This window comes from Barbatula barbatula (assembly GCF_947034865.1).
Source record: "Barbatula barbatula genome assembly, chromosome: 21".
Classification (NCBI taxonomy): Eukaryota; Metazoa; Chordata; class Actinopteri; order Cypriniformes; family Nemacheilidae; genus Barbatula; species Barbatula barbatula.
Genome location: NC_136784.1, coordinates 2691961 through 2764049, shown reverse-complemented (window position 1 = coordinate 2764049; position 72089 = coordinate 2691961). Strand labels below are relative to the sequence as shown.

The following is a 72089-nucleotide window of genomic DNA, read 5'->3' as shown; positions in this document are numbered from 1 at the left end:
TGAAACGGGTGTCGGGTGTAGCCAAGCTTCAGGAATATGGTTTCACAGCCAAAAGGCAGAAAAGTTGAAAAGCACTCTTGAGACTTTTGCACAAAAATAGCACTCTTTGGTCTTCAATGGTGGTGCTGTTACTTTTCTCTTTTTTTCTGTCAATTATTAAGAGTTTCAGAAAACATTGTTTGGTCCTATAAGATAAATAAAAACACTGAAAAGTTATGTAGATGGTTGATTTTTTGTCAAGGTAAGTATCATTTTTCAAAGATGATGTAGCTATTAAAATAAGCAAACTGGCAATATTAAAAAGGTAATTTAAAATATTAATCCAAAGTGTCGGTTATGACATGGCATGTTCACTGTTACACGAGATAAAAAGGAATGTCATCATTTAAAATGCAGTAAATGGCATATCTTTTGACCTGTTGTTATACAAGTGCTTTGTTGTTAGATTTTATTTTTATTGGAGCCAAATCTCAAACTTGTCCTATGGTGTGTGACTGTCTCAAGCAGTCAATCTAAACTTTTATAGATAAAAAAGAAAAGCATAAAAATGATAATGAATACATCATGCATCATTTTACGTTTAAGTGTCTACATTTTGTCACTGTAAACCATGTCCTGCAGGCAAATCCACAAACAACATACATTTGCTAAAAAGACTCCAATCAAGATCATGTTATTGAGGAACATGACGTGTGTACAGTTGTGTGCATTTTATGTCTCAAAATTGTTCAAATATTTCACTTTTTTGGAACCCCTATAAAAGTGTTAAGTTATGTTGTCCGGTGTTGTGACGCCCCGAAATTATATTTTTTATTTAAAAAACTATATGTTAAACTACATAATCATGGAAAACTAATCAAATTATTTTTGTTAACTGTGGTTGACACGTTAGCTAGAAACATTAAGGTCATTGGCTGAGACAGAAGGCTGAAACACAAGAGGAAAAGGTATTTTTAAGAGCATTTTAAACAATTTAATAATAATTGTTTAACTCATTTCTTATTAATTTTTGTGTAATTATTAGGTTAAGGTATTAGGGTAGGGTCATGTGATGGGATGTATCATAAGCCTGATATAAAATCAATGGAAGTCTATGGAATGCCCCCATTAAACATGGCAACCAGTGTGTGTGTGTGTGTGTGTGTGTAATAGATCCATTTCTACTGTCTCATATGTTTTGTATAATAGTGTGTTTTAATGTGGCCCTTCCATTCAATTTATGTATCATGAAAAACATGAATTAAACAAATAATGCATTGAATTGAATGTTGGTTATCTGGTTTAAAAAGGCTTCAATGGAGCAAGCATTTACACAACCGGCTATACTTGATTTATTCGAGATTTAATCTAAAACTCAGAAAAAGGGTTGAAGGTATGTTTTACTAAAAGGTGTGACTGTATCGACAGACCGTAGAAATATGAAATGTGCGAGAAGTACACAATGTTTCTGTTATGTTGTCATGTATAGCCTACTCGGAAGTCTTTTTTATTTCTGTTCGTGCTGGAGCAGTATCAGAAGTTGAGGACCACAACGTTTGTGGTCTGATCTGTTTGGTATTCCAGTGAATTTTAATTATTTTATATTTATCATTATTTTAATATTTGAAATTTGTTTACACTGTCCATCCAAAAAAATGTCTCACACTCTAATATTTCGTTGCTTCGATTACGGCACGCATTCGCCATGGGATTATTTAGATAAGCATCTGCAATGTATTGCCGTCCAGAGTTGCATTCATTTTTCACCATGATCTTGTATTGATGATGGGACAGTCTGACGGCTGCACAAAGTGTTCTCCAGCACATCCTAAAGATTCTCAATGGGTTTAAGGTCTGGACTCTGTGGTGGCCAATCCATGTGTGAAAATGATCTGAACCCTGAACCACTCCTTCACAGTTTGAGCCCGATGAGTCTTGGCATTGTCATCATGGAATATGCCCGTGCTTCAAGGAAGAAAACCCTGTTGATGGAATAACCTGGCCATCCAGTTTATTCAGGTTGTCAGCTGACCTCATTCTTTGGGCAGATAACGTTGCTGAACCTAGACTTCCAATCCAATGGGAGGCTCTGCTTAGTTTTATAGCTTGTGTAAAACGATGGGATGGGATTGCGATCCAAAGATCATATTCATTTTGAGAACAGTAATGTGAAAGTTGTGACGTTCGTAAAGTCCAAGCATTTCATTTTGAAACCCAACAACTGTGCTTTGTCAAAAAGATCTTTGTCTGTTAAACAATAGACTTAGACATAGAATACTGTACTCCACGTTTCAAACTCAATGATGTCTGGATCTCTCTCTCTCTCTCTCTCTCTCTCTCTGCGCCAAAGACATGAGTTTAATCATTTGCACACATGAGTCAATCCAAATGGTTATCTTGAGATTTAAATGTTCATCATATCATGAGCCCAAGGTGTGTTATCGTTTAATGTATTAAATGATCAGAAACCTTGTGTAGCGCTTTTTTAACTTTGTTGTATAGTTTCTTCATTAAGAATCAGCTTCAACATTTACATTTACATTTATTCATTTGGCAGATGCTGGACTGGTTCGACTGCACTGTATTGTTCAGTTTGTCAAGTGTTTATGTTGCTCTCCTGTGTGGATGGAATTTTGCTGGTGCTAGTCAATGGTAATATTTCACAAATTAAATAATTATATTATGTATATTTGTATTTATTTTCATATCATCTTTTTATGATTTGGCTTATCTAAATGTTTTTTATTTTGACAATGCATGTTTATTTTTGTTTGCTTGCCTGTTTGTTTATAGATGTTCGCTTGCATGCCTGCTGCGTTCAGTGTTTTTGTTGGATAGTTGGTTAGTATATTTTGTACGTTTTTCTATATTGGTAACACTTTACAATAAGGTTGTATTTGTTAACGTCTTACGCACTTAAAATCTGTAGGGAATACAATGTCAATGATGCTCTTGTTACTCCTTTCTTTTCAGTTTCAGTTCAATTTCCTCATTGTTTTGTTGATCTTCTGTTTATACGCACATAGAGTCACCCTAGAAGGCTCTGAAAACTTCGAACCCATCATTTTTTGCATTCACAGAGTCAGTTTGAATGCATTTGCTTACGACTCTACAGCTTTGGCAACAAGCTTCATCCGGGTTACTTTACACGTTTTGTACTCTCTTAATCAAAAGGTTCACCATTACAAGCATTCTTTTGAGTTATAGCTTATGATCACCAATGTAAATAATACTGCAATGTACATCCATAATTTAGTTAACATTAAAAAATTCTTTTAAAATGAAGGTCCTACACACTCAAAAAGGTGTTTAATAATAATAAATATAATTTTAGTAAATTCATATTGTTCATAAAGTGAACAATATGAAATGCATAAAAGTCATCAAATTCATAAAGTCATAACATTCATAAAGTACTGTGACACAAAACTGTGTTGTACTTACAACAATAGACACAGAGTCAATTCATGACAGATTGTTTTGTTTTAAAGTTTATCCTTTAAAGGTATTATTTTATTCAGTATAGCCTACACAAAATCTCCTTCTACATGTACAATTCAAGTTTATTTATATAGCACATTTTACAAAATTGCATTGTTTCTAAGCAGCTTTACAGGATAAAGAAAACACAAAAAGTGGGCAAATAAGTATAAAAAATAAGTATAAGTTTAAAGAGTACAAACATTGCCTTCTCAAAAAGGCAGTAAATTACTTTCCCACTCATTCTCCTTCAAAACTTCTTCCTGGTGGAACATTCTTTCTAACTCAGTCCGGTCAACCACATTTCTCACAACTTTCAAAAAACTTGACAGATAAATGAAAAGAAAAAGAATGACTCAACCCTTTCTCTCAACAGGTATTGTTCTGGCTTCGGCTGAAACTAGTAACTTATTATCATTGCTCATGTTACGTGTTATTTTATGGCTTTGCTTGTTCATTTTTTCTTGTTATCGTGGTTTAAGACAGCAGCATCTCTAGTCTGTCATTAGAGAAAATGTATTTAAACCCATAACATACCGTGATTGGTTGTGTATATACTGGTGTCTATGATACACTTTCAGATATTTCCTCCAATGTGTTCTTTGAACTTGTAACTTTTTTTGTAAACGTTTTGAATGAAATAAAACAAACAGTGTTTCATGCATTCTGACTTTTTTACACTGTAAAATGTGCTGGCTTCTCATGCTTGACATGATCAACTTGACAAAACTTATAGCGCGGTGTTTCTGTGCCCCCAGTGTTCACATAGGTTTCTAAAAGTTTTTTTCAAACATGAAATTCTCTTGCGTAACAACTTTTCTTAGTTCCTTATTGGACAATTCTGAAAGGGAGAGATGAAAGGGCAGGCCCACGCGGCAACCAGGGAGAGCGGGAAAAGGAGCATGCGCACACGTAAACCAGCTGGCGCAAGAGAAAGAGAGCACTGCATTCGCGAAGTTCCGCTGTGTTTGTTTGTTCTCCGCATTTTGGTGAGAAATGTTATATAAAAGGTGGATCGCTTGAAACTGATAGATGGAGCGGTCCCAGCACTTAAAGATGCCGGTCATGAACTTAGTCAAACTGAGTCATTCAGGTATGTCTGTGATTTGTTGGCAGTCGGCGTGTACGTGCACAATGTAAACAACACAAACTTATAGCGAATCAACAGTCATTTTCTGAAATAATCATAAAACTGTATCCGTCCTTCATAAATGTATGAAAACTAAAGACTCTTCGTACTCAACAGTTACTCGTGATTAATATAAGATTGGCAGAAACTGCGTGTTACGTCCGCTTTAATATTTCTGGGCCTGACCACATAGGTACATTACATGAAAGGAATGAACAACACATACACAACAATAACACAATCAATATTTATTTCTGACATTTCGTCTTGTCAGCAGCAGCAGAACAGAGACAGACCGTTGGAGAATAACTTAAAAATATGTGTATATCATTGGCTGGATTAGTTGTACACTGTCGTTGCTTGGCACACGCTAGATCATGGGGCACTAACAGAAGACTTCAAGACTGGCTCAGATCCTAATGGCTCACTCATAAGAAATATATACCAGCACCAAAATAAAAAATAAATATATTAAATTTAATTCATGTTCTTAAAATATATATAGTAATAAATAAGGACAAAAGTATTGATCAACATGTTTATCTATTCTAGTAATTGCCAAAATACCATACAATACCACCGCTCCCCGGACAGCAGGCCAAACAAGCATATTGCCACGCAATCACAACATCAAATTTGACAAATAACAATTGTAAGAATGACTTCAGTTTCTAAAAAAATCTGTTTTTACAGATTTATATGTGATATAAACAAGATACATTCTTTTACAGTTTATTTTTGAAATACGGTAAAAAACTATAAAATTACAAAAAAGTAAAAAAATAATTTATATATATCCTTATATCCCATAATTTTATAGGGAAAATGTAATTTTACGGGATATTTCTGTTTTTCCATTGTTTTACAGAATTGTTTTTACAGTGTAATCAGCTTTGCCAACCACCTGTACAGGCTTGATCATAACGCTATACCTCCAGCAGTGTTCAAAACCAGCTTCACCAGAAACAAAACAACACACACACGTGGTTCCCTCCCTGACCCATCTGCATATCCTTAAACGAACCACCACCCATTGAGATCCTTCACCACTTTGTAGTTCTTAAACTTTCTTATATGTTCGCAGGTCCGACAGGAATGTTCTAGACCAAAACTGCCTTCCGTTGCAATAAAATTCTTTTTCCAGTTATAGTGCTGCATATATAGGTCATCGTTTTGGTCCAAACTTTTCAGATGATCCGCCAGTTCTTTTGGGGTCTTGAAGTCGTCTATGTGGATGAATGCTCCACTTGGGATATACTGCTCGTAGTTCTCTCTGGGCGGGCCAAGAACCACAGGAACTGTGCCAATAATTAGAGGCTTGAACAGCTTTTCCGTTATGTAGTCTTTATGAATGGAATTCTCAAAGGACAGGTAGAATTTACAACTCGCCATGGTCTTCCAATAATCATCGTAACTAATACGTCTGTTGAAGTGTCCACCATAGCCTTCGACTGCGATATGCTTTGAAAACTCATTAAAGAATCCGCTCCGTCGATAGTTGGGATTCCAGTTGCTTACTATCCAGCATACTAATTTATCTTTTTTGGGGATTGTGTAATTTAACTCCACACCCTTGGTCTGATCAAATGAACCGTACTGCACTGGGATATCCGAATCTCGGCGGTAACTCGAAGTCAAATTGAACATCTCCTTCAGGCTAGGAAATTTTGGTGAATGGGTTGGAGACTCCATATTCCACCAAACCCATTTCTGGAAGACGGGTCGTGGTTGTTGCGGAATGTTGGATAGATCCCCTCTGATGTCTCTATGATGAATCATAACACCGTCAGCTTGGTCATACAGGTTTCTGTCGGCTGTTATATGACAGCCGTCAATGTTGTATCTGGTACAGGGTGCTATAGTGAAAGGGGCACCAAAAGGCCACATCCAGATTAAAATAATGGTCTCTGGATCGCTCTTTGCTGTAGTCAGTTTTGTAGCTGTTGTAGTTGTAGGTGGTTTTCGCATTGTCGTTGTTCTGGGGTGTCGTACTTGCTTCGTCTCCGAGTCTCCTTTGCAGTTGTTGATAGAGTCATTTTGAGTATAGTTCTCCATTTTAAGAAGACGGAGGCAAAGTTCTGTACTGACATTATTAGTTATGACCAGAGCAGCAGGACATTTAAACCAAGTTCTGGTTGGTTCGTGGTACATGCAGAATATTGCCACGAAACATCCCAACACAACTAAGGAGATGAGCAGGCTTTGGGTTTTGGATGTAGATTTGGGCATCATCTTTATCCTTCACTAGATAAATACACTGTAAAAAATGAAATTACACTTTGTTCAGTATGCTGTACTTTTTACGTTACAAATATTAGGAATTATTCATAATTGTGAGTCAGTGTAAAAATACATGTTAGTTCAACAATATTGTCCCAAATGTTGCAGCAACGTTAAGCAAAGTTGCACAAACCAATTTCTTTTGTTGAACAACAGAAGTTGAGAATATAATTGTTGGCGCATACGATCCAATATGATCCAATTGCAAACACGGGGTACCCTGCATCTTCACCACGTTGTCTGGCTGCCATGTTGGAATGCTGCTTTTTCCATCAACGTTAAGACCCGAGTAATTTTTTATTTGATGCATCCAAAATGATGGGTATGAATATAATTTTGTATATAGCAGAAGTTACAAGGCATATCATCTATTTATATTGTTTATAAAGTCTAAACTCAAATGTTGGTACGCATTTATCATTCTGAATTTAAAAATTCATTAGCATTAATTTCTACAGTTTTAAATCAAGTTGAATGTTTGGTGTAAAACCTGTGTTATATAAGCAGAATTTTATTTTGTTTTTAACTTCTAGCGGAGGTTTGATGTAAAGACAGGCTTTAATGTGACGTAACTGTTACGTTAAACTTTTTAAACTAATTTTCGTCAAAGAAGTAAACCATTGGAAACCGATTGAAGTGGAACAATGTTTGTTTGGATAACGTTACATTTAAAACATGATACGTTTCAGATCCTGACTTACAACACTTATTATGCTCATATTACGCTGTTACGCCTGCAGCGTAAGTAAGTCATTGTACAAGATAGTTTCAGCAAGAAAATAGCCAACATGACCGAAATTAAGAGCTATTCTGTTTGTCACCTACACTTTGAAATTGTCTTCTGCCGTTGGTTATGTCTCAAGGTGGAGTCAAATTTCTTATTTTTATGAGAGTGTTAACAAGCGATCTGTTTATGTATGTTGTATGTACAATAAAAAAGGCTAAGTTTGAGTCTGTGGTGCTATACAGCCTCTTTGTACTGCTAAGGAGGGAGTTCATGCAGCAGGTGTCGTCTTCATGCAAATTCAGATCGTCTTTTGACATCAGGTATCGCGAGAGCGATTCGAGAACAGTGTGCTACACATGTATTTTGGCGTCATGTACTGATCGGTCTGCGCAGCATCATATTGGAAAAATATGCATTTAGATAACAGTAAATGTGTTCTCAACATTGTACTTCATAAGTTTTACAACTGTTAATAAAATGCATTTGTCATTAACAGATATGTGAGGAACTTTTAGGGATCACCAATAAAGACCTTATCGGAGTCCACATCTAAGCTCCCGAGACTATACAGAGCCTTAAGAGGAGCTTTCAGACGGGAAATGGAAGTTAATAGTTGTTTCATAACTGAACTCTTTTGAGGGTTAGATCCTTTTTTTACACATTTTTTTACATGTATAAATGTCTTTGCTCTGCTAAACTCAGTAACTCAGAATGTCAGTAACCAAAAAGATCTCAGGCCCCCGCCCCCTCCTCTCCCACACGCGTCGCATATTTTTTGGAAATAATCGTACAGCTGTATCTGTCTTTTATAAATGTGATCAAACTAAACACTGCGGATATTTGACGGGTGCGATACTATTTTGTAAATACTCAAGATTAACATGAGATATACAGAAACTGTCTGAGTTAGGGCCGCTTTAAGGGTCGTCTGTTATAATCACTGTTAGATTGGTATTGTGTATACCGATTCTAATGTAGAATTCCTTTCCTTTCTAATGTATTATTGTTTGTGTAAAAGGAAATTCAGGATGGGACAAGAGGTATGTCTCCGCAACAGTATTTTGGGATAACCTTTTGCCTTTCCTTTGTCGGAAAAACCTGAAAATCAGCTTGTGTGGATGCACTTAGCATGTCTTGAATTAAATGTGTTACAGGTGTTCATTTAAATTTAGACTGCAATGAGAATTTTGACAATCTCTAACAATTTCGCAATGTCACACTTGAAAATAAAAATAAAATTACAAAGGAACATGTTTGTCCATTTCTCTACAATACTTCATTTTGCTAATTACAATTTATGATCCACACAACAGAAATGTTACAATTGGCTGAACAACAGTAATTGGTGTATCTTTATTAGGAAAACAAGACGATCAGCCTTGCACAAACAAACTAATTTAAGTTGGCTTAACAAAGTATCATTACTTTTAATAATTATATAATATAAGTAGAATCAACTCAAAAACTTACATCGTTTTTTACGTTAGCTCAACTATTTAATTTTGACCATTCAGAAGTTAATGAGACATTTAGAGACAATGTCTGTCGAGATTTGTGTCAGGATGAACCTGTTTAGTCAGTCAGGTTATATGTAAGATAGGGGAAGTATCAATGTTACACATAGAATGGGTTAAAATAAAGAATTAACATCTTTCTATACATGGTAGAAATAATTTAAGTTGAATGAATTGGACATTTGAACTCGGTTTTAAAAATATAGAAAAATGCATATCTAAAAAATGTCATTGTAAAAGTACTTGGCTATATTTGAAAACAACGTCTTCACATTTACATAAAAATGTATTTATTGTTATAGTGTCAGTGTTTGTTAGCCTATATTTGCATTTTGTGACCATGCCAAAGTAATTATTTTGTTATTTACTGTAATAAAGCCATTACTTAACGTAAATAACATTCTGTGAAAATATCATTTAGGTATCTTTGATATTGAACGAGCAAGGTCACGTCAAAGAGTGAAATCATAGTGAAATTAATGATTGAATCGCGAAAGTTTAATATATGTCCATTGCGAAATTACTTTGCGAGTACGGTCGTCTTTTTTCCACCTTGGATTTGCTGAATCAGGTTTATGCTCCAAATTAAAACAATAAACACACAAATAATAATAATAATCACACAAAAAACTGCGTTTTACTTATTTTTGTAATAAAACAGGCAAAAAAGTCGTGTCACCTACCTCTGTTTCAGGAAATCTATTCCTGGTGTCACGTTAAACAATGGTGCCAGCGAGCGTCAGGTGTGTCCGTGGAGTGCGTTCTCCTCCCAATTGCTTGACGTCCCGGTCAAGTGGGCTGTATCATGGTTTGCATGTATTAAAATACCTGTCTACACACCTCGCAGCCATCTTTGTTGCCACTACATTCTTCGTGTCAGAAAACACGATCAATCATCTTAAAGCGCAGAAATCAAAGTGTTTACTATAAGAAAATCTAATGGACATTTACGGCGAGTTATGGATGGATAGAAATTGCATTTTGCCTCTTCCACGGGTATAAAAATGTCAAAGATAGACTCAAACTATTGTAAATGATGTCAAAATTGTTACTTTTATTTTTTGCTACAAATCTCAACGTACAATATGGAGCTTCTAAACCCAAAAATTAAAATATTTGTCAACATTCTCTTATACGAAAACTATATTTATTCTGATATTTATTCTTTGTTAAAGTTACTTGTGCAGTGATAATTCTTAATTCAATTTGCGATTTATAATAATAATATCATAATTAGTTTTGATTTACTCAATCATTTTAATAATCACTTATCCAATAATAATCTTTCTGTGCCATTTCAACATATTTTAAGCCACGGTTGGATCAAATGTAGACATACCCATATTACTGAACCAGCTTTTGGGTGTGTTCAAATTACGACTCAACTATTTTGTTGCAAAATGCATTTAGCCTTTTCTTCTTTCTGTCTCTTTCAAACAGGTGCGGTCAGGTATAAAACATGCAGGCAACTTCCCTCTTGTGCGAACCGGACAAATGTAAATGATCGGGTTTCACTAGGTAAGGCAGTGAGTGGAAATGTACACCCGTTTATTTACGTTAATGTACGTGATGCATGTAAAATACAAGCACATGCGCCATTGCGTCTCGATTTATAGAAATGCAAACCGCATCCGACACGAGCTCAGCAGTGCACCTCGCATTTACTGCGTAATACATGTAACAGATTAAAAGGTCTGTTAAATATAAATCAAATTTAGATTTCCGGCCACACCAACACAGCGAGAACGACACATAGAAATAATAAAACACTATTTTTATATATATTTCTTAAGTTAACTTTAAAATGACAATATTAAAATGACATCTCTTCCAAGACCCAGGGATGTAGTAGCCTAAAGTCAGGGTTTGTCTAAGGTTCTGTCCCAGGGTGAACAATACCCAAATCCATTCCCGTCTGGATTTAGCTCAGTGTTTCCTCTGTCAGCAGGACTTGGAGTAGATAACGTGTTGTTGCGCTGCTTCCTTGCACTTCACGTGGGTCCATCAACAATACTGCCGTATCTGCTGCTCCACCGCTGACCACCGCACCTGGCACCTTCACAAAAATAAGCATTAACTACAACGGGTCTTCAGCTCAATACTAAAAACTAACACACGCATCAGTGTGGAAGAAAATGACCACTTCCCTTTAGTCTGAGGTTTTGTGAGCGTTGACACTGTGAGATCTGTGAGTCAGCTCCACCAAAGCAAAGGGTTTCCAGTCAGCCACAGCGCTTTACAGCGTTTACAGGTGACAATCAGTGTTTGTCATTACAGTTTGTGAAAGAGGGAAACCGTGCTATTAAGTGTCCAGCAATATCACAGAAAACAATATAATAAACCAATCCACCACAAACCAAAGAAAAACACAGCAAACTTATATAAAATCAGAGGAAAATCACTATATATATATATATATATATATATATAAATCAGTCAAAATTTCCAAAATAAAGTAAGGTTACCCATCAATCACACCGCTCCACTTGTTGTATCACATGACACTCCTCCCCCCTTTAACAGTTGTCGTCCGACAAAGTCTCAGTGTCCATACCTGTCTGGGGGCCTACCCCTATTTTGTCTCTGGGACCTACGCAGGGGTGATCCATCTCCTGGCTCAGGTCCCACAATAGGCGCTACTGGGTCATCTTCCATTGGAACTGCAGGAGGGGCACATGCTATGGGCACAAGGGTTAATGGCATAAAAGGCCCAGGATGCCAGGCATTCAAATAATTGGGGTTCACCGTTTCAGTCTCTGGGGCTTGTTGAGGCTCCTCGGGGGGGTTGAAAAAGCAAGGCCTTAAGTGATTACGATGAATTGTCCTGATGGGGCCTTCTTTTCCTTCAGGCTTGATCTGAAAAACGGGCATACCTGGACGCAGTTGGTCAATAACCACATAGAGTTGGGGCTGCCAGTGTGGCGCCAATTTCCCTTGTTCTCTGCGACGGAAGTTGCGCAAAAGCACACGCTCTCCGGGCAACAAGGCGAGGTTCTTTGTTTTCCGATCATACCTGACCTTGTCCCGCATTCTGCTTTCTCTGGTTTTTGCTGCCACCTGTCATGTCGGCTCTCTGTAGAGTCTGGTTATGCATGTTGAACCCAACCTTCCAAGTCCTGTCTTTGGGTCAGTGGTGGCGCACTGACAGCAGTTTCCACGGGCAGGCGGGCGTGTCGGCCAAACATGACAAAGTGTGGGGTCAGTCCAGTGGTCTCGTGAGGGGTGTTGTTATACATCTGCAAAAGAGTCGGCAAGTGATCTGGCCACCTCAGTTGGTCTTCTGGACTCAATGTTCCTAAAAGAGACAGAACCGTCTTGTTAAACCTTTCGCAGGCCCCATTTCCTTGGGGCCTATAGGGTGTGGTTCGGACTTTGACACACCCATACAGACTGCACAGCTGTGCCACCATGGTTGACTCAAAGGCTGCTCCTTGATACGAGAGGATTCGTTCTGGACATCCCCATGGCTGGATGAGGTGGCGCCAAAGGGCACGTGTCGTTGTGGCTGCTGTCTGGTCTTTTGTAGGGACAGCCCATCCGTACTTTGAGAAAAGGTCAGTTATTACCAACAGGTAAGGATAAGTGTCTCCATGCCTACCAAGGGACAAATAGTCAATTGAAACGGTTTCCAAAGGGTATGATACAAAAATAGGCACCAAGGGTGCCCTTAGCTCTGGTCCTCTTTTCTGTTGAGTGCAAATTGCACATTTGGATGCCCATTCTTGTAAGTCCGCACCCAGCCTGGGCCAGTAAAAGGTTTTTCTCAACAAGCCCTCAATCTTGGCTATTCCCATGTGGCCTGAGGCATTGTGATACTTCTCCCACAACTCATGAGTCTTGTCTGAGGGAACCACTATTTGGTTGAGGCTCAACCTGGTATGCCGCTCTTGGGCCCTCCGCTGTAACACACCCTCCTGGATGTGTAGTCGACTCCATTCCCTTAAGAGACGTTTTGTCACAGGCAGGCACGCTCTCCTCTCCTCGGCTCCTGGAAAATAATTTCCAACCACCCAACCCTTAATTTGGGCCACCGTCGAGTCTTTCTCCTGCAAATCTTTCCAAGTCTTGGCTTCCGTACAGGCTTCTGACTCCACCGCGGCCATCTCCACTTGGGCCAGTCGGTCAGATCCTGTTTCCAGCGGTAACCTGGACAAAACATCAGCATTACGATTGGAAGCACCAGGGCGATACTTAAGTTCAAAGTCAATATTCGCTAGCTGTGCTGCCCACCGCTGTTCTGTTGCCCCCAAGTGTGCAGTGTTCAGATGGACCAGGGGGTTATTATCTGTAAAGGCCAGAAATGTATTGCCCCACAAATAGTCTTTAAACTTTTCGGTGACAGCCCATTTAAGGGCTAGGAACTCCAGTTTAAAAGAACTGTAGTTTTGGTCATTCCTCTCGGTGGGGTAAAGGCTCCTACTGGCATAAGCTCCAACTCTCTCTCTGCCATCTTGTAGCTGTGCTAACACAGCCCCCAAACCTCCCAGACTGGCATCAGTGTAAAGATGAAAGGGTTTTGAGAAGTCTGCATATGCCAAGATTGGTGCACTCACCAGAGAAGTCTTCAAAGAATCAAATGCCATCTGGCAGTCTGGGGTCCAGTTAATGCAGCATTTCCTCTCCGCATACTAGCAGAACCTACTAACTCCTGCCAGGGATGTAGTAAAATCAGGGTTTGTCTAAGGTTCTGTCCCAGGGTGAACAATACCCAAATCCAGTCCCGTCTGGATTTAGCTCAGTGTTTCCTCTGTCAGCAGGACTTGGAGTAGATAACGTGTTGTTGCGCTGCTTCCTTGCACTTCACGTGGGTCCATCAACAATACTGCCGTATCTGCTGCTCCACCGCACCTGGCACCTTCACAAAAATAAGCATTAACTACAACGGGTCTTCAGCTCAATACTAAAAACCAACACACGCATCAGTGTGGAAGAAAATGACCACTTCCCTTTAGTCTGAGGTTTTGTGAGCGTTGACACTGTGAGATCTGTGAGTCAGCTCCACCAAAGCACAAGGTTTCCAGTCAGCCACAACGCTGAGGGAGAATAAAATTATCACGCCAGTCCACAGCAGCACTCAGCACATCCGTCCATCCAGAGCCTTTCTTCCCCTGGTAAGAGATCTTGCCTCCTATTTATTTGGGATGGTCTGTTCAGATGGCCAATGAAATAGTTGATTTGATCAGTGTTTCTCATTACAGTTTGTGAAAGAGGGAAACCGTGCTATTAAGTGTCCAGCAATATCACAGCAAACAATATAATAAACCAATCCACCACAAACCAAAGAAAAACACAGCAAACTTATATAAAATCAGAGGAAAATCACTATATATATATAAAAATCAGTAAAAATTTCCAAAATAAAGTAAGGTTACCCATCAATCACACTGCTTCACTTGTTGCATCACATGACATACACTCAAGCCAACTAATTCACTAACAAAGATATCGCTTGAATTTCGTTTAGAAAAATAATGTTGCGTTTCAACACTGGCACACATTTTGCACTCTTCCTATCTAGTATAATAATTTTACAAATGTAGATTTCAGTTTATTCTTATATGGAAACTTCAATAACCGCGTTCCAGAAGTATCGGTTAAGGTGGGACATGTCCTACATCCAAAGAGAAACATAAGGGCTTGTTCAAATGACCACACTTGTGGTTGTAACACAACACCGACAGATGAACGACGCCACTCGTGAACTGAAGTGAACAGGAGGTTTTAATGCAAACGTGAATCCAACAGAAGGTAAGCATGGTAACATCCATGAAAACCGGTTAATCCAATAAGCCTACAAAGTAAACTGGGTATCATCCACACGAACGCAGGGTCGGAACCAGTGAACAGACCTGACAATCACTGGGTCAAAAACACGGGGTTATTATTGCCCAGGGTGATGGGAAGCAGGTGCGGTTGTAATCAAGGGGTTAAATGGCAGCAATGGATTATGGGGTGTGTAGTCCATGGTGCTAAAAGTCCGTGGGAACGTGTGAACCGGGGAAGTGCTCCTTACACCGGTGTTGTGCTACGTTCTTTCCCACCTCAAAACCGGAAACAAAGTTAGTAACATTAAAACATCGCTGTTACTAATGATTTGGTAACATATAAACATATTGGTGGTTCTTGTTAGAGCTGTCTTAACTGAAATTATATTTACATTTAGTCATTTAGCAGACGCTTTTGGGTCATACGGAAATGTCAATTTTTCTGTCCCTAGCCTTTACAGAAATATTACACTTGAAAAACACTTTAGGGTTAAAACATTTTTATATTTTAAAATGAAACAATATGTTATTTGAACAATTACACCTTCTTGAGCAATCAATTTGGCAATATTTGATTTTTATCCATTAATTAGAATTCCAAGCACCACAGAAGTGCTCTTCCCCACAGTCATGTACAGAGGGAAAATGCTTTATTTTGAGGTCAAAAACAGTTTTCTTCCATTTAAAATACAATAATGTGTCCATAACTATCAAATATATTATGTAAATTACATTAAAAAACTAAATGCTAAATAAATATTATAAAATATATAATGAAAGTAGTGGTCCCCTGGAGTTGTGTCACTGGTGTTACCGTTTAACAAAAAAGCTCCTATCTTTAAATAAAAATCACACTGAAGACATCACTTGACTTCCTTTTTCAATTTCCTGGAGATCTATGAAGAGAAGCCCATGGTAAGTCCACTATCTCTTTTCAATTATCAGAAATCTTCTCATTTATCTCATGATTTCATATGAAGCTTTTAGTCAAAGTCACTGGTATGACCTCCTTTATTGTTTGGGAATTGTAAAAAAACTAGAATACAAATGGATTCAACTACTTAATTTAGTGAGTATACTGTGGTTTGATACCTTGCAGCAGCCATTTTGTAAAATGCAGTTTTCATGAAAATTGTCACTGGTGTTACTGTCACTGATGTCACCTTCCTTATGTGTAACAGCAGTGAAGATCAGTAACACCAGTGACTCCCTTTTATAGATAAACTATTCGTTTAGTTCTTTTGCATAAAATAGCACTAAATCACAGTGCGATTCTAACTTTTCTCAGTCATCGTTAATCCTCCTTTGGTCAGGTATTTCTAAATTGAGGGTATGGCTAAACTGAGTGCAGCTGAGAAACAGCGACTATACAGAAAGCGTAGGGATGCTGATCCTGAACGCAGAGCATTTGCAGAAAAGCAAAAAGGGCCATGACATTGACACACAAAAAAGAAAGAGAATAAGTGATTTGAGTGAAAGGGTGAAGAGATATGAGCGAAAGGCATGGAGGGTCCGTCAGCAAAGATGCAGGCAAAGAGTCAGAATAGAAGCATTGACACCCCCATCATCACCAGATAGATCACCCAGCGTTTCAAGGTACAAAACTTCTCTCTAGTCACATCTGGATTTGCTTCCCTGGCTATTCACACCAATATCATCTCACATAAGCTTTTCACGAACTCCTTCCCTATCACCTTTTCTTCACATCCACACACACACACAGAAAAAGAGAGACACATACTTAGACATACAGAGAGAGCAAGAGAGGGTTAAATGAGTGAGAACTTTTTTTCAAGAAAGTATTTTGCTTTAAAGCCTAATTCTTAAGTGTAGTAGAATTCAATGAAATCATTGCTTGTTTAAAACTGTTTTTCAAATATTTTCATTGTTATAGCAAATACATGGTTGCGCAATTGAACTAACATCATTCAGTCACACTTTTAACAAACCTGATTAAAATAAATGAAACATAATCTCCTTATTAGTTAGATTATCATTAATTTTCTGTACCTCTGACTGCATGTACTGAATTTTTGTATATTATTTTTTATAATATTTCATAAACACTTTTAATATTGCTAAAAAAGAAAGGTAACACCAGTGACACATTTTTTTTGTATGCTGTCTTTAAGTTACATGCACAAAATAAAATTAAGCTGTCATTTATGTGTACTCAAAGTCAAAGGGTAACCTAATAATGTGGTCTAAGTTGAAATGTTAGAAAAAGAAATCAATTTTAAGCCATCTTGCCATACCAAAAGTGGACATTTCTGTAGAATGACCCTTTTATCCAAAGCGATTTACAAAGAGATTATTAACTGAAGTCATTTTTGTGATTTATATGTGGAAAACACACACCTACGTGGAAAGTATATTGTCCTCATAACCACCTTCAAGAGCAAACAGGTCTGTTGATGATCAGGGCCACATTATGTTCTGCAACACCTTGGTAGACCTGGGAATTACGCAAGGATCTTATTTGTGGACTTCAGTTTGGCCATTAATTCCATTATGCCTGACCTTCTCTCCGTGCCCACCCCAATCTGTCAATAACAACTTCCTAACAGACAGGCATTAACTAGTGAAGCTGGGTAAACTCACATCCAGGACTCTCACAATCAGCACTGGCATCCCTCAGGGATAGGTGCTCTCCCCACTGCTATTCTCCCTGCAAACAAACGATTGCACCGCAAAAAACTCCTCTGTCAAGCTCCTGAGATTTGCTGATGACACTACCATCATCGGCCTCATCCACAATGGAGACGAGTCTGCTTACAGACAGAAGGATAAATATCACATACTAGTTTTAAATTAATTTCTTTGATTTTTGGGATACACAGGAAACTTTAAATAGGTTTCAATGTTTAAAGGGTAACTCCACCCAAAAACTTTAATTCTGTCATGAATGACTCGTTCCAGACATGTATACATTTCTTTGTTCGGTTGAACAGTACCGTTGACTGCCATTGTAGGAAAAAGTAGTAATTTAGTAATTTTTTTGGTTCTGTTGAACACAAAATATATTTTGAGGAATGTAGGAAAACAAACAGTTCTGGGGCACTTTTCACTACCCTTTAAATCTTTCTTACTATGGCAGTCAATGTTGCTTCAGAACTGTTTGGTTGCTAAAATGATTGCAAAATATCTCTCTTGGTGTTCAACCAAACAAAGAAATTGAAACATGTCTGGAAAAATAGAGGGCGAGTAAATCATGACAGAATTTTCTTTTCTGGGTTGAGTTGCCCTTTAAGCATTCGTTTGCCAAAGAAAATATCAAAATAATTTCTTACAGCCTTGACATGGTTGATAGATTGTCTAATATAAGTTTAAGTACTCAGTTGGCCCAGGAAAAATGCTATAAACTTGAACGCTATCTATTCCATTGCTGACATTTCCAGTCGTTTTGGGAAGCGTCCGTCTTGCCATGCGCTGTTTTCTCTCCTCCCCTTGCTACAGCCGCCTACACTCGTCTTCTTTTCAGCCGAGGCAAGGTGCATATCAAAACAAGCTAATGTCTCAATACATAAACCTTAAAATTAAATTTTATTATATTATGTCGTCTAACCCAGATAGCAGGTACATCTGTAGGAGGTCTGGAAAACATATTATAAATGTCTTACAAACATCTTCTAAGATGTTTACGATTTAGAAAATGCAGTTTTACATAAATTCTATATCTATGACATCGTAAAAAAAACAACTCAGAGAAGTTTTGCAGATGAGCAAACAATCCAAAAAATACATCTTGCAGATGCAGATCAAATGCAGAGTCAATTACAAACGATGGAGTAAAATTCAAACCCCTTGTTTAAGAAAACGCATTTCACTTACCCTGTATTAATTTATCAGTTTGGTCAGTTGTGCTGGCAGGGTCATCACTATTACTATTATAAAAGTTGTGAGTTTTTGTAGGATTAACTCCGTACGAATTCACACGAATAAACCACCACATAAAATATCCAACAATTGCCGTGCAATCATTTCGTCACCTGTTCTTGAAAAAAGACAGACGATCAGAAAGCTCTTATCATCAGCTTTTATTTCAACTAGTTGATCCAAAGACCAACCGGTGTGAAACGTACAAGCTCGAGTTAAGCATGGAATGATGATCATGACAAGAATACTCTCTCAATGTGAGTAAGTTACAGTATACTCCTCCACAGACATGTACACCGAACCCTTGGCAGACAATAGGCGATTAAGGAAGAGAACATTTTATCTGTTTTCAGAGATACAACATCAGGTTATTAGTCACAGACTGCATTCAGGGCCTAAAGTATGCATGGCTGCCTGAAAGTATTGACTATATTACAAGCTTTTTACAACTTAAAAATAGAATTATATCTATGACTACTTTTTCCACTGTATGTACTCTAAATACACTTTCTTTCTTAGAAATCGGTACCGACAAGTTAATCAGTAAATGTAAGGCAGAAGAACGGGGGCAATGTAGTGGAAAGGATTCCGTGTTGTCCAGTTTAGCTATATATGGAGTTGGTAACAGACATTCGATAGCCCCTCAAAGAAAATAAAACATGCAAATGTTGGTAGTCGGATTGACAAAAAGCGTATAAAGAAAATACACCCGGAACCATCAAACAATGGCACTGAACCAATCCGTCTCAAATTGTAGATATGTTAGGAAGCAGTCATCATTGCCAGTCTTGCAAAATGGAGAATTTGCTTTATCTTTAATCTAAATCTTTGTGGCTAGGTGGATTGCTAAGAGTTAGGGCAATGCAAGTTAAACATGACTGTTTACCACAACTCATTATATCAGACAACCGTTTCATAACATACTGTTATGGTCTTGTCATCCAAAAAGCAGATGTATTTTAAAAAACAGGAAAATAGGAAGTTTACGTGCATGCAAATACACCCATTATTTTTGTAAAGGGTCCGTTTCAAAAAGCAGAATGCATCGAAACCAAAATGGCTGATTTTAACGTTCATCCCACTTTTGGGCAACTATTAAAAGTTCCAGTTATTCTCCCTCAGGAAACAGCGGCAGTCTTCTATCACAGCACTGCAATAAGACCAATTCACAGGCAGAACATGAACAAGGTTTGCTCTTTTAGCTCACAAACATCAAAGCAGAGGATATAAAAAGGGAAAAGCTTCGCCAGCCTGTTACGTCATGATAACAAAAGCCAGAATTCACATTGCGGGCGAGGGTACGGCACAAAGTGTGAAGGATATCGCTGGACGACATCTCCAAACCTGGTTAATTCAAGATCCACCTTTAAATCAACCATTAATAAAGGCCTAAATAATCAGCCTTTGACTGAAGGGCCGTGTCACGCTGTTCAGTTAAATGCTAGAGCACATTCTCTTGGCACTTTTGGACCCGTCATAACTCATTAAGCTTTTCATTTTCTGCCTTTGGAGAGGGTCGTGACGTCCAATAAACCCCCTGAGAGAACTTAAACGAAACGTCTGTTCCCTGAAAAAGGGGTGCGTCTGAAAGCAAAAAGCAGTTAATATTTTACAGTTCAGTTAATGCACATCCGAGTGACTGACATTATTCACAGTGAATCATGAGAAAGCAAATGAGAAAAAAAAACTACGTGTCACCCGACATGGTAATTAAGACATTATCCAGAGGACTTCTGTAGTTTCCTTCTGCTTTGACAGCATGACTATCAGCAAGATCTCAAAACGCATATGATCTAATGTGCACATAACAGGTAACTGAAAACATTTGACAAGGGAATGCAACCTTTCCTGTATATCTCCCTTGACCATCCACACAATTAAAGAGTGTTAATGGGAGATGGAGCTCGCGTGAATGTGGAGGAAAGTTATCCGATGGGGAATGACAGTTAATAAGGTGCAGGCTTCGAGGATTTACATGTGCACGTGAGATTGTCTATGAACGTATGGGTCTGAATGAAGAACAATCGTCGCTGATGCAGCCCAGGCGACCGGTCACAGTGTTTACCTCCCCACAGGTGGTAAGGGAGGGGCTCCTCTCATTACTGCCAAAGAAAGAGAGACGGGTAAGTCCAAGCTCGCGATCAACCACATCAATACTATATATTTCCTTCCTTAGACATCAAGAAATACCAAGCAGTATACAACAGGGCATATGGCATGAAATCCTGCACCCCACAATGCAAAGCACTTTGACATTTCATTGCCAGTGTGAACTGCCTGTTTTTTTTTACTAAACCCGGTGCAGTTGAAAAGTTCTCAATTTTGTTTTGAAGCATACCTCTAGACTCGCCTCTGGTGGCTTTGCTTGGGTAGATCTTAGTGAAGTGTCTAAACTCTTCTGGAGGAGGGAAGTCGTCCAGTGGATGAAAAGAATACTTTGACTCAAAATCATCTGTTGGAAAAAGAACGATTCGAGCTCAGGAAGACGCCATTGAAAATCATATGATTAAACATTTACAATTAATAGTAGAGCTGAGAATATTTGTCTTTACACCTCATCCTCCAATTTATAATGTATTATTAATAATACAAACAGTTTTTCTTATTACCAGCCGTCTTCAAACAAAAGAACATGTTTTTCAAGTTAGTCAGCGCAGTAATAGTGGACACAAAACACTTTCTGTAGTGCACAACAAACAGACCTCTGTAAATGACAATTCCACCTTATTTGAGCTGCATTGTTTAGACTTCCAGTAAATATTTATTATGGAACGCAAAGGCACAAGCGTAATGTGTGCAGTTAGAGGTTGCCATAATAGCCGGTACAAACACTAAAAATGTCTACAAAACATTCGTTTTTTCCTTTAATCCATGCACCAGAGCTGAATCTGGATGTCGCGCACACTATGATCTGCATCCATTTTTCATTATTTTAGCTTACTGAAGGCCCTTTCTCCTGGACAATTTACCTTCTTGACCACAATAACTAATAAATATCGATCAAAGGCAGGCTTTTATGGTGAGTTACACTAAATGTAGTAAAATATAATTGTTATATATCATAGATTATATAAACAGAACATATTTAGCACAATAAACTCTATGTTAAGTGGTATAATAATATTAGCAGCGGTTAAAGTATTTTCATATGTATTTAACAGTTAAAAACAAAACAGGCTAAAGCAAACCTTCCTGCCTTCCCATACCTTCCTGATCGCAGCTGCATGCCTAAGTTAACAGTCACTAGATATTAGATTTTCATTCATTTGGCAGATGCTTTTATCCATATCACATTTAACATTTTGTCAACACGCTAAACAGTACTGATAGCATAGTTTACCAGGCCATGAGGATTAAAGCTGAAGTAAACAAGGGAGAGAATGAACAACATAAAATCTTTTTTATTTATTAGACATAAAAACACGACAGTTATTGGTTAGTATGTTTTGAGTTTCTTTTAGAAAGTTGTGATGGATGCTGCAGCTCGGTGTGGACCTGCTATACAAGAGCGACCAGCCATCTCCATTCTTCTATTATTGGTTGTAAGAAGTAATGTTTGCTCCACGTTGACTGCGATTTACAGAATTCACGGTCTACGTCATGTAAAAATTTCGACCGACTTTCCCTCTTTGCACTTAAACATCAGGAGAACAGCGGTGTATAACAAACAGACACTTACACTTAACAGCAGCGGTTTTTGCTAAATTGCAACACGCACTTCATTGATTTAACCCCGAGTAGATGCAGACGCATGTTGAATTAGCACTTTACAGCATTAACAACAGCTTTGAACAGCGGTTCAAGTGCAGATATACTTCAGAAACGTAATTCGCATCCAGCTCATCGGGAGAAAGTGAGAGACTCACAAGCGCCTGTCTGCTCCCGCTCTGGGTTTGAGCTCCTGAGATCGACCAATGATAAATAAACTATTTAAAAATTGCACATAGGCTGAGATGTATTCCTTGGAAATTGTATTTAAAACAAGAAATCTAAATTAATGTATAGAGTTTTCATATTTCTGTCATGTCACGTACCCCCTGGGTCTCTTCAAGTACCACTAGTGGTACACTCCGCATAGTTTAAGAACCATTGTCTTCGATGAAGCGCATTTGTTAGACTAGGGATAATTCATTATTTCTTGTTTAAACAATTTCTTTAATTCAGAGGTATGACTGTAGTCATATCAACTGAGGTGACAGCGGTTTATTATAGCTGATGTCATTCCGGAGAAAACCGAGGCTCCTCTACATGATGCGATGTTGAAATGAGATCGTGACAAAGGGTGAGACTGCAGGTGTGGGTAAGAGCGAGTTTGATGGACTCACCTACGAAGGAACGGGAAATGGAGGTGTGTCCGTTGCGGATGGGCGGAGGAGGGGGCGGGGGTCCGGCTGGTGTGCGGGAGGGGGGAGGAGGGGGCTTGCCCCGGCTTGGACCGTCAGTAGTGCTTCCGTGTGTCCGGTAAGGTGGTGGTGGAGGTGGAGCGTCCCGTCCGTTCCGTGACGGCTGTCCGGGAACTGGAGGAGCTAATAAAAAGAATTGAGACATCAAGAAGAGTAAATATAAATTAATTATCCATGAAAAAGTACAATTTAAAGATGGAGCTTGGTGGTGATGTCAGGAAAGGAAGAATGTTTTGTCTACAGAGCAGCACCTATGGAAATTATTTGACACGGCACATCAGTTTAAGCAAATATCCATGAACGGTAAGTGGTGTGCATCTCGAGACAAAACATGGATTTTTACTAGCTTTAAGCCTTGTCTGTGAAACCCGACAAATACAGTGAGGGAAATAATATTTGATCCCCTGCTGATCTTGTAAGTTTGCCTGCTTACAAAGCTTCCTATGGCTCAGTGGTTAGAGCATGGCGCTTGCAACGCCAAAGTCATGGGTTCAATCCCAGAGGAATGCACATAGTCAGAAACAATTGAATGGTACTATGCAATGTAAGTCGCTTTGGATAAAAGCATCTGCCAAATCCATAAATGTAAATGAAGGGTCTTTAATTTTAATAAAGGTTATAAATTGATTTGCATTTCAGTAAGTAAAATAAGTATTTGATCCCCTAACAACCACCAAGAATTCTGGCTCCACAGATTGGTTATGTGTCTATATGGACCAAAGATTAGTCCTGTCACTTTAAGAAAGTAATCCTAAATCAGCTTGTTATGTATATAAAAGATGCCTGCCAACAGAATCTGTATCTTTCATTTCAACCTCTCCACCACCATGGCCAAGACCAAATAGGTTTCAAAGGATGTCAGGGACAAGATTGTAGACCTTCACAAACCTTGAATAGGCTACAGACAGAAGCTTGGTGAGAAGGAGACAACTGTTGGTGCGATTATTTATTATTATTTGAAAATAGGAGAAATACAAACTAACTATAAATTGCCCTTTGTCCTAATGGGTTAAATTATCATGAGAGAGGTTAGAGATTAGCCCAGAACTACATGAAAGAAGCTTGTTAATGATTTCAAGGCAGTTGGGACCACAGTTAGCACCACGTCTGAAGTTTGAACATCATACATCAAAGTGATCCAGAAAACGCTCTGGAGAAAGTGCTGCAAGACCAAAATTGACTACTGTTTTTAGAGGGAGAGAAATGCTGACTATGACCCAAATAACATATTTACATTTAGCAGACGATTTTATCCAAAGTGACACCATCCCTACAGAGAAGCACAGTGTTGGAAATATCATGTTTTAGGGCTTTTTCTCTGCTACGGGTATAGGATGTCTTCACCGCATGGAGGGGCTGTGGGACGGGCCCATGTACCGTAAAATCTTGGGACGAGAACCTCCTCTCCTTAATTAGATGGGCCATGGATGTACCTTTAACATGACAAAGACCCAAAACATATTGCCAAGACAACTTAAAGGAGAAGCATATTAAATGTCCTAGTGAGTCTCTAGACCCTAGTCCAATAGAAAATCTGTGATAGAGGTTAAACTAGTATAGTGGACTTAATTGTATCCTGACACATGTACAAACCTGGTGACCAACTATCAGAAATGTCTAACCAACAAGGCAAGTTATTTATATAGCACATTTCATACACAATGGTAATTCAAAGTGCTTTACCTAAAGATGATTAAAATAATCATCTCAAATAATCACAACAATAACCAGGGCTCTAGGTTGCGACTAAAATGCTGGTAAATGTGATTTTATTTATAATGTGCGAGGTAAATTTTCATATACTCGCATTGGTGCGAGTGCATAAAACTAATTTTGATTTGTGTAGTGAATGAACCGCTTGTGATAAGTGCAGGAAAAAGAAAGCAGAGAGCTTGTGCACTCCCTCTGTCTCGAAACGCATGCACAGGTTTCTCAAAAAAGTACAAAGTTATGTTTTGCTCAGGGATCAAATACTTATTTCACTGACTGAAATGCAAATCAATTTATAACCTTTAGATAAAAAAGTTTCCCCTGATTTTGTTTTGATATTCTGTCTCTATCAGTTAAAAAATATATAGACCCTAAATTTCTTTGTAAGCAGGCAAAATTACAAAATCAGCAGGGGATCAAATAATTATTTATCTCCATGTTTAACCCTCACCTGTGTCTAGATAACCTTGTCCTTTGTGTTTTTAGTGACAGACTAGTGTATAGCTTAAGGGGTTAGTGCACCTAAACAGGACACGGAACCTCAGGTCCCAGAATTATAGAAAACAGCCCTCACCTGCTCCTCGTCCAGGAGGCTCTCGCACTGGAGGCGGAGGTCTGCCGGCCTGTGGGGTGGGTGATGGCGGTGGAGGGGCATGCCCCCGTATTGGCGTGTGTCCTCCTGCTGAAGGTTTCTTGCTGAGCGAGTTGTGTCTCTGGGGTAGCTCAGGGGCAGCTTCGTTCACAGGACTTGAAGGGCCGTTTGAAACCACAGACTGCTGGCGGTAAGGAGGAGGTGGCGGGGCCAGGGAGGAGGAGGACGATGAAGAAGAGCGGTTGCTCACAGGCGATGGAGGAGGTTTTACTGGAGGAGGTGGTGCATTTTCACGCACTGGTGCCGGAGAGGGTCCTCTCTGACCAGGAGTTGGTGGAAGGGGCTTCTCACGGTTGTAGGAGGCCACTGCGGCCTTCTGAGGTGGAGCGGGTGGAGCGTTTCCGCGACGAGTCATGGGGGGCGGAGGAGGAGGGGCAGAAGAGCTGTGCTTCATGGCTGAAGAGGGGCTGCTGCCTCCACCGGGAGAACGGGAGAGATCGGGCAGGGACGGTCTCTGGGAACGGCCGGATTCTGGAGGAGAGCCCTGTTGAGAACCGCTATCTGGATCGTCGTGACCTCCAGGTGGGCGTGGGGCAGCGGCACGTGTGCCAGGAGGCTGCAATGCAGACCTTCCTGCAGAACCATCTACAAGACACAGCATCCGTTTCAAATGGAGCATTAACAATAAATAACATGGCCATTAAATATACTTAATATGATATTAAGTACAAATGCAACAATTATTACAATTAATATAATACAATTATTAACATTATTACGACTGATAAGGAAAATGTACAATTTTGAAAACACACCCAAGACCCATTTTCAGTTCAAGACCCTGCAATTAAGCAAGGAAACTTTACAAAACACACAGTAATAAAATCACCATCACAAATGTTTTGGAAATGCACACACCTCCCACTGGTCGCAATTTTGGGACACCACCCTGAAACAGCCCCCCCACCGGCTGGACGGGTGCAGACGTTCCTCCTGACGTGACTCCACTTCCTTTTGCCTCTGAGGATCACAAAACATTAATTTATCATATTCTAATGCTAAAAAAGCATCCTTCATTCTTCAGAGATTAATGCTTAAATGCATTTACCTCTCAAGACCCAACTGCTTTTGACTTACTTTCAATAAAAGGTGCACTCCTATCATTGACAACACCAACTTTCTTCAACTTTGACCCTTTGCAGATATCAGAGAGCATTGCCCCCCTGCCCTTCGCTTCATCTCGAGTAAGCTTAGGAGTCGTCGTGTTGGCCTAAAATAAATAAATACACATTATAAACACTGACAGTCATTACCAGGACGGCCAATTTAATGACACAGATGATAATGCTACAAAGAATACACACCTGGTTAAAGGTAGGAGGAGGAGGGGGTCCACCAGGGGGTGGGGGGGGAGGTGGAGGAATTGGCATCCTGGAGCCTCCTGTGTTTGGAGCTGAGTGTGTGTCACTCTTAAGATTTTATGAAGAGTCAACTGATGAAACAAATATAAATACATGACAGTGTGCTGGCATGATAAAGACAAAGATAAATACTTTTTTCAGCCTCAGGTTGACAGTTGCACATTTGGCAGACACTATTATCCAAACCGTCATACAGCGCATAGTAAGGTTTGTTTACCAGGATGTGTTCTCAAGACCTACACTCCAGCAGTTGAGCTGCAGTCTCAGCTCATAGGAAAATGACGACAGATTCAGGAAATCCACAATTCAATTCATCATCTTTTTGAATTATTGACGTCTGTTTGCATCATCGCTCATATGTGTTATTTATAGTATTTTACTTTTTAAACGTTAAAGGCTAAAACGAATAATATCGTAGCCCCGCCTGAAAGAGGTGTGCTACGATTGGCCGGTTATCCAGTGCGTGGTGAATTGTCGATTACTGCAAGCGTGTGACGGAAATGCATCGCCTCTTAACATATTTCAAGCATCAGGTTCCAAAGCAATTGTACTGACGGGTACGCCCACCTTACTTGCGTTTACATTTGGGCGCTCTTAGTCAAATCATACCACGAACTGACGTAGATTTGTGGGGGTGTGGTCACACGAGGCGTTTCAGGCAGATCTGGGTGAGCATTCGCTTTTAGATCGAATGCATATTATCGACATTTTAATCTTTGCAATTTTACGTGTCTAATACATGCATGTGCAGCTTTATAACCCACCAAAGAAAGAAAAACACGTATTCGCGCCACATCACCCCTTTAAATGTCAAAAAGTGCCACAATCAGCCTGAATATTGTTCTTTACGACAAGCTTCTCCGTGCACTCGATTAGACTTTTACTTTTTAATGATTTAGTTCTTTTAAAAACCAGTTTAAATCCGCTGGCCAACAAAAGCTTTTTGATCTTCAATAAGGCTCCTCTGAATCAAAACATCCTCCTAAGACTTTTCAAAGCCAAGCCTGTCTCATTCATAACTACTGGTGCACATTATCCTCCAATGTGATTCACCTTAACAAACACACAAGCATGTCGACTCATTGATAATAGAAACCATAGCTACTGGAGTCAATGCTGTAAAATCACAATTGATTCACATCTGTAGCAAAGCAAGAACCCCACAGAAGATGCATGTCATATTAAACCAGAGCTTTAAACCAATGTCAACAACCGTGTTAACTTTTGTGACTGAGAAAAAAATGAAGGTAACGTTACAGTATGTAAACTCGGCTTGCATTATACAGTTAACATATCGAATACACCATTCAGCTTCTTTGAGCATGATAAACTACTCAAGCGTTAAAGGCCGGACATCTAAACCTCTTATTCGTTTATTCTGACATTGTATATTTGATTGTGAATTAGCGAAGCTTTAGCTTAGCTTGGTTTGGCCTGGCGCTTGGCAGGTGCGCCTGTCACGTCAGGACGTTTCCCGCCTAACTTATCGACTGCATGAGAATACATTTTCCGTCAGTCGAAATAACTTAATTCGCCAAGTTTATCCGATGAATCAGTGCAATGTTTAATCCTACTTTTCTCCGCAGCGTCCGACGATTTCGCAAACTGGCATCTTGGTCTCGCGCGTCAATAGCCTTGATTCGCTCCTGCGTCTGGCCCGGAAGTTACGTCACCATATGGCTCTGGTTACGCCGTAAAGCGTTTAATTTGTTAAAACTATTTTTCTTTTCATTTTCTTCTTGCTGAATGTAGTTATTATCATTTTGTTTGCTAAAACTTGCAAATAATAAAAAAAAGTAAACCGTTTTTTATTTATTTAAAGATGTGATCTAACCTTGTGCTTTTCTTTCTTTCATTTTCGTGATATATCATTTCATATTTCAATGTACGCTCACCCACTAATTTATGTATTTGTTCTTTTTTTTTTTCATTGTTTATTGTAAAATATTGTAAACGTTTAATATTGTTGTCATTATTAACCATACACACTGTAATTATAATGCTATTTTAATAATAATAACAATAAAGTCTATTATTATTATTTAAGTGCTATCTATTGTAAATAAACATTACTGTTAAGATTGGTCTGCCAAAAAGTGGTCCACCTGACAACACTAATCTAAATCTAAAATCTGTTTTTATACTTCGTTGCAGTCTCATCCCTTACTTAAAACTTAAAAAGTAATATCAATCTTCAATCTTCAGGCTCTGGCTGAATGTGTTTATCAAATTGTTAAGAAAACGTATATTAAACCCTATGCACAACATAAAACGAGCCAATCTTCGTTACAAGAACAGTTGCATCACCTTTAATAAATCACAAGAAGCTGGCACAGTTCATTTAATTCCGTTTATTTATTTGAAAAAAAAACTGCATATTCAGTTCAACTTTCTTGTACATCCCGTGCATCTTTGTTTCTCGCAGGTGGAAATGTTGAATTGACAACTGCATCGAGTACCACTGAAACCTCACAAATCATTCGATGTCAAAAATGCACAGCATGCGTAATCTCATGACACAGGGAAAGGATGCCCAAATCCTGCTTCTCAGGATAGACAGCGAAAAAAGCATAATTCTGGGCAAATGGTTACAGAAAGCGAGCGAAACAAGTTTCTTTCATTACAGTTCAGATGGAAAGATTAAACGTAGCATGAATCACGCTCATTGTTCTCTCTACTTGAAAAAATGACAGAGAATCTTTTCATTTTGTGACAAATAGTCAGTTAATACTCAGTTACTCAGAAATACTCAGTACTCGATATTCAGATGACAGGTGATATGAAAGTGCTTCGTCTGGAAGTCCAATATTTTTCTTGTGCTGTTCAACATTTGGATGCATATGAATTTAAACAGTTATCTAAAGGTTGGAGAAAAATGTTTACATGAATTATAAAAACGCAGCTGCTATATAATACTGTAATTTCATCAACCAGCAACCATACTTTACCACAGCGCTGCAAATGCATATACTTAGGCCAACTGTGCAAGATCTATAAACACTTATCATCTTCTGACCACATATTTCATGTCATTAAAAAAAGACATTAGCACGCATGTCGAAGTATGTACAATGATGAAAAACAATTTCTGAGTAAAAAAATATTTATAGTTTTAGGATGTTGTATTAACAGGATAAGTTTGTTCTTGTGTAGGGGCCATTTAAAGAATCTCTACAATGTAAATAGCACTTACGTCCTGGTCTGTAAACCTTATTCTCATTCGGGCATAAAGAAGAGTGTGCTAACTATTCACACAAAATGAAAGCAACAGAGCTGAATATTTATTGTACAGAAACAATAACTCCATTTTGTTTAATGTCACTGTGCTACCGAAACTAGTTTCTGAAAGCAAAATGTATATCTATATATAGAAAAAAAACTATTTGACTGTATAACAGGGTTCTCTAAAATAGACTACACAATCTAAACCTGTGAATCCCAAAATATATGACAACATTTATAATGTTGTATAGCAGCGACAAAACCACAACTAAATCGATCTTTTACATGGACGATGTGCCAAATAAGTTGTGAAAATGATTGTGGATCTTTCTCAAATAATGCCTTTGACAGTATGTTACATCGTACGCCTTTTCTTATAACTGAATATCAGTTTCTTTCATAAAACACAACAAGAATGTTAGTAAGCAAGCTTTCCATGGAAACATTGGCATATATATTACACTAGAACTGTCCTCTGAATTGTAAATTTGAACATAGTGAGATGAGTAGGCGCATGGACGTTGCAGCATAGTTTTTTTTTGCGTTGAACTGGAATGACTGGAAAGCCAGGCCAATGTATCATTGATAACAAGGACAAAGATGAAATGTGATTATGTTTCAGTCGCTTTTTTTTGTCTTGTTCTACTCAGTAGCAACACCTCAGAGCCACAAACACACAGGAAGCAAGAAACAAAACCCTGTCGTGGCTGTGCAGCTAGCTGGCTATGCTACATGTCTAGTTTTCTATCTTTGGACAAACAATATAAAGTACAAAATGTACATGTTATGATCACATGCTCATGGCCTCACCACATACTTTTAGGCTGTCACTCTGTTAGTAGCACAAGATACTGAAATGAGTTAGGCAGTGCTCGAGAGTTCACGTCACAACAACCAGTGGTGAACCAAAGCAAGTGATGAAATTTTCTTCTTTCTTTTAAGCACTGCACACTTTCACGGCATGGATCACACCTGTTGCAGGGAAGAAACCGAGTCCGCTTCATTCGACCTGAAGGATGAAAGACACACAGTAAAGAACTTGACATGTACACCAAATAAGTATAGATCCAGAGGCTGTAAATCGTACTTCTTAACCTGCTGGAGGTGTTGTTATAGGGGATTTGGGTACACCTGTCGAGGGTCATAGGTCATTTCAGCCATGTATTGCTCATGAAGCTCAGGGTCCAGCGGGAGACCGTCCAAGGGTATATCAGAGTAACCATAGGGATGGTATACTGGATCCAGCTCTTAGAAAGAGAGAGAGAGGGAGAGTTTAATTACAAAACATTTACAATCCCTGTTTAATTCGCCCTAAGCAACATTACTAGAGAAAAGCAACACTGAAGCAAAACGCATAACAATGCACGAATGAGATCGTTCATACGAATTAGAGAAAAACGTTCACTCTTCCTATTGAATACAACAGAATAGCATTGAAACACGCAGCTTTAATGAAGAAATTAAGTCATTTTCTCAAAAAAAAAAGTACGTCGGGTGAGGTTTATTGAATGAGAGCATTTGATTGGTCAAAACAACCTGATGAAAGGGTAAAGTGAAGATCGTGGTCATAAAAATCAATTCGCAATTCGTTTCTTTGGCAGAAACGAGTGACTATGTTTTTAATTCTTTTATTCGGTTTACATGAATTATGCAAATTCTTCGTGCACCATAGTTTAGATAAGCAACATATTCATATTAAAAGACAAAATAGCTTTTCCGATAAGGCCATTCCAAGCCTATTATTTATCTCTAACTTTAGACTAAGGGTGTAGTTATGCCTCAAAAAATGTTTCTTGAAAAACACTATTGTTTCTGAACTAACAAACGATTCACATATCTCACCTTGAAAAATCACAACGATATTTTTTCACAGAACCTGTTATGCGTTGTCCTTTAAAAGACATTTTATCTACCCCGGATTAGAAAACAAAAAAGTGTTGACAGGGACTGTATGGAGTCAAAACTGAAGTTCCCTGCTGATTCATTTTTCTTTCAACACACACGCACACACACACACACACACACACACACACACACTCGTGCCATGACTCATTTATCATGTGGCATTGCATGTGAAATCTCCGCGTTCTTACGCAGCGAGACATGCTGGGACGTTGCGTACTTAAGCAGAAGTTTAGTCCATTAACAGCCAGAGACAGCGCTAGGCTCTCTGTCCTACTCTCAACTCACCATCTGGCATGTATCCAGGGTCAAGGGGCATAGCAGCATGTGCCTAAAAGAAAGAATGTAAACAAACTTCAGAGATCTCAAATGTGACACAGTAGCCAATGAATACCAGAAAAGTAGGCTATAGTGCAATGAATGCCATGATGGAGTACAATTTTTTTTTTCTGCACAGCGCTGGTGTTTTAGTGGCATCTAGTGGCAGAGTAAAAACAAACCCTTATCTTGAAGTGCAACATTAACATAAAAAAATATTCACCATTTCCCAGGCCGCGGGGTCGTGCTTGAAGAGAGAGTGCGTGAGCTCCACGGACACTCGCTTTCTGTAGTCTGAACTTTTATCTTCTGAGATACGGAACAGCACTGCTGCAGCATATGTGGCTGAGCAAAAGAAGAAAATATTAAAATCATACTTACCAAACTGATCATTACATATAAGTTTGTAAAACCAAGACGTCTCAAATGTCTATGCACATTCAAGCAACCGTATATCAATGTTCTGTTGACAACTGGACAGTGAAAACCAAGGCTAAAGGAAAGTGTAACTGTAACAGAGTTTGTGTGAAAAGAAACAATAAATGATAAAAACTACACAGACAGCTGGATGAGCCTTTCATGTCGCTATTGGCCATTCAGAATCACGTATTCAAGAGCGCCGTGTAAAACACGTATTAATGATATACTTCAAGCGACAATATTTACAAAATATGAAATAAATGTAATAATATATGACGTAAACTCATTTTTTTAAATAATTAAATGTTTAATAAATTATTTTAGACATTTAACCGTCAGTCATATTTCATAATCATGACAGCCCTAACAGTAAAACACTTTAGAAGATTTTGAAATGACCACCTAAGTGACAAATCTATTCCCCTCTTATGAAAAAACACATTTCAGTGGTAGTCAACAAAAATTAAGGTTTTTTATTGCAAATACATCAAATCATAATCATAAGCTTTTGTTTCCACCTACTGTATTTAAAGATAAATTGACACATAAATGTGCAATTCAGCACAGTACTGCTGTCCGTTGTGTATTGTAAAATCAGACCTCAGGTGATCCCCAGAGTTGTTTTCAAGGCGTAGATGTGGATGTGTGCCCGGCTTTATAAATAATGAAAGAAACATTCTCTCTCTCACCGATGCCCTCATTGGGAGAGTGCAGGAGCTCCATCAGAGGAGCGGACGCGCCCTCCGCGTCAATCATCTCCGCAGACTGTTTATCCAGAGCAAGTTCACACAACACTCCAGCAGAGACGCGCTTTATGTTCTCCACATACGAGTACAAAAGCTGAAGACAGAAAGGGAGAGAAAGAAGATGACAGAGCAGTTTTGTGTTAAGGGGAGGTTTGATTGTTAAATCACGAATTGGCAGCGCAGCGTCACACATAAACAGCATCCAGGTAGCATGCGGTTATCGTCGACACCCACACATCACAACACATGCAGAGGCAGCAGTTTCACTGCCGGGAATGCCGTAATTTTGTTCAGTACTTGTACAAACAGAGGAATAGTCTGCATGCTGGCAATTTCCCCTCGGTTCATTGGATCTCTGGCCAGTATGTGCAAAGCGCCTGTGCATCCTTCCACAATCTCCTCCATTCGCACACCATCCTGTGGAGACAGAGAGCAAGTGCAAGACAGGGAAAGGGAAACAAATGATATGAGACTACAGGGACCTGTACAGGCACTTGATGTATGGCAGGTATTGAGACTTTGATGCTAATTGGATCGTGTTTTGGCCTCCCTTTGGGTGCTTTGCTCTAGATGCGAAGGTTGTACATAGGGACGGGAAACCTTAAACTATAAATTTGAAATGACATTGCATTGAAAATGCATTTAAGCATTTGACAATGTTGTTTATTTAGAATTTTTTCAAACAAAACAAATGAATAAACCCACAAATTTAAGTAAGAATTACATTTATGAAGACTCTTTTTCAGCTAAATTTAAGGATGTTTTTCATAAAAACTATATCATGTCAAATAAAGGTTGTGATGCAGCCTACCTGATAGGTCTGCTGGGCTCCTGAGCCGTGTCTTTGAGTTTCCTGATGGGCTTTCAGTAGAAGGTTGACCAATCGGGGGATTGTTCCAGCCTCTCTTAAAGGCGCCTGATTGGTTGGACAGAGGGCCAAGTTGCGAATCAAACCCACTGTTGCCTACAGGGAGAAAAAGAACTGAATTGATATATATATATATATATATATATATATATATATATATATATATATATATATAGGTTTACCATTCACTGTAGAACATTTTACTTAATAACTTTAGCTGGCTTCAATTTCTATGTTGAATCAATCAATTAAGTCATCAGAATTTAAATGATATAAAACCGACTTATATTAAATTGGTTATTTTTATAAAACTGGTAAATAACATTAAGCAATATTTAGGTGCTATAAAGTTATAAACAAAAGGCAACTAGATTCCATTTAATAAAAACTCAAGTGACTTGTAAAGCCAATTTTATTTGCAGCTTTTGAACTGAAGTTCTTAAGTTGACATCTTTTTACAATGTAGCACAGATCCAATATAAATCCATTTGTTTCCTAAATTTGTTTTCAGTGTTTACTGAAAAAATATGCGATTCATTTTCAACCACAGACTTTAAAACGTTTCTAGCATAAACATGTATTTTCATATCATAGACATCATAGTACCTATTTTCATGTGATTATAAAAAGGTAAATGACAAATATTACCCATATATGCTGTATATGTTGTAAATGGGATATAGTAAACATGTTAAGTACTTTTACATATTTAGTTTGTGGATCCAGTAGACCTCAGTGTTTGTCAGCTGAACACCTGTAAATGTTTAACTTAAAAACATGTATTCTTATATCTGTTTTAAAGCTTTTATCAGTAGTATTTTAGATACAGCAACAAGTGATATTATAAAACCTGTTACATTTCTACGCATTTGAACTTTTTCAAAGTAACGGAAACTTGTACATAGGCCTACTATATACAGGTAAACAAAGTGTACCAACTCTGCAATTCCCTCAAGAACCACCGGTGGTTCGTGAATCCCACTGTGTGAAACCCTGCACAAGACCATTTCACACTGGCTGAGTAAGAAAACCATGAATACAAGGGCTAAAATACCAAGTGCTCCTAATTGAAAACGAAGACACTGTTTTTTAATAAAATATGTGACATCAACACAAGGTTAAGGTTGATATGCTTAATGTAATAGGTCGTAGTTTCTAAATATATCACCAGTACATCACTCCATGATATATACTGTATTATAAATGTAATGCAATGCTATCTATAGCGTCTCAAACCACAGATGTTGCATTTAACCGCTACCCAACCATCTGCACACAAAGAGCAATGCGTAAACGATTTCACACGGCTTCCATCACAGCGCATCATTATTCAAAGATGTTCCAGTGGTGATTAGAGAACGCTTGCTGCGAGGAAAGCTCTCCACAGGGTGTGACTGCAAGTGCTTGAAACGCCTCCAAATGGAAGAGAAATAAACAGGACTCCATGCATCCCAGGCATCGGGGTTCCATGTGTTTTCCATTAAAAATCCGCTTTGTCCCAACCAGAGCCATCAGCCCAACTCACAGCCGCCCATAGTTCACAAGCGCCTCTCGAATGTCAACTGTGAAAATAGTTTTCTGGAACATTGAAACGTTTTAATTTAAATGATCAATTTGTATTCTGTTTAATCTAAACCATTATTTATTATGTAATAAGGAATCCAGAGGCTGGCACTTCCATTCTTTTGAATGGATACACACGTGCTGAACACATCACGACACACACAGGCTTCTGCTCCAGCGGACTGATGCGATTAAGCGGGAGATCATGCGTGCCAGGAGCTCGTGCCCACCGAGAGACAATCAAAGTTCTGCCCACCACAAATCAGAGAGCTGAGGACAGCCAATTACATCCGCCATGACCTTTCCTGATGTGATGAAGCTCCGGGGTCTCTGATGAGCAGAAGCACTGACACGATTCAAAACCGTTAGCGAATTAAATGCACTGAAGACATGAGCTTTGTCTTAAGGGTGCAAAGAATCACAGACAACCTGCGATAAATTGTTTCATCTCAGTGGAAGATGTTTTTGTTTAAAGGGATAGTTCACCCAAAAAGAACAATTCTGTCATCATTTGTCATTTAAAAACGGAATATGACGTTTTCTTCAGTGAAATACAAAAGAAGATATTTTCAGAAATGTGGTTTTGTATCCATAAAACGGAAGTCAATGAAGGCCAATATCGTTTGGTTACCAACATTCTTCAAAATATGTTCTCTTGTGTTCATCACAAGAGAGAAAGTCATACAGATTGAAATGAGGCCACAAAATGGTTTCTCATTGGCTAAAGCCCCCACCCGAAATCAGCTTAGCGTTCCTCCACATCAAAGCCAAGCAAGCGTCGCCCCCAGACACTTTCAAATCTGACCTTTACATTTAAACTGCGTAAAAGAGTTAGTTTCGAATCGACAGCAATTCAGACCCATAAAAAACACACACAGACCTTCACCACGGGCCAGTAGTGCGGCTGACCCAACAGTTTGGAGATGGCGGGGATGCCGTAATGCAGCCGCACTGCATTCTGGGCCAGCTCGGCGTCGAGATGGCGACTCGTGAGATGACGCAGGGCGCACACGGCGGGCTCGGCCACGTCTTCTTTCTCTCCCGCTCGAAGCACAGCGTGGATGAGGGCCTCCACCCCGCCGCTCTGAGCGACCAGGGCTTTGTTGCGTGCGTTGTTGCAGGTGAGGTTGGACAGGATTCCCGTAGCACAGGTGAGCATGTTCACGTCGTCCAAGCCGAGCTGACTCACTAAAATTTGCAGAAGACCATCGAGACCTTCCTGAATGGAGATAACAAGAAATGATGATGTCAGAAACGATGAATTGTTTCTAAAACTCAATTTCAAAAAAACTTAAACTCAATCAGAATCGGAAAATCAAAATCATATTTATTTAGTGCGTATAACCTGCATTTGTCATAGAGTTTTGAATGAATTATACATCTAGACATAAAAAAAGACAACCTGGGATTCACATTTTGCACATTCATCATGATGCAACATCACATAAAAACACAATATTTCAGAAATCAAATGATCCATGACAGCTAATGTTGGCTAATGAAAGAGCGACAGGAGGACGACAAGACGCGGATAAGAAATGAAAGGCAGTGGAAGAGTGAAATAAGAACGGATGCGCCAGATCGCTGGAATGAAACCCCAAACAGACACGTGAACATCAGCCGAGAGTGACAGCACTGAATACAGACATTTAAAATTCCAGACGCTTTCCACCGGCGATGCACTACGTGCCTGTTTATAATAGACGTTTTGTTCTCTGACTTTAATAATAAGGGAGAAAATGATAACCTGTTTAGCATTTATTGTGCATTTTCTGTGCCAATGAATTCTACGCACCAAAGATGCAGGAGGTGGAGGTAAGAAACAATTATGAACTCATCTGCATTATAAAAGTACAGAAAAAACTTTTAATGGTTTTCAAGTTCAGTCTGGGTTAATGTTCGTTGCACACTAAATAAACGTGATTGTCATTTCTTCGTTCAGTATTCTAATTATAAGTTTTATGATGATATTTATTAAGATTTAGCCTACACACTTCATTGACCTACTCCCCCTTCAAGGTCAGAGTTAGTTTCACCTCCCTTAAAGGTACAGTTCATTCAAAATGAAAATTCTGTCGCCATTTACTCAGCCTGAAGTTGCTCCAAAACTGTATACAATTATTTGCTGTGTTAAACACTAAAGCAGATACTTAGAAAAATATGGGAAACTAAACTGGGGCCCTTTGACTTGCATGGTAGTTTTGGTAGCCCCAGAACTGTTTCAATACAAACATACTTCTAAATATCTCTTTGTGTTCAGCCGAATAACAACATTTTGACGGTTTTGGAACAACTAGGGGTAAGTAAATTATTATGGGTGAACTCTACCCTCAAATTCACAATTTTACATTAAAGATCCTCCAAAAATAACCATGCCTTAACTTTCATGTCATTCCAAGCCTGTATGACTTTCTTTCAGAACACAAAAGAAGATATTTTGAAGAATCCTGGTAAACACAGAACATAAAGCCCAATGTCTTGGTTACACAAGCAACATGCGCGTGGGCACTGACGCCTAGTGGTCATTGCCTGTCGACGCAGACAATGACGCAGAAATGTAAATGAAAACCGGCACGTAGCCTTCGGCGTAGGTCCGACCCACAAGTAAAAACTGGGCTTAAGACCTCGTTGACTTCCATTGAATGAACAGAAATATCTTCTTTTGTGTCCGACAGAAGAAAGAGTCATATACAGGTTTCTAAATAACAGGAGGGCGATTAAACGATGGCAAAACAGCTTTCTCGACAGCTAGTTCACCTGTTTGGTTGCAGCATCAGAAAGATTTCGTAGAGTCCACAGGCAGTTCTGCGTCAGCCGTTGACTTGAAACCGTGAGATGTTGGCCGAGGGCCTGCATACCTCCTGCCAAACAGAGAGAAAAGCCTTTAGACTTCATATTTACCAGACTGAGCCGCAATCAAAAGAAGGAACATAACTATCCGGCGATGCAACCTGTTCATAAACGAAGGTTGCATTTCTCTCTAGGCTACCGTGTGCCAAAAGGAGAGAAATGAATTTTGGAGCTAGCGCAGATAAACTAAAACCCACATGGCTTAGAAAGATAAAAAGGGAAGAGAAGATTAGGAGACATCTTGTCATGAGCTCTCTCTCTGCCTGGTAACACACGCTGATTGAAGTCTGATGACCTCCACCTGTTCCTGCTCTGCTCTGCCTCACCCTCGTTTACCTACCAGCTGCACTGCATTCACCACTCATCATCCCCTGTATTTAAAGCCTTGCTTTTCAGTCCACATTTGTCAGATCGTCTGCAACCAGCACCCGTTACCTGCCTGTTTTAGAAAACGCCTCTGACTCTTTGCCTGTGATCCCGGACCCGCTCAACTACTTCTGTGTTCTCCAGCCCCGGTAATCTTGACCTGCCTTCATCCCTCTTCTACGAATACCGCCTAGTCCTTGACTGTACTGCTGCTTCGTTTCAATTGCTGTTGTGTGTGTGTTTCCCCCAGGACTTCCCGGATCATCCCGCTCCTGCCATCGCTGTTCGGCTACTGGGGGAACACACACACGCAGACTCTTGGAACTCCTGTACCCCCCCGGAACCCCTGAAACCCCCTTAACCCCCAACCCTTAAATAAACGTTTGAACGTGACGCTTTTGTGGTCCTCGTCCTGTTTGGTGTCTGACAGTACGATCTGACCAAACATGGACCCAGCGCACGGTCGAACCAGCATGGAAACCAACGAACCAGAACCACCCACCGCCATGCAACGCCTGGAAGAGACAGAGAGAGAGGTAAACCGCAACACTACTGACATTGCCTCCCTACTTCAAGCCGGCTACCAACAGCTTCAGCAGTTCCAGCAGCAACAGCAACAACTTGCAATGATCATTCAACTTCTCAACAACCTTTCTCCTCTGCCTGGTCCCACCGGCCCAGCCCCAGCCAGCCTGCTCACCGGCCCAGCACCCGAGTCTCCTGCCCAGTCCACTGCTGCCGTGGCTGCCGGAGCCCCAGAACCCAGGATCGGCAATCCAGAGCGGTTCAGCGGCGACCCAACCCAGGTACGGGCGTTCCTGACGAGCTGCCGTGTCCAGTTTACCCTGCAACCCAGGACTTTTGCCACTGAAGGGGCGAGGGTCGGTTACGTGATCACTCACCTGACGGGCCGAGCTCGACTCTGGGGAACGGCGGAGTTCGAGCGCCAGACCCCAGCATGTGCAACCTTCAACCTATTCGCAGAGGAGATGCTCAAGGTATTCGATTTGGAATCCACAACAGCAGAGGCATCTCGGATCCTGATGAGTATTCGCCAAGGCAGAAGGACTGTTGCGGATTACTCCATTGACTTTCGAACTGTGGCAAGTCGGAGCTCCTGGAACATGGAAGCATTGGTGGATGCCTTCCTCCACAGCCTGGCGGACTACATAAAGGACGAGCTGGTTTCCCATGATCAACCCCCCACTCTTGATAAAGCCATTGCTCTGGCTGTCCGCATCGACCGCAGGATCCAGGCCCGCCGCCGTGAGAGAGGGCGCCAGAGTCCATCCACCAGCACACGGAGTGTCCCAACTGCCCTTCTGTCTGCACCTGCCACACCATCTAGCCAGCCGGATCAGTCTGAACCGATGGAGATCGGCCGCGCCTCCCTAACCGTCCTGCCCGTCCGGCTTCCTGTCCTGTGCCTGACCCTGTCTCGGTACCTGTCCCGTCTTCTGTCCACGATCCTCCAGCTCCCTCCGAGATGAGGAGGTTCACTCGGACCGCTCGGAGGAATTCTAGCCCTCCACCGGCTCCCCTCCGCCCTCCCGACATGGTGTCACTCTTGGGGACTTCTGGGGCCGTCCCTTAGGGGGGGGGTTCTGTCATGAGCTCTCTCTCTGCCTGGTAACACACGCTGATTGAAGTCTGATGACCTCCACCTGTTCCTGCTCTGCTCTGCCTCACCCTCGTTTACCTACCAGCTGCACTGCATTCACCACTCATCATCCCCTGTATTTAAAGCCTTGCTTTTCAGTCCACATTTGTCAGATCGTCTGCAACCAGCACCCGTTACCTGCCTGTTTTAGAAAACGCCTCTGACTCTTTGCCTGTGATCCCGGACCCGCTCAACTACTTCTGTGTTCTCCAGCCCCGGTAATCTTGACCTGCCTTCATCCCTCTTCTACGAATACCGCCTAGTCCTTGACTGTACTGCTGCTTCGTTTCAATTGCTGTTGTGTGTGTGTTTCCCCCAGGACTTCCCGGATCATCCCGCTCCTGCCATCGCTGTTCGGCTACTGGGGGAACACACACACGCAGACTCTTGGAACTCCTGTACCCCCCCGGAACCCCTGAAACCCCCTTAACCCCCAACCCTTAAATAAACGTTTGAACGTGACGCTTTTGTGGTCCTCGTCCTGTTTGGTGTCTGACACATCTTTTAAAATGGCCCTGCTGATCCTTGACGGTGTGGACCCCACAAAGCTCAGAAACACAGTCGCGTTATAAGTCTAAAGACTTTTTACGAGATCGTCCTGGAGATCTTCAGTCACATGGCCTCAGACATTTATAAATCAGTATTAATTTACTGAAAGGTCAACATTAATAAAGCAAAACCCGTACGGCATTAGCATGACTGAGCTTGTGTGGAAGAACAAATTTATTAAAGATGGATATTTAACATACACTGGATCCGTTAACATTTAAGTTTTAATGGAATTTTATATTTATTTAATTGAAATGATTAGTTATTCTATTATCATTAATTTAAAATAATTATAATTGAATGGTTGTTGATTTCATTATTTTGTATATTCTTGGTATATATTATATAGTAAGATGTAACAAACAAACAAAAACAAAAAAGCATGACTCATATTTAATTCTTGAATATTTGAGGTGAATTATGCAAATACCCAAGTGAAGCAAACCAAAAAAGGCTTAAGAATATTCCACTAGGCTAGGATAAATAAACAGTAAAAGCAAAAGAGATAAAAAAACAGTCTATCCCAAAGTATAAATTCATCATTCTTTCAAAAACTTTCTATTTTGCAAAAAACACAAAATATGACGTTTGTGACGTGCAGCCTCAGTCACCATTTTCTGTCATTATATGGACTCAACATTCTTCATCCTTCCTCCTCTTGTATACCACTGAAGAAAGTTTGGAGCAATTTAAATGTGAATAAATGCTGAGTTTTTTTTTGTAGAGAAGTAGAAAGTAATGAAGACACAGACTCACCAGCTTCAACGATAGCCGGCTTGTTGCTCGGACAAACAGACAGAACCTTCAGGACTCTACTGGTGGTCCACAGAAGCTTTTCATAGTTGTAGTTTCTCATGATAAACACTAAACTTTCTGGTCCGCCGTTAGCCAGGATGATCAACTGCGAAAAACAAAGAGACAGTAGATTCATTGCAACACAAGCTCAATGATCTGCTGGATTATCCACATCCTAAACCAAACACAAGAGCCATTTTCACTTCTGTTATCGTTTTGTAGAAAAGCCAAAATAAAAGGTTAACAAGCCAAACTATTTAACATGGGTTCCAAACTTTTCACACAAAATGATGCATCGCGTTTTATTAAATTAAAGTTTTGGTTAAAAATTCCTTGTAAAATATTGAACTACGAATCCACACACCTTGCTCTCCTGGTTCCCATAAGAAAGCAGCTGCAGGCAGTCTGTGGTGATGGCCAAAAACTTTGGATTGCTCTTCTTGAGCAGGGGCACCATCCTCTGCAGACCATCGGCCAGACGCACGGCCATCTTGGCTCCTTCTTGATGCAGTAACAGGTTGTGTAATGTGGTGATGGCATAAAACAGCACAGACTCCATCGGTGAACTAAAGAAACATAAAAATGTTAGATTTTCTGATATTTTTATAGGTGGTGTTAAAAGTATTTTCGGTTATTAAAGCTATCACAACTCAAACTGCAGGTTTAGCTCACAGTGGTTAAAGCTCAGATCAATGGCGTCACCTAACAAAATTGCGAAAATGTTCGGACGAACAAATAAGGCTGCACAGTATGTAAGTGATATCATTTTCCTTCATAACACTTAGTATATTTATATATCATTTGATTTCAATGAAATTATATTAAAATGATATATAACATAACACATATATATATAAACTGTATATTATTAAACATAATCATTCATTTATAATATTTAACGTAATAATAATATAAAGTTTTGTTTCTTTTCCTTTAAAGATAAATTTTGGGGCGTTTTTTGCCTTTATTTGAACAGCTGTTACGTAGAGAGGACAGGAAGAGAAGTGGGCGAGAGAGCGGGGGTGGGATCGGAAAAGGGACTCGAACTCGGGTCGCCCGAAGCACAACAGCGCAATATATGTCGGAGCACTTAACCGCAAGGCTATCGGCTCCGACATATAGTTTTGTTTCAATGAAATTCTGTATAAATTACAATAAAATATCAATAAACATTTGTATATCATTTATGTATACTATTAATGTAATAATAAAATACTATTCAATATATATTTAAGATATATGAATTTAAGTTACATTTAATTTATCATTTTAATTATGTATATATTAGATATAATTAAGAATTATAATCATTATAATGTTACAATTATATTATACATAACTATATATTATTGTATTTTACTGCATATTTGTATGGTATATTGCATCCAGTACACAGTATGTATTTTGCAAGCTGCAATATCATGCAGGCCCTATTCAGTCCCAAACATAAAGTCCAGTACCAAAGCACTTGCAAGTTTAATGTTTAAAAATAAATCCTAATAGACATCACCACTGTATCCTTGAGCAAGATGTTTAACTACACTAACACTCCAAGGGGAAACGGCTTAATATAGTGAAGCTCAGTCAATGTTCTACGGGCTCTGGCCATAAACATTCTGTTTCGCTCTATTATCTCAACATCACTCTAAATGGCTTTTCTGACACTGTGAATTTCCCATCACAGTCCAAATATATCCCTGTAAAATAGACTACGGGCCTGTCTCTGGACACTGTTACGGAGGGTGTCGTTTTGATATACGTGGACAGGACAGGAGAGGACAAGACAGGACAATGTGTACTGCTATAGCGCTGCTTAGTCACAGCATTCATCACAGACCTGCGCCAAATTCTATTCACGAAATACAGAGCAGGGAAATGAATATGTGCTGGAGATGAAGAACCGGTGATTTCAGGTTCCTTTGACCTAGATGTGCTTAGAACACAGCTTGCCTTGAAACTGCCTTTAAATAATAGTGATTACGTTTTATATATTGAAAATAGATGAACATTTAAAGTAGTGATCGAAAGCAGGGGCGGCCTGACCAGCAGGACATTCCGGCCTACGGATGACTGGCGGACGTATGATAAACTCAAATGTATGCAACGGGAAGGCCGACAAAATTGGTGGAGGGCTGATGTTGGCGGAATAATCCAGGGCCGAAATTGCTTCTCAGTCCGCCCCTGATCAAAAGTGATGTCCAGCAAAGATAAACATTTTGAATTCATGTCGCACAGTTGAACTTGTGCTTGGAGTGTAAAGCTCAGCTCAGCTTTGAGAAGGAATAGTTCACCTTCAAAATAAAAATGAACTCACAGTGTTGTCATTTTAAAACTGTGTGATTTTCGTTCTTTTGCGAAAAACAAAAGAAGATATTTTTTTAAATGTTGGTAACAGAACACAGTCGGTCCCCATTCACTTCGATTGCATGGACTTGAGTACCCATGCAAGTCAATGGGGACCAACGGTTTTCTGTTTCAAAATGTCTTTTTTTGTTTTCTTCAGAAGAACCAAAGTCATGAAGGTATGAAGTGACAAGATTATTTAGTTTGCTAAATACTTTTGTCCAAAAAATACCTTAAAAGTTTTGTGCTTTGTCCATTTTCTACCTAATAGTATACCTCATATTTTATTGGTTTAGACTAACCTGAGGAAGCATTAAAAGTAAATAGTGTACAAATATGACATTACGTTTGGCAATATACACTGTATATAATTTAAATGTAATAGTTTTGTTTCATTTTGAGTTCAAATTGACAAAAGAATCCTCAGACGACTTGTTCACCTTTCCAGCAGGTCGGTCTTAAACTTGTATTACACTAACCTGAGCATGCGCACTAGCGCAGGAATGCCGCCGGATTTGAAGATGGCCAGCAGTCCCTCACGCTGATGGGAGAGGCTGTGCAGGACGCTGGCGGCGCAGCGGGCCGTCTCCAGGTCTCCGGTGTTCTGCATGGCCCTCACCACAGCTGCGATCATCTGAGGAGACTGCATGAGAACACGACGAGACGCCTCCTTCCGCGTAAGCTGGTTTACGATGAGCGCGGCCTTGTTTACCACCACCTACAGCGATAACACGGACGTTTTATGGTTTCGAATATCTCGGATGTCATAAATGTTTACTCGTAGCACAAATAAGGTTTATATTTTAAAGTGACAGTTTACCCAAAAATGGTTTGTTATCATTTATTCACCCTCGTGTTGTTTAAAATCTGACTCATCTGTGGAACACAAAAGAAGATTTTAAGAATGTTGTTTTTGTGTCCGTACAAAGGACGTCAATGAGGGTCAATGTTGTTTGGTTACCAAAGTTCTTCAAAAGTGTTCAGAAGAAAGTCAATTTGAATGACATGAGGTTGAATAAATCAAGTATTTACTTGAAACTGACTGACACCTCATACCTGGTCCTCGTCGGCCAGCAGTTTGGTGAGCTCTGGTACGGCTCGTGTGGCCAGCTCAGCATCATCTTGATAGTTGATGAGATGGACGATGGCTGTTTTCAGGAGCTGTGAGGGCTCGGCCAGTCTCTGGACGTTGGTGGGCTGATCCGAGTTGCTCTGCGTGGTGAGGACGGTCTCTCCCTCCACTAGCGTCTCAGGAAACATAGCAGCACGTACTCTCTGGGCTCGAGTCAGACTGTACTCGGCCTCGGGATCTGAGGAAAAAGAAGATTGTATCAAAGTATAGCAATAAACCATGTAAAGTCATCCTTTTTTTTAACCTTTAACATCATGGACTGTATGTGACACTGTAGATATGTAGACCAAATGTGCTTTCTACAGCAGCTGCAAATGTGGCTCATCCAAGCGTCATGGTTCATGTCTTCACAAAAGATATGCGAGGGGCAGGCAGAGCTCTCTCCAGCTTCTGTTTGAACAGCAATAATGATCGAACCATAAAAAAAGCAAATCTACTGAACTGCGTTTTTTTCTTCCAGTTTTTAAATGTCAGTGGGTTTGGAATATGGGGAGACAATAAATGTTCAGCGTTTTTTCAAAGTGCACTCACGCAGCCACGGTGAGGAATCTATTTAAAACACCCCAGATATTAACAACCGAGCGAACCAGGACTACAAAGAATAATGACAACACCACAGGTGCATTAAATATTAATCTAGTCACTAATAAAATCACACATATCGAAAAAGATCAAAATGGTTTTATAAGGTTTTAGTGCATACACTCCTGACATGTTGAGCCATGGAGCTTGTGAGAATGATGCGGATTTGAGTCATGCCTGCAACATCCTGATCACAGTTTAATATTTATCTCCCTAACAATTTGTATTCGTGTTTTATTAGAAATGTCTACGATTTCACTGCACACCGTATCAAGCGGCACTATTGCGTAACAGTCTAATGTCCTGATTTTACACTGACGCTGTTTACGCTGTGTGACCAAACTGCAACTCTAAACAAAAACTGCTCCCTGAACTCTCTCTAAGTCGCTTTGGATAAGAGCATTCGCTAAATGCCTAAATGTAAATGTAAATAACATGAAAAAAGGATCTTACAAGTATCTTCTTTAATAAAGGACAGAAGAATGGTTATCGGGCTATTGAGAACTAATACAAACTTGATACAATATCTAATTTACATGAAAAGGAAGTGAATATTGTTTTCAATGTACATGTCGTTCAAAACCTGCTTCCGACTCTTTGATCAGAGGAACACAAAAGAAGATATTTTGAGAAATGTCTCAGTGGTTTTGTGTTCATACAATGGAAGCCAAAGGGGGTCAAAATATCTTCTTTTGTGTTCATTCAGTCATGCAGGTTCATGACATGAGGGTGAATAAACGATGACATTTATAGGGTGAACTTTCCCATTAAGATGCACCTATAATAAAGAAATAGTGCTGTTTGTATGCCAGATGCCACTTGTGAAACTTCACGCACTAAAACCAGACAGAAAAAACAATCACCAAAAAACAGCACTTTCTGGTCTCCCCCTCAATGAAACTACACGGCAGAAAGTGGACTGAATTCTTTTAACGCATGTGCAATTTTAGAGGGCCTCAAGTTGTATAATTCATCAAAAAGGTTTCAGAGAAGACCATTCGAGAGCGTGTATTACCCGCGGCGTTCTCCACGGCGGTGGAGGTGACTGTGTACTTCCCGCTACTGCATTCCAATTCTTCCTCATCGCGGATGGTCGTGGCTCCCGACTGTATCCCCGAGTCAACGGCGTAAAACATCTGCTGCCACTGTTCCACCTTCACGGATCCCTCCGGCTCGCTCGCTGCAGACGATGAGCACGAAAATGACTAAATATTTGCCAAAGGCTCACGGCTTCAAATGCCAAGTACTTCAAAGATCATCCGCAGACGCTGTGTTGTGATAATAAATGACTCTCTAATAAAAAGCGAGGGATGGACGCGCAGATTCCTTCACGTTTATAATTCATCTCAAAATTACAAGCATTCAAAATCAATAGAAAAGTAATCTCACAAATGAGTTCTCCTTAAAGGAAAAGTCTACCCAAAAAAAACATTTCTGTCTTTATTTTAATTTAATTTATTCACCCTCACGTGGTACAAAACCTGTATATGATTCGTTATACTGTAAAACACAAAAGAAGATCTTTTAAGAAATCGTGTTTTTGTGTCCATATACAATAGGAGGGACCAATGTCGACGTTCTTCAAAATATCTTCATTTGTGTGAAATTCGTACATCCGAAATGACATGAGGGTGAGTAAATGATGAAAGAACTATCCCTTTAATGTCTCAATTGCTTCTCAAATAAAAGCAAACACATTGAGGACCAGTAGCAAAACACTTACTTTGCAGTGACATCACCAGTGTCCAGCCTCGGCTCAACCTGTGATGAAACATGAAGGAATGTGTTAGAGCTCATGAACAGAAAGAGAGAGATGCAGTACGAATGCAGCGACCTGCAGTGTGAACCACAAGTGACAGCATGCACCAGTTTAGAGGTAAAGCACCAGCGGGACTTCAAAAAAGTGAGCAGGCAATGCTATTTATAAAACTACTGCATAGAACAATCCCACAAATCACAAAGTGGATTTCAACCCTTCACTTGTAGTTTAGAGTTGGACCAAAGCAGGTACGCTACGGGAGAATTTCATCTTTTCATTTCACTCTCGTCCTGGGCAAGTTTGGGTTTTTGTGATCCCTAAACGGTGCGTTATTTGCTGCTAAAATAGAACTACGGGAGGGATACAGATGGAGGGCTGTTCAAGATGTGTGATGGGAAAAGACGACAACCTTCGTATCCTCTTCAGGAGAGCTTTTGTGTCTGTGCTCCACAACTAGATTCTTACACAAAAATCTTTCAAAAAATAAACCTCCCTTGAGAAACATGAAGTAAGAAGTGTGACAACCTGCCCCGGCCTTTCCCACACATGCTGCAGTTTCCGTTTCTGCTTCTCAATCTCTCCATACACAAACCACTTAAAGATTCGCTCGGTGGAAAGTGATGCAGAAACCAAGGCAAACAACTCAATTTTAATAATAAAACTAAATGAGAATTAGCCAACAGTTGGCATTATACCACATGGCCTGCATTTCTCACAATCATTCATCACATCAACATGAATCCAGGCATCACACACACATATATAAGGCCTGCTTGGTCACCTGCGGCCTGAACAGCCGATGCAAGGGAAGATGTCCAAAGCAATGAGCAGTCGCTATGCCAGAGAAAGAAGAAGCCATTAATACATCCATTATTCATGAACTTACAGTATTAATTAAAAGACAACTTTAGGGTCAAGCGAGGCTTAGGCGGAGATAAGAATTGTGTTTTCCAAATTTTCATCAAACTGCTCGTGTTCCCATCTATTAATTATAGCTTCGATTTTAGTTTTATCGTATATTTAGGAATATTTTAATTTAGCTTTATTTTTTTTATTTTTACTTTTTATGTTCCTTTTAGTTAATTCCTTTGCAAAAAACTTTATTATGTCTTCATATTAATAAAAATAATACATTTTAGCTAATTGATAGGAATAGTATTAATATTTATTATTTGTATTTATAATTTACATACTGTAACTGTTTTAAATGTATACCGACGCACGCGCCCGGAAACTTCCGATCTGTGTTTAATTATAACAATTGATTTTATATTTAATGTATATTTATATAAATATTTATTCATATTTTATTTAATATTAACTGTATTAAATTAAAACTACTTAGCAGTTGTTGATTCTTTGCAGAGGTCTATCTGAAGTTCGACCACTACGCCTGTCTGAAAAAGGAGATATTTCACATTTTCTATACGCATCAAACAGGTTTGACAGGCGACATGATACAAATATTTTCATTTCTGGAAAAAATATCTCCTGGGGACAAGCGGACACGCACGCCATACTGTGAGCACCGAGTATTTATAGCTAATAGCACATGCGATCTAGATGGCAGCGCTGGGGAAGAAAATTATACCTGAGTGCTTTCATCTTAAAATGAGACGTCACATGGCAGAGGCCCGACTATGCTTTAAAATTCAAGAGTATGAGCGGAAATGTTCTCCCATTCCCATAAAACCATCACAACAATGATGATTCATTTCAGCTCCCAGCCAAATCTGAACTTTTACTATAAAACAGAATGATGTATATTTGAGGGAAATTCATATATTATGACTTTTTAAGCATGTGTATGTCAAGAGTAAATCTAAATGACTAATGGACTTAATCAGACGGTAAATTGTCAGTGACAGTAGTAATATGGGAATAATCTGCACGAGCGGAGATTTGATCAAAAATGAGGATCGAACGTTAAATCTTAAAAAACGAATTAATTCAAAGGGGATTTAAAGGTGAAGTCATTCCTGCGTCACCAAAGGGAACTCAAATATGATGACTTTCCCGCTGGGCTGCTGACGAAATTCATAGGGCAGGAGAGATAAAGAGAGACAGAGGAAGAAGGGAAACAGATCGAAGGCCAGAGGGGCGACGGAGCCAGGGAAAAAACAAGCTAGCAAGTTTTGTCGTCTGACCATTTTCCTGAAGAAGGCCAAGGTCTGCTCAAGTCAACACAATAAATCTCTTTTTCTTTACCAACTATGCCCTCTTTAATTTTCAGTCGACTTCCCGCCAACCACGACGTGTCTAATGATGATGAATGCTTCCTGAACATCTAAGTCTGTTTTGTTCATCACGCACCACCTGTTTACATCCCTTCCATTGTTCTGTGGTTGACTACAGCCTTGTTCTCCGTGACACAAAGACAACAAACACACACACAGGATATTCTTTTGGCTTTTTTTAGGGTCTTTGCTGCATTCAGCGTGATGCTAAACAATGCAGCAACAGCCCACCTGTCAGCTTTGGTTTGACTTCCGGCGACATGCTGACGTGGTTTGTGTTTACTTTGCGAGTGTCAGGGTTGATTTGCGTTTGGGCGACCGCCAACTAGAGCGCATTGGTGTGGACGAGAGCATAAGAGAACGAATACATTTCATGTAGTAGCAATTGTTACACAGAATTATACTTTTATTCACCTTTATTGGAGGTGACACGGGATTTACTTCGCTGCACATTTTAAAATTGAAAACGCAAGCTTGATATAAAATGGCATTCACGTGCTATTTTACTTTTATAATGTGACGTTGTTGAGCGAAAACAAGATCTTAAACAGAATCATTAGCTGGACAAAAAGGATGGATTCGATGGAGAAATTGTGTTGAATGGAGGGGAAGGATTTGGTGACATCATCTAAAGAAAGAGGTTGAATATTGTAATATGAATTACAATATTTTGAAGTTTTTTCTTCAGAGTAAGAAAGTAAAATGGTGCGTTTATTTATCATTACTTTATCTGGTTGTGTTGCTTCGCACGAAGTGTGTCTGCTAAATGTCAATTAAACAGGTTTACGTTGAAAAGCTGTTCGACATCTGTACGCGTTCGCTTATTTTCAGCTTCTCAGCAGGACTGAGAAAATCGAATTCACAACAGGAGCTTGGCAGGAGGATCTGCAAGAGACAGCAAAGCTTTGGCAGACTCCAGGAGAGAAGCTGATGATACCACGAGTCGCTTCACGCCGGCACTCGAATTACAAAGTCACCTGCACTCCTCAACTCACACGGCGCTTCCAGAAAAACGCCAACCACGATTGGTGCTTCAAACAGACAATTACAGCAAAAGAGGACAGACATCTTCAGCTACCTGTAGGTCTATTCCAGGAACTGTGTTGCCTTACAGCACAATCAAATAAAATATAAAAACATAAATGTAGTAAGGTTTGGTCTAATGTTACAACAGTCACAATGTGCAGATAGTCTGATGCACTTATAAGAAAACATTCACGCTCTAATGCAGTTAGAAGAATGCATTAGAAGACATTATTTTATCACAACCAAGATAATTCTCTCACACGAGCTTATAAACAGATTTAAAGGATCGTATCATGGAAAACTCGATTTTTTAAATGTAGAATTTGATGTGGACAAACGTCACTGTGCACAACAGAAAGCTCATCACCCCATTTATTAAAAACACACACCTGCATAAATACAACAACCAAGGGCATGTTAACATAAGATCACCCATGTTAACATATTGATCCATTCTGAATGACAGTGTGAGCTTTGATCCACAGGTTCTGAAAGATTAAAACCTTAATGAATATGTGTAACTTTGTATTAGCACCTATTGTACTGCTCTTTTAAGACATATCGCATTTTGCTCACTGAACTCTTTGTAAGTCGCTTTGGATAAAAGCGTCTGCTAAATGACTAAATGTAGATGTAATGTAAACGTAAAATTGACATTTTCAATGCTTTTGGTATTATATGGTATTATTTTTCCATGTTTTCATTTAAACATTGAGTTCCTGTCTTAAAATCTTAAAAGTTGATATAGTTAAGACATGGAATAAACATTTAATATTCGATTAAGGTTTATGCTCAAACCTCAAAGCACGCTAGTATCTCTGCAAATAGAGTAACAAAACTTGAAAAAAGGTTATATTTCGCTTATCCCATTGGCAAACATTGTTCTAAAAAAACAAGACAAAAATATAGCAAGTCATTTAGGCATTAGTACAGCAAAACGACACAAAATTTAAATTAAAATCTATCTTTAAATTAAAAAGAAAAATCAAGTTTTGCAGTGGACAATAGTTGCTAGTCATTCTGATTCAATGGCATAAGAGAAACAAGTTTAACACAAACATTACCAGATATACAGTATCTTGAAAAGGGTTGTAAACCCAATGCAAGACACATAATCTTAATACTTATCTCCAGCAATATACAGAAAGTCAACAACAATACTCAAACTTCGAAGTTTCCTTCACAATTGCATCTTTCCACCGAGATCGATCTCTAGCGATACCTCATCTCTCCCGCATTTAATGTTCCTGTGATATTAAACGTGAAAACGCTGTTAATGAAATGTCTACAGCGGATGTTTTAAAAATTTTCTCTGGAAATCACACTGTAAAGAAGTTACTGCTTTCCTTGACAACACACCAGAGTCCAAGACCAGGACTAGACCAGACCGAGTCTAAAGAGGCTCGAGTCCAAGTCAAGACCGAGTCCAAATGAGACGGTCAAGACAGAGACAGAAAAAATAATCCACATACTTTATTTGGATCAAATAATGTCATTCATTTTTATTGACTTTAGGTGAGGTAATTCAGCTTTCAATCAAAATTACTTTTGCAACTGGAATCAATGTTGAAAAAATGCAGAAGTTTGAGCTAAAGATCATTATTTGCTTTAGTTGGGCTCTTGATTCTTGTGTTTTAACATTAGGTTTTTTCATTTTCTGTTATAACAGTTTGCTAAAATACAACTGTTGAGACAATGAAAACTAAGATCCATTGGGATTAGATCATAATGATCGTAGTCTTTGTGCACTTACATAAATAATTGCATTGTTAATGGGTGAATTGTGTGATTGATTTATGAGTATTGTGTGATAATACATTGTGAGATTAAAGCAGTGGTACTATGGCTTATTATACTTCTTTGAATTGACAGAAAACACACACACACACACAAAAACACATCGGTGAATTAATCAGACGTCAAGCATCAGTGTATGAAACTCAACAATAGAGACAATCAACAGTCGTAGTACAAAGCGTATTCATGACTTCCAGCATGCATTGCAGTTCATCTGTTAATCTAAATTAGTTTGATGAGTGTCAACATTGTCGAGGTTTGTATGATGATTGTCGATGTCAGGAAAACTTCTTCAACTTCACTTAGTATTATTTATCATCTTTTCTACAGCTTGACACCCATCACAAAAAGTAACCTACTCCAAAAGGAAAGAGAAGAGTCCACACATACAGTATATGCTTTAGCAATGGTTTGGTTTGGAAGGAGAAAAAATCCTCGGACTCGGTCGAGACCAACTAGTTCCAATGACCAAGTCCGAGTGCAGATACCAACGAGTCCTAGGCTACAGAAAAACGTCTCGAGTGCGGACTCAAGTACTATAGCACTGCTACACACGATTTAACTTCTTGCTACTTCAAAGCATGAAGACTAAATAAAAAACACGTGTGTTTACAAAACGTAATTTTACCTTCGAGTACAACCGAACACACCAACTCTATGCTACTTTACATACACCCTTCTCATTATAAAGTATATCATATTCTACAGTACACTTACTATAGTATACATTGTGTGACAGTCATTTATGTGTCTAAATCCAAAAGAGAAGCAGAAAGGTTGTTTGAAGAGCCGCTTTTATAAACATTTCAGCAACACTTTTGTAGATTAATGCTAAAAAGATGAAATGTTCAGCTTACGGTAATCAACACTACATCACATTCACATTCCCATTGTACTGGTTTCTCTCTATGGACTCTTTTCATTAAGTCTAGTTAAAGTACTGAACGCTGCTCGGGGTACTTTATGTGGTATATCAATTTTAATTAGACACATTAAGTAACAAAGAACTTTCTACCGGACTGATGGATCCAAACCAATTAAGATCCGAATGCCTGAGAGGCAAAGCGCACTTCTGTACATCTCACATCATTAACAGCTTAATCCACGACTGTTGATGTTCTGAGATCTGAAAAACCAAACCTGCATTTCAATCTACTTATTCATTTTCATGCAGTAAATGTCGTTAAACTTATGAATGTTTGTCTAATTTAGGGCATTTTTATGGCTCAATGGCTCATTTTTATTTAATGACGAGCAGCAATTTGTCACGTTTGCCTCTCTGGCGCCATCTCTGTTTCAAACATAAACTGCAGGTTAGTTATGAATCATTATTGTGAATCGGCGTTAAAGGAGACAGTTTTGAAATCTGTTGTTTTGTGATAAGTTTCAAAATTTCAATATTGCATTTTTTATATTTACATGAAAATCACAATCGGATATAAAAATGTTTTTTATACCCTTCATCATATACATTTGTTACCTTTTAAAAAGATTTCATGTAAAGATTATATTTTAACACTTTATTATCCCTCATGAAAATATTTTTCCCTATCTTTTACTCAATCTAATAACCAATAAACCATTCCAAAATTATTTAAGGAATCTCCTTTTAAACAGCGCAAGCTTGGCCCATGATGTCTGTTTATTATATGATGCATTCAAAGTAGCTCTCATTGGAGATGTTTCCACAAAAAGGCTAAAAAAGGCTCCTTTTGAAGAACTTGGCTTAAGAAAAGCTTGATATCTCTATAGTAACAGTCTGCGTTTTAATTAAAATGGTTTTGAGGTTCAGGGACTATCCAGGTATACAAAGCACATCTACAAGAAGCATGCACTTGGGATTTGTGCATTATAGTTTTCATAAATTAAAACAAACACACACACACTTTACAAAAAGTGCAAAAAATTGCCAGAATGTCTAAATGTTTTGTATTTCCATTTGTATGGTATAAAATAATGCTTTATGCATTCCTATTTAAGCACATATAAATCTGAAACCATAAACATAATGAGCACATGGGACATTAAGAACAAATATCTGAATTGAAATAGAGAATTTCCATATAGTTTGTTTGTCCACCACATTCACGTTCTGTAATTTAAATCATGTTTTAACATGCACTAGGAGCATAACTTCAAACATCTCTGGTGTTTTATCAAGCATTTGGCGGTCTCATATCAACAGTGAAACTAGAACCCACCCCTTCCTGTTGTGATGGTGGAAGCTGAAGATATCTGGAAATCTAAGCATGCCAATAAACTTCACAGGGAATGAATAATGCTCTGGACTGAGGATGTCCTAAGTCTGTGCTGAATGAGATTTGAGCAAACTGCACCGGGAGAGGAGACACCCGAGGACAGTCCAAGGTTAAAACTCAAAGGGCAGACCGATGCTCAGATGATCAAGAGAAGAACAGAGACACAACGTGACATTTCATTAAAAAAGAAACGTGGCAATTAAATAATGATATGTTCTCTTGCCTCATACTGCCTCTCAAGGAAAAAGTTCCCTGTGAAAGGAGATGAGTAGATCGAATGCAAAAATAAATAAATAAATATCTCAAAAGATATAGTCTTTAAACATAAGTACTCTTTGCGAATAAAACGACCAAGTTTTCTAAAAAAAAAACTCAAACCTGTTATTATAACAGTGGGAAAAAAGCCACATTTTCTTTAAGGCCATTAAAAGAGATTTAGCCATTTCTTTATTTTCCATACAAAAATAAAGTTTGAAACATTCAGGACCGTCTCTAAAGATTCAATGCATTTCTAAAACTCACAGGGAACAAGTTTAATCTCTTCTAGGCTGCTTAAGTGTGAAAATGCATATAAAAAACCCAAAACAAAATCCCATAGAGCTGGAAGTTGGCATTAAACACACGGCAGACATGAGTGTGCCGGCAGCATCGCCAAGCGTCTTCACTTCAAAGGAAAACGATTTCCCATCTGCAAAAAAGCCACAGGGATGATTTACCGTAGCAAAGATCCCATTATCATTAACGGCATGGAAAGAAACCTTCACGTCAATACCGAGTTGCCGTTCCATTTGAGAAAACCAAGGGGGCGAGGGCCTGTTTAATTGCGTTACCTGCAAATAGGTTTGAGCTATTGGTTTTCCCTTTGCTCTTGTAAACATCAAACGGTTTTGGTGCATTGGGATAACCTGTAAAACCTTTGGCACACAAGCACACACATTCTCACATGACAACCCTTTCATCTTTCATTCCCGTAATCCGCCCTCATTACCGGCATGCAGCGAAAGTAGAGGGCAGCCGCGCGGGTGACGGATACGCGTCGCTGCGGCTTGTGATACAGCGAAGCGCGGCTTCATACAAAAACAAACCCTGCCTGCTCTGTTGTCACAGACTCCAGGGACCCGCCGCATCTGCGTACAGCCAGAGACACACACTAATTAAAGCAATCCCTGCCTTGAGTCTGCTGAGATTTGCACATCGAGCTCATGCTCATCTTCTCCGCTCGGGTACAAATGCCTCCGACTGTGTGTTCTAGAAACAAACAAACAAACAAACATTTGATGGAAATGAAAGCAAGAGTAACCTCCTCCCGAGGAAGCTTCAACATATGCAGAAAATACCATCTCGGAGCAACGTAAGCCCCCCAATAATGCAGTGCTAAGCTTTCGCATACTGCTCTTTCAAACCTGACAGGGATGAAATGATACGACACAGTTGAGTACTAAGACGGGTCGAGTATTAAGGATGAATCCTGAAGTGCTACTAAAAGGAATTAGGGCTTTTTACGGCTATTTTTATAGCATAAATATAAAGCAGACTTGTTTTAAGTGGCGGTAGGGGGCGCTCAATATGAGATAGATGGGGGTCTTATAATATCAAAGTATAGCGATGGGCACAGTGATGGGGACAAATGTTGACATGGAGGTCTGTGGCAAAATGACCCACATTTGGTTTTGGCTACATTTTAAGTTTACTCATTGAACAATACTGGGCTTTAAAAATGAAGTTCCCAAAAGTAGAGTTGGTCAAGTACAAGAATCTAAAAGGTATCTCTAACATTTCTTGAGTTACAGGCATGCACATTTTGTAAAAAGAAATACCACGAAAATGGCTTTTTCCTCATTTCTCTGTGTAACTCTACATTTCTCATATAATTTTCACCGCCTCTAATATGGCACCAAATGTAATGTGACATTTGACCTTTTACCCTCCTCTTCAAAGAAGTGGATTACTCAGGAAATCTGTAGCGTTTAATATTTTGGCTTTCATCAATACTCATGTTGGCCTTGCTTCCGTATAAATATAAAAAGGTTTGAGAAATATTGGGTTGATTTGAAACGCAATGACCCTACGAGATCTAAGCAACCAAAAGTTTAGTCTCACGCCATGAGGATGTTTTGATGTCAATTCCGCTTGACAGCTTGCATGCAAAATCACATCAGATCAGATCACATGTCAATAAGTCAAACTGCATCTTTTCCAGTATAACCTACAGTTCAGCGTATTGCAAGATGGTTGCATGAAATGTTTCATATTAATATGTTCATGAGAAACGCTGATCTACCAAGAGAACATGAATAAATCTACATCTAAAACTTAAAAAGGGAAGACTGTATATTGGGTCAGATCAATTTCTCCTGTACCTGTTTCTTCAAAGATAAGACAGGCTAGACAAGCACACCGTACGACATGACTGCAAATCTGTAGAAAGCAAGTCTACGCTGAATGATCACACCATGAGCCCTCGAATCACCACAACTACTTTCAGCACTTTCTATTTGATTGGCTTGACGGGGCTACAAAAGCATGTTGCCTTGGTTTCCACACTGCGATACTGCCTTAGTGCCTCCCAGTCCATAATAGCTAAACATCACAGACGGTGAAATTACCCGGACCTATTACCTGTTAAGATGCTGGCACTGCTGACCAAAAAAGGGTTTTGGGATGCTAGAGCAATCCGTTTTTTTCATGATATGGCACAGGAGGCTGACAGATTCGTTTCTTTTATGTCATTATAGGAGAAAAAGAGCGTTTACTCAAGAGAAAATCCTTTAAAGAGTCTTTAAAAGGACATGAGGGTAACAATGACAGATTCTTTGAGCGAGCTATTGTTTTTAAATACAGTCTCCTTGATCTTAACCTACTGTATATGATGGTGACCCTGACACAAGGTCCTATCAGCCCCTCATGAATGTGATCGGCATTGAATATCAAGTCAGGTGAGCATTCATCCGTGATCATGTAAATTAAAAACGAGGCATAGGAATTGTCTATTAGAAATTGGAAAGACAAGTTAATGAGGATTAAAGGGATGTACCTCCTGCAAGAAGAAGAGCGACCCGGGCACAGAGACATTTCTGAGATGCTTTTCACGACAGCTTTAAACAGCAGCTGACTGGGTTTCTTTTCGTTTAACTCTGAAACAATCTGACAGTTCAAGTTTAAAGTGTTAAATTTTTTTTTCTCTGTGTTAAAGTACATTCTCCTGTCCTGGTGTGAAGTGCGGAAGCATCTATGAATATCAATGTATTAATCTATAAACAGCCGCAGAAAAATGAGGAAACTGCGTTAATTCCTACAGAATTTGTAGATATATTGTGGCCCTTTTCACTTCAGTGTCTGCTGAATTTCAACAAAATCAAACCTCAGGCCAAAAGTCTGCGATATGAAAACAATAAAAATCAAGGCTATTACATAAATAAATGTTTTAACTTTTCCTAAATACGTAGACAAATATGACTGTTGTATTGAAGATGAACTTGTTTTCTTTGCAGTTTTTGAGGTCTGAAAATAGAGAAATATTAGTAGTTCACAGAATGAAACAAAAATTATTTTCATCATTTACGTAAACACATACATTATATACAAATAGTCAATTCAGAAAAAATGAAAATAATTCTCAGTTTTCCATGGCCAAATGTATAACCCATCGTTGGGCCAAAAAGAGACTAATCAAACTGTTGAGTTAAATTAACCCAGTAAATGTTTATATTTAACCCACCTTGAGTTGAAACAACCCAGAATAGGTCAACATATCATAAATATCATAAACAACAGGAACAATGCAAGTCATTGCCAATGGCTGCGGTGACACTGAGTCAATCCCACTAGACCATATAAAGGTCCCATTGATTTACATCTATGCTTTTGGGAGACTCATTTATCTTTTATTTATTTATTCAAGATACACATTCCCTGGAAACCCACAACATCTGTGGATTCACTTAATACAGAGGTTCCTCCATGCTTTACATTTAATTACACAGAAATGTGTTAGTATGCTAAACGTTATTCAATGAAACGCAATGGCTGTTAATTCATTCATAAAACAGCGTGTATCTTTTAACACGTTTCCTCGAGTGTTTGTAGTGAGATGGTGCACGTGCCAGTACGGAGCAGCTGTGGATATCACGGAAGACTGAAGCACATCGTGAATTAAGTGCAGGCTGGCTATGCATATGACCGCTGTGGCACGGAAGCAAAGTGCTGGGATACAACTGGAAAAACGTTAGTGACCTTGCTTCTATTGACCAGAAAATGAGTTCAGACTGTAGACTGTGAAGCGGACAATATTGGACCATGCTGATGTAAACAGTGGAAAATATCAGTCAGTGTGTCTCGATCTCGCAGATCTGGTATTTCAATGTGCGATAAAGGAGCTTTTACTCTAGAAATCTGTCAAACGTTATCAGTGCTTTGTTGTATTCAAAATGCATCAGTAGTAATAGTTAAAAGATAAATGTTAAAAGACCTCGAAGTCATACATGAGTATAGACATGAAAGCAAAGTGTATCATTTATTTGTAGTTAAAAACAAATGTAATTTACTGTTTCTCTGCATTGCAGGATTCCAAAACAAGTGATGTGGCAAGATTCAGATTAACTATGCTGCGTTTCTCGATAACCCTTTTATGTGCGACGTTAGCCGGTGCTGTCCATGGCGGTGGTCCTGAATAGGTTGATATCGATCCCTCAAGAATCGATTGTTCACTAATAAAGTATTGAGAAAACGATTTTCATTATAAAGAAGCGCTTTAAAAGTAGAAATGGCATTTATCAGGGCTCAATAAATCAAGAAGTATGTGTGTATGTATTTATAATTTTGTGATCCCGCACCCTCACGGTCATGAGTTTTCTGAGTTTACCATCTACATTAACTGGCTGTTGGCTTCGCTCGCTTTGGAAGGGTCATTTATAATCTCATAATTTCCCATAGTGTGTTTATGTTCTCCACAGTCTGTTTTGATTACCCACCAGCCGTATCACATTATTGGCGTAAATCACTCATTTGTTTGATTTGATGACTAAAAGCGCAAACATGCGAGACATACCAACAACCACTATGGCGGGGAAAAAAGGCTGCATGAAGAGAGCCCCCAGCTTTACTTCTGCCGAAATGGCCATACTGCTGGTGAGGTGGGACACCTCTAAGGGTGTCCTTTTTTCTAGTTTCTAGTTTTTTGCCATAAATCATTACTATTTTGCCATAAATCATTACTATTTTGCCATAAATCATTACTATAAATCATTACTGATATTTTTTTCTGGTACTCTTCGAAACAGAAGCCTGTACCGTTTCCCAACACAGTGAGACTAATACAAATAGAATAGTTTCATCATGACAAACAACCTTAAACACGTTATGAAAAAATAAATGATTTGACGTGCTTGTCACAAACTTTCAAAGCAAATTTCACAACAAATTTCAGTCAGTTCTTGTCAGTTCATGAGATATCAGTCTTTGGTATCTGTGCATTTTTACGAGTACATGAGCTTAGTATCGGGCCCGAATACTGATATCCCTAATATTTATTCATATTTACCAATAGTTCTAATGTTTGAAATGTTCATACACAAGACAAATATTATGCAAATACTTTTATTCTGGATGAGATTAATCACGATTGATCGTTTGACAACCCTAGTATTAAATCACAAAAAAAGTACAGTTTTGTGAAAGTGAAAGAACAGCGAATCTGGAATTTGGACAATGGTTTGTAATGCTGTCATCACTGCCGTACACCCACCAACCTTGCATTTACATTTATGCATTTTAGCAGACGCTATTTTCCAAAGCGACTTACATTGCATCATACTATACATTTGAGGTGATGACAGAAGTTCTGAAAGCTTTAAAGAATGCAAAAAACTATTTTGAGAAGATAAATATTGACCGAGAGGAAATATTGAAAATATTTGGAGCAGATAAATAGAGAAATGTACATTTAAAATGTTCAACCATTAAGAAGGGCTTCAAATCAACATTACAGCACTGATATGAAGTAAATGTAATGCAGTATTAGGGTATAGAGATCGCTGACAGCTATCAGTATCTTTAATTCTGTTCAGTTAGTCAGAGTGAAATTTATCGCTTAAATGCAGCCACTTCACTTCAGGATCTCGCTAACAGATACATATCATCATCTAAGTGCCAGTCTTCTTATCACCCCAAAACCCTCCTGTAAAACACCACCTCCTTCTGCCAGAGCTACGAGGCCAAGGGCAATTTTACCGTATCTCTCACGTAGATCTCTGCTGATGCAGAGGTTACATTTCCTCTCTCGCAAGAACTACCTCGCTCCGTCCACTACATCAACAAGGTACCGCTCTAATGCCGCGAGGACCGTGTCCAAATTGAGCCCAGCAAAAACGTTGACAGGACTCAAAAAGTTTTAAAATGAAGTCTTTCTAAACTCATGTGTTACAGTAACACGCTGAAAGGAAATGCAAATGTCTGCGCTAATGAAATTTGGCGACGGATTTTCTTGGCAAGGGTTTGGAGGAGTAGCGGAGATAGACATGTTCACAAATAATGAAAGAAAGGCAGAACGGTAAAGAGGAAGCAGGCGAAGAATTATTGAGCCGTGAACAACAGAGACGTACTCAGAAGAGAATGAGGCTATTTATTAGGAAATAGAAACATGAGACCAGAGGATCCATCAGTCACCCGGGATATCGCTTTGAAAAGCTTGCTGCTGTAATTGGCTACGTTTGGGATGGAATAGTACACACTACTCTATTTCTACAGTTTACTATAAAGTATGTTTACAATGAGGAGTATGCACATTTTCTTAACAAAGTTGGAAGTAATATATAAAGTCTTAATAAGATCCACGAGTATGAGAAACCAATAATCCACGCTCTTAATAACAAAGGTGCTTCACAATGCCACAAAATAACTTTTTTGTCTAAATGCTTCCATAAAGAACCTTTAACATACCTTTCTGTTTCAAAAAAGGTACTTTGTGGCGAAAAAAGGTTCTTCATATTATAAAAAGGTAAGAAATAAACAGTTTTTTGAAGAACATTTGACTGAATGGTTATTTGTGGGACCAAAATTGGTTCTTCTATGGCATCGTCGTGGAGAACCTTTAAGGCACCTTCATTTTTTACGTCTGAAATGTTCATATTTACAAAGTACTTCCAAATTGTCATTCACTTTTAGATGAACTTGGATTCGAACTTGACTTCCATAACCTGACAATAACAAAACATAATGTACCTTTGCATACTGCAAAGTATTTAGTAAGCAGTAAGGGATTTCCATATCATTGACAGAAACAGAATTACAACGACTGTTTAAGTAGAAAGAATTCGAAAAATTCATATTTCAGTATTCAGTCTGTTTATGCCAGCGTTTGTTTCTTATTGGGCAGCTCTAAATCGCATGACGTATTTCATTGAAAGGAATGTTTACAGCCCTCTCTGCTCAGCGCCCCGGGGAGATAATGGCATCTTAATCATCATAAATTTCACTTTCGGCCAATTAAATTTTGACACCGATCTGTTGCCGACAAAAAAGGTCACTTGTACGCCTGTCAGTCATATTTTTTTGTCACGGTAAGCTCCCTTTGATGAGGACAATTAAGTTGGTTTTCTTTTTGGGCGAAGGGATAATCGGCGGACAGATGATGCATTTTATTCTCCTAAATGAAAGTTAGTAAGAGCACAGCACACAATGCTGGACAATGTCGTTCATTATCTGTCCTCCTGCAGAGCATACGGCTCTCTTCTGCTGGCATACGCTCACAATCATGTCGCTCGACTCTCTTGGTCCTGCCAACTTCGCAGACGCTGAGGAAGCACGCATGCCATACCGAAAAAGGCGCTTCAAGTCGGTCCTTTGATGCAGTGAGACGGGAAGGTAGAGGAGGGGAGGGGGCGCTTTTGGAAGGGAGAGATACAAGAGGAAAAACAGAGCAAGCAATGGGAGACGAGGAGAGTAATTAAAAGACTTGGCTGTAAAGATTACAGAATAATCCCGACCATTCATAGCTTGCGAGAGATTGTATAATATGCTTCTGTGATGTTGTCTTTGGTGAAATGAAAGAATTAGATCAACAAATAGCGGTGACACGGTATGGCACAGTCGACTTGTTGTGAATATATAACAGAAATATATTACAAAAATCACACTTAACGTTACACTGTATCAAATAGATAAGCATAAGAATGTTTAATACAATCTTATTCATTGTACTGTTGTTAATCCGTGAGCAAAAAAAGGAAGTTAACTCATATTTACACATTTAAATCTTTCTGAACACAAAGCCAGGACGAGTCGTAACAAACAAATTCACTGTAAAATCATGTTTCGTCTGTATTGTCTTGTTGCTTCTATAGCGTCCCTAATAATATTTAAAACAGTGGACAATCTGGAGCGGTGCAGAGCTTTCACAACATCAAATAAATGAGGATGACACCGTGAAACAAGGAAGAAATGAATATAAGCACGTTTGGATCTGAAAGAGGAGCAGATAAAACAGGGCAGTGAGGAAAACAGACAGGGATGGTAATATGGACTGACAGCTCTTTCAATATCTCCCACTAAGATGTCGAGAATCCCACCGCAGCGACTATTTCAGAATACCACATTTTCATGCAGTACGTCCATTGGAAACACAAACATTCATCGAATCTGAGGCATTTTGAATATAGGGAGTTTTTTCATACGCTGGTGCATTGGCTATTAAAAGATTATGGCAAAAACATGCCTTCTGGTAAAAGCTAATCATCAGCAAACACACGGCCGCTCAATTTTTTAACCTGCTGAAGGCTTAATGGAGAACACATTGAAACATCAAATACAGATCTCATTGCACATGTTCAAGAGGATGAATTTATTTATTCATTAAAATATGTTTTGGACATTGATTAATCGTGCAATGATCTGGGATTTAATTTGAGATGGAAGTCAACGTGAAACAACATCCACAACCATTGGCGGACTGGCCGTCTGAAGCACATGAGTTTTCCCGGTGGGCCGCTGCTCAATGTGGGCCCACTGTAAGGATGTCAAGTCAAGTCAAGTCAAGTCAAGTCAGCTTTATTTATATAGCGCTTTTTACAATTTTCATTGTTACAAAGCAGCTGTACAAGAAAAAATGACTATAAGTAAAACATAAAAGGTTATGGAATTCAAAACACAGGTCAAATATCAGACACACAATAAATTCCTATATGCAGTGTTAATTAAATAAGACTACCAAATTCTAGCAGTCCCCCCCCCGGCCAGGCAAAACAGTGCAAAACAGTATGCAAACGGTGGCGAGGAACCCAAAACTCCATTGGAGGAGAAAAAAAACCTCGGAGGGAAACCAGGCCTAACCAGGGGATTCCAGTTCCCCTCTGGCAAAAACTGCAGCCTCTGCACAAGCTCAACAGTGCTTGCACAACAAGGCGAAAATAAAAAAAAAATTAGATTTAAAATTATCATTAATAATCTAATAGTGGCTGAAGTTTTGTAGGGACGTCACTTCCTTCGTCCAGCATTTGTCAGGTCTAGGAATGGATTGCGCCCTGCCCGCTCCGCTCTTGTAACCTTGGAACAATGAGACAAGACTGGCTGAGAGTAGAGTACTGTTCTGCACTCTTTGATGCAACAAATGCATCGGTTGTTATTGGAAGTGTCCCTGGTTCCGGTTGATCTAACTAGTGCAGCCTAGATCTTTGAAATACATATATTATGATAATCTAGTGTATGCAAGATTAAAAAGATGCGTCTTTAGTCTAGATTTAAACTGACAGAGTGTGTCCGCCTCCCGGACATTGCAGGGAAGACTGTTCCAAAGTTTAGGCGCTAGATAGGAAAAGGATCTGCCGCCTGCACTTGATTTTGAAATTCTAGGTATTACCAACTGACCTGACGCCTGAGAGCGTAGTGCACGTGATGGACTATAATACGTAAGAAGTTCTCTCAAGTAGTGAGGAGCTAAACCATGCAAGGCTTTATAGGTAATAAGCAAGATTTTAAAATTTATGCGATGCTTTATAGGTAACCAGTGCAAGGTTGACAGAACCGGGCTAATATGCTCATACTTTTTTGTACGTGTAAGAACTCGAGCTGCCGCATTTTGGACCAGTTGGAGTTTTTGTAATAGGCCTGCAGGGCAACCACCTAATAGTGCATTACAGTAATCTAGTCTTGATGTCATAAAGGCATGTATAAGCTTCTCCGCATCTGATGATGACAGCATATGACATAATTTAGATATATTTTTAAGATGGAAAAACGCAATCTTACAGGTTTTGGCGACCTGGTTCTCAAATGACAGAGTACTATCGAATATAAAGCCAAGATTCTTAGCTGAAGATGAGGGTTTTATGGAACATCCATCAATAGTTAAGCAGTATTCTTGGTTGTTACGTAGGGCGGTTTTCGGTCCGATAAGTAACACTTCAGTTTTGTCCGAGTTCAGTAATAAAAAATTGCTACTCATCCACTTTTTTATATCGACAATGCATTCCACTATTCGATGGAATTGCTGTGTTTCGTGAGGCTTCGAGGAAATATAAAGTTGCGTATCATCAGCATAGCAGTGAAAGCTTATTCCGTGTCGCTTTATTATATCTCCTAGGGGTAACATGTATAATGCGAAGAGCATAGGCCCTAGTACTGAGCCCTGTGGTACACCGTACTGGACTTGCGATTTGCGTGATACCTCATTGTTTATTTTTACATATTGGAAACGGTCGCATAAATAAGATCTAAGCCATTTCAAAGCTATTTCCTTAATACCGACATCATTTTCAAGTCTATGTAGGAGCATGCTGTGGTCAATGGTGTCGAATGCAGCACTAAGATCTAGCAGCACCAATAAGGAGATACAACCTCGGTCGGACGCCATAAACAGATCATTTGTAACTGGATGTAAAGAAATAATAACGATATTTTCTTTTGCTCACTCGGGACTTCTGTACCCTAGCCACAGCGGAAACGGCGCTCATCAATGTCAAAATGTGGGCCAATCCAACAGCGTTTAGAGAACTCTAGCCAATCAAATTACAGAGGCCAAGCTGAACTTCAACCAATCAAGCTGAAGAAGACAGAAGTCAATTAAATTGAAGAAGTTCGGTGGGCGGGCACTAACAGAAAGCAAGTGCCAATTCAGTTTGAGGACTGTGAAGTAGTGAGATATGGGAAGTGAAACCTAACAAAGCCAACTGTTTAACAATACAAATGATGAACGGTAAGATTTGAGAGATGCAAACTACTTAACTTTTGTGAATTCTGCTGTTTTAAATGAAAACCTGGTTTGTCACGAAATGTAAGATGTTTAAGGTGCATCCGATTTAACATGCCTAAAAACATAACCGACAGCACTGCATACAGCATACAGCATATCTTAATCCTGGTCCTCACGACCCCCTGCTCTGCATACTTTGTAATATTTCATATTTTAAACCAGGCGTGTTAAAGGGAGAGAGACGCAAAGAATGCACGAGGACCAGGATTAAGAATGGCTGGTTTATACCATTCAAGCCATAAGATAAGACTGTGTAAGTTATATGATGGACTTAATTAACATTGAAGAATTCAATAGGTTGCAGAACTATTATCACAGGTAATGAAATTCATATTTTTGGTCAAATTATTATTTAAGTTTTTTCTACTTGGTTAAAAAATTACCAACAGAGTGTCTAAAATCCTACAATGTAATTTCATCTTGCATTTTTATACAAACTGGTTAAGAAAAAAATGTATTTGCAGGCTTTGATGTTTATTGGAAGGTAATTCCTGCAATTGTCAGTCAGTACAAACATAAAAACACAAGTGTGCACATTTCTGCCGTATAGTTTCTTTATCTTTTCATTCCTCAGCAGTGATTTATTCTCTCATATGCTTTGCTATCTGCCTCTCTTTTTTCTTTCTCTCTCACTCTCTCTCTCTCGGCCTTTGTAGCATCTTCAATAATCAGCACCTTCTTACTTCTTTTTCCATCCATTGTGGTTATCTTTCTCTCCTTTTTCCATCCATTGCTTCTCAGAGAAAGGACTGCGTTTCCCTTCCTGACGATCAAGAAAGTAAAAACGGTGATAACAAAACCGTGTGTGTGTGTGCATCCGTCCATGTCTGTGCACTGTACTGCACCCTCCTTTTTCTGAGTCACAAACATGCAAACATCAAATCAACAAAGAAATAAAACGTCTTTCAAAACAGGAAAAACAGCCAGATTGCAATGCATTCATTCACATTTTATCAGTTGCCACAAAATGATGTTTTCGTCACATCATCAGACCTAAAACTGAGTCAGCCTCGAAGAGGACACAAACCAAGACTGAACAGATTTTCACATTATGTAAACCTATGGTTTTGCCCGAAGAGAGTGCCGATAAGTCACGGGTTTGAATCCCACGGAGCACATAAACTGATCAAATACATGCTCTGAATACACAGCATGCTGCTTTAGATTAAACTGTCTGCCAAATGTAAAAAAATCAAATAGTGCTGTCTAAGGGATACCACCAGTGTGGTATAAATAGCTTGGTTGTTGGGGTGACACACAATTTCCTCTTGCAAAGCACAAACACAACGCTTACATACGGCCGCACAACCATCAACCATACGGTCCTTTCCTCACTTTCCTCTCTCTCTCTCTCTCTCTCTGACTCTCACTCTTTGTCTATATCTCACATACTTCTGTTTTATCTTCTGTTTTCTCTGGATCTCTCTGTCTGTCTACTTCTACTCTTCAGACATACAGACAACAGATGCTTTGTCTTCAAGCACAAATATCACGCATTCAAAGAGAAGAAAACAAACCGAAACAAGAAGCAATTCAGGAAAGGAATAGAAAATGAGTAAAACTGGATCACATCAGATCAGATTGAGGCAAGAAATTAAGAGACAAAATGAGATAACTCCGTTTTTAGTTTTTAAAAAAAAGTTATGTTTTTCTTATTGTGGATTCCAATTAATATCAATCAAACTGCATTTGGTTTGTTTTGATTTAAGCCATAATAACAAAAAATACACAGCAAACATGAGTTATCTCATTTTGGAACCAAACTCTTCAAATATATGTGAAGAGTTTAGTTACACAGTCAAGAAGAGACTGCTGGATAAACAATATAACAATGATATTTTTTACTACAACATTTTGTACAAAAAATGGTCCATGCACTTGTTGGAGATAATGTTATTATATAAAAATACAACAAAACCGCTAAAACTGTTGGGTTATTTTAACCGCTAAAACTGCTGGGTTATAAATTATCATGCTCGTATGTTTTAACCCATTGGGTCAATTATAACCCTATTCTTGGTTATTTGAACCCAACTGTTGGGTTTGTCCATTTTCAACCCAAACATTTTTAAAGCGAATATTTTCATATCACCACAGTGTAACACTTGTTTTGGTAAATCAATCTATACCATGAATCTGAGGTAGCACAAAGAATTAAGCATAGAAAAAAGTAAAACATGGAACATTAAGGAAATTAAGTAAACTGGATTCAAAGTTGCGTTGCAACATGTGTTTGCCGTCAACCTAAGTGGACTTCTTGCCAAAATAATTTACAGACCATAGTACGACTTTGTTCAGCATGTCATTTGCCCAAGGCATAGTTTGTGCCAGGACAAAACAGATCCGGAATTACAGCCGACACAAAATCAGATATAACAAAAACGTTGTTACCATTGCCAATACATTGAAATATGACCAAGAAAGGAAGCTATAAGTGTGCAGTTCAGTGTCTGTGTCCTGACACATAGTTTATGCACACACACCACAGAAACTGTTTATTTACTTCCTCTCATCTCATGCAGGAAGGAATATTCGTAGCTAGCAAATTTATGTTTTTTTAAAGCTGTATTTCTCGAATAAAAGTACGAGCTCTGCAATCTGCATGTAGAGAGCACTGTGACATGCAACAAAATCACCAAATCGCAGACTAAACTTAATCGACAACAATGCGTTAACTGCAATTTGTTTTTTTAATTTAGATTTTACATGAGTTTTGCTAACTATCCGGTCTCTATCATAAACATTATAGGAATATTGTTGTCTTGCTTGCGAAAGCTTGTATGTCCAAATTTGCTGATTTTCAAGAAATGGTTCTATAACCGCATACTGTGTTGTCCAAGTTGACAAGCACTTTTTAATACTTTTTATTGATAAGATATCTGCAAAACCCAGTGACAAACATAGACAAACAGACTAATATTAACGATTTATGGCAAAAAATAAGAATCGCGAAATATGACAGCAGCGATATACTTGTGCACAGCATGCATAGTTTATCTCTGTTAAGACACACGCACTCATGCAATAAATACGAGAGGTCAAGGAAATAAGAACAGCAAAGGATTGTGGGACCTAAACACAGAAGCGGCGATCTCCAAGCATTGACATTATCTCTAATGTAGCGTGCCAAATTCCTCCTTCCTCCAGCAGAATTACCTACAACTCACAATGACACTTTCATTGCTGACACATACATTTAGGTGTGTAAACTTAATGATTTTGGAAAGCGCTGCACAGCGTTCACCACTATGCACTGAAAGATATGTTATATCGTCGAAGTATGATTCTTTAAAAAAATCTTTCACATATTTCTCTGCCTATGAGACTTGGCCTCTGATTGCTAATCTACCGTCTGAATCTAGTACATACAAAACCCAATAACAGTCACGTTATTGCAGTGCCGGCCAATGTTTCCACTGACACGGTGCCAAAGGGAAGCCATGGCAGTAGACCCTGTCAGGCTACAGATGTAAAGAGCAGCAGGTGTCGTAGTGGAGGTTGAGGGGGCGCTGCAACATTTCCACCACACCAGATGTGAGCTGCACGGGAGCATGTAAAGGTGCGTTCTAAAGGCTAACAATGTGATGATATGCTGTCTGTATACATCTGTACATTCATTCATTAGATCAAAACACAAGCCTGTTATTCAAGATTTTAATAGAGGGAAAATGCTTTGAACTGACTAGTTGATGTCCTGTCAAATTGGAGAGATTTGCAAATACAGAATGATATTGTCATGGTAAAACAACGTAATAAAAAATATCACATTTCGGTCAGAAACAAACCGTTGTTACGCAAAAAAACACTTGACATTTTTCAGTCTGCCTGCGGTGGAAAAAGAAATAAAATCTTTGTGTCGTAAACAACTTCCATGAGAAATCAATGTTCTGTCGATATGCCCTACAGCGCTAACAACACTGACAATACAAAGTGCTTTGTTTTTCAGCCCAAATATGTAAATGTTGTATAAACGTGCCGCTGCGCAAAGTTCCAAACCGTGTATTTCCCAATCCCAATATAAAGACACGTTTCATGTGCGTTCATATACAACTATTAAACAAAGCTGGCATCTCGTAATCAGAAATGCACCTTACTGCATCGATTTCAAACATAAGCCTGCATTTCAGTTTAGATGCATTTATATTCTTCCTTTCCTCGAAAAACAGTCCCCGTTTGGCTCAAGTCCACAAGTATCAAAGCACAGACTTTCCAGGGACATCCATGCCAAACGTTCTCTCTTTAACAAACAAGACAACTACGCCTGAAAAGCAACAATGGCATCTGGGATTTTCATGCACTTGGAACTAGATACCATTAGCTTTGTGTCAGTCAGGTTGCCACGAAACCCACCATCGATAACGTGAACCTGACTTGAACTTGACTGGAGATAAGTCTGTAGGGATGCTCATGTTCAAATGGTGCTGATAATAACCAAGTACAGACTGCCCTGGCATGCACTGCCTGCTGATACAAACCAGACTAGGCTACTATAAATCACACGCTCTCTTATGTTTAAAGCTTACGTTTAAGTTTCACAACTTCGTGTCCATTTCACATCATCCAAGCACAGTCACACCCGACAGCTGTGCGCGTGGATCTATAGGTGTGGCATCGAGTAGCAGTCGCAAATTCTTCACCAAATACTCGTGAACGCGTTACTTTACGCAAGATTTTCCTCTGTCTGTGGTCAACATAGAGTTAACAACAGAATGTGCAGATTTTCTCAACACTCCCACATTTCCCCAAACTTATAATTCAATCATTTAACAGTCGGATTTATCTCTAATTCGCGCATAAACGTCACACGTCAAATCTACACAAACGGGAGCTTATCGTGCAAAGTTTACGCTCCTTTCATAGATGTTGCACTTGCATGTCAGATAACGACACTGTCATATTAACGCAAAATAGCAATTATGTAACATCGCCTGCTTCTTCTCACACGTCGCGCGTGATGAACTCCAGTGGGCTTTAAACCGGGTCCCCGTGTCACGTTTGACACACAAGCGCACCGCTTCCGTCCAAAACACAAAATAAACCGATACGCGCAAACATCGACTCACGATGCGTGATGGTCAAGCGGGTCTCCTGAAGCCCGTTTGGGTTCACGCAACCGAGACGGTCGCAGGGCACAGTCATCATCACATTTAGTGCAGCATTTAAATGACCGAGCGTGCACTCGTATTACCGTACGAGATGATCGCAATCCACTGACGACAGGCTCGAAATAATGTTGCGAATCCCTTCTCCGGCCCCGAGCCCCCGCGTCCACTCTTATCCAAGTCTGGCAAACGTTAAGCGATAGAGTCCGACGGTAGCGGAACCCTCCGTGAGTCTCCGGCTGCGGGAGCGAGCGGGTGGGCGGGGCTTCGGGCGGCTCAGTTTCAGTACCAGTAATTATTTGAGGGTTTCTGGCGCATCCATCGCGTCCGATGGTCATTTAGTGTTTGCTTGGATATAGACATGTGGAGGATCGTGTTTGACTTTGGGTCCGTGTTTCTGCCGCCATGCCCGTTACTAGGCTGCTGTTTTGCCTGGTAATAAAATATCTAGAAACATTGGCTGGTTTGAAATAGGC

General features: G+C 39.2%; 3 protein-coding genes across 5 annotated transcripts; all 3 read right to left on the bottom strand.

Moving 5' to 3' along the window:
* Positions 1 to 4821: 4821 nt before the first annotated feature.
* LOC306910040 (4-galactosyl-N-acetylglucosaminide 3-alpha-L-fucosyltransferase 9-like) lies at positions 4822 to 9904 on the bottom strand. Its single transcript, XM_079484252.1, has 2 exons — positions 9793 to 9904; positions 4822 to 6845 (listed from the first exon to the last, which is right to left on the bottom strand). The coding sequence occupies exon 2, from the start codon at positions 6818 to 6820 to the stop codon at positions 5603 to 5605; it is 1218 nt and encodes a 405-aa protein (XP_079340378.1). The 5' UTR covers positions 6821 to 6845; positions 9793 to 9904; the 3' UTR covers positions 4822 to 5602.
* Positions 9905 to 18896: 8992 nt separating this feature from the next.
* On the bottom strand, positions 18897 to 28563 carry wipf2b (WAS/WASL interacting protein family, member 2b). 2 transcript variants are annotated; one of them, XM_079484673.1, is made up of 8 exons: positions 28451 to 28563; positions 26820 to 26947; positions 26593 to 26725; positions 26374 to 26475; positions 25438 to 26100; positions 23076 to 23276; positions 21089 to 21202; positions 18897 to 20852 (listed from the first exon to the last, which is right to left on the bottom strand). In XM_079484673.1, the coding sequence occupies exons 2-8, from the start codon at positions 26883 to 26885 to the stop codon at positions 20812 to 20814; spliced, it is 1320 nt and encodes a 439-aa protein (XP_079340799.1). In that variant the 5' UTR covers positions 26886 to 26947; positions 28451 to 28563; the 3' UTR covers positions 18897 to 20811. The 2 variants fall into 2 exon arrangements, with proteins under 2 accessions (XP_079340799.1, XP_079340800.1); XM_079484674.1 differs by having other exon boundaries at positions 26820 to 27213; positions 28099 to 28535.
* A 650-nt stretch (positions 28564 to 29213) lies between these two features.
* Positions 29214 to 71874, bottom strand: jupb (junction plakoglobin b). 2 transcript variants are annotated; one of them, XM_079485314.1, is made up of 16 exons: positions 71700 to 71874; positions 47916 to 47953; positions 47208 to 47372; positions 45535 to 45788; positions 44958 to 45196; positions 42500 to 42701; positions 42097 to 42241; positions 38673 to 38776; positions 36796 to 37134; positions 34296 to 34448; positions 33782 to 33901; positions 33428 to 33578; positions 32542 to 32663; positions 32289 to 32331; positions 31186 to 31345; positions 29214 to 31107 (listed from the first exon to the last, which is right to left on the bottom strand). In XM_079485314.1, exons 2-15 carry the CDS (start codon positions 47926 to 47928, stop codon positions 31209 to 31211), a joined length of 2187 nt encoding a protein of 728 aa, XP_079341440.1. In that variant the 5' UTR covers positions 47929 to 47953; positions 71700 to 71874; the 3' UTR covers positions 29214 to 31107; positions 31186 to 31208. The 2 variants fall into 2 exon arrangements, 1 of the variants encoding a protein (XP_079341440.1); XR_013788183.1 differs by having other exon boundaries at positions 29215 to 31107; positions 33792 to 33901; positions 71700 to 71798.
* Positions 71875 to 72089: the final 215 nt, after the last annotated feature.

Coding starts and splice junctions, on each gene's coding strand:
- LOC306910040 (XM_079484252.1), bottom strand. CDS start 6,820: ATGATGCCCAAATCTACATCCAAAACCCAAAGCCTGCTCATCTCCTTA.
- jupb (XM_079485314.1), bottom strand. Junction 33,579..33,781: donor CTATTCCTCTGTTTGTACAA/GTACTGAACAAA, acceptor TTCTGTCTTCAG/CTTTTGTACTCGTATGTGGA. Junction 32,332..32,541: donor ACCCCGCGGCCTGGGAAATG/GTGAATATTTTT, acceptor TCTTTCTTTTAG/GCACATGCTGCTATGCCCCT.
- wipf2b (XM_079484673.1), bottom strand. CDS start 26,885: ATGCCAATTCCTCCACCTCCCCCCCCACCCCCTGGTGGACCCCCTCCT. Junction 26,476..26,592: donor GAGTGCACCTTTTATTGAAA/GTAAGTCAAAAG, acceptor TGTGATCCTCAG/AGGCAAAAGGAAGTGGAGTC. Junction 20,853..21,088: donor CACCAGAGGCGAGTCTAGAG/GTATGCTTCAAA, acceptor TTTCTTTGGCAG/TAATGAGAGGAGCCCCTCCC.